General features: G+C 50.5%; 1 protein-coding gene across 1 annotated transcript; it reads right to left on the reverse strand.

Annotated features, from left to right (window-relative positions):
- Positions 1 to 14594: 14594 nt before the first annotated feature.
- On the reverse strand, positions 14595 to 57409 carry NOVA2 (NOVA alternative splicing regulator 2). Its single transcript, XM_030913735.1, has 4 exons — positions 56723 to 57409; positions 44282 to 44425; positions 36280 to 36446; positions 14595 to 21824 (listed from the first exon to the last, which is right to left on the reverse strand). The coding sequence occupies exons 1-4, from the start codon at positions 56997 to 56999 to the stop codon at positions 20742 to 20744; spliced, it is 1671 nt and encodes a 556-aa protein (XP_030769595.1). The 5' UTR covers positions 57000 to 57409; the 3' UTR covers positions 14595 to 20741.
- Positions 57410 to 70800: the final 13391 nt, after the last annotated feature.

Here is a 70800-nt window from a genome sequence, read left to right on the forward strand (position 1 = left end):
CTGGCTAATTTTTGTATTTTTAGTAGAGACAGGGTTTCACCATGTTAGTCAGGCTGGTCTCGAACTCCTGACCTCAGGTGATCCTCCTGCCTCGGCCTCCCAAAGTGCTGGGATGACAGGCGTGAGCCACCACTCCCAGCTACATTTTAACATTTTAAAAAAGTGCATACCAGCCAGGCGCAGTGGCTCATGCCTGTACTCCCAGCACTTTGGGAGACCGAAGCGGGCAGATCACCTGAGGTTGGGCGTTTGAGATCAGCCTCGTTAACAAGGTGAAACCCTGTCTCTACTAAGTATACAAAATTAGCCAGGAGTGGTGGCACATGCCTGTAATCCCAGCTACTTGGGAGGCTGGGGCAGGAGAATCGCTTGAACCCAGGAGGCGGAGGTTGCAGTGAGCCGGGATCATGCCACTGCACACCAGCCTGGGTGACAGAGCGAGACTCCGTCTCCAAAAATAAAAAAGTGCATACCACTGAGGGCAGAAGACAGAAATACTTCTTGCTGTCATGGAGTAAACATTTCAATTTGGGGGGCGAGGAGGGGAAGGAGGACAACAGATGAGCAAATAAATGAATAGCTACCAGGTTCAGAGTGGGCCTCCAGAAGACATGCACTTTGTCTTGTTAATGATTGTGTCTCTGCCTAGAACAGCACCTGGTACATATGTGCAAGAGATACATGTTGAAATGAATGAACGAATAGTGTGTTAAGTGCTGTGAGACACTAAGACAGAGTGTTTGTTGAAAAAACTCTGAGGTGGGATGTGGTTATTTTAGCTGGGATGTTCAGGAGACACCTCTGTGATTAGGGATGTATTAAATGCAACAGGTTCGTGAGGCTACCTGGCTAGTCCCAGCTAGCTACTCAGGAAGCTGAGGAGGGAGGATCGCCTGAACTCAGGAGTTCGAATCTAGCTTGGGCAATATAAGGAGACCCCATTTCTAAAAAAAAAAAAAGGAACAGAAAAAAGAGACCGGGGTGTGGTGACTCACTCTTGTAATCCCAGCACTTTGGGAGGCTGGGGAGGGCGGATTACCTGAGGTAAGGAGTTCCAGACCAGCCTGGTTAACGTAGTGAAGCCCCATCTCTACTAAGAATACAAAAATTAGCCGGGCATGGTGGCGGGTGCCTATAGTCCCAGCTACTCGGGGGGCTGAAGCAGGAGAATTGCTTGAACCCAGGTGGTGGAGGTTGCAGTGAGCCGAGACCACACCACTACACTTCAGCGTGGGTGACAGAGTGAGACTCCATCTCAAAAAAAAAAAAAAAAAAAAAAAAAGAGGCCGGGTGCGGTGGCTCAAGCCTGTAATCCCAGCACTTTGGGAGGCCGAGACGGGCGGATCACGAGGTCAGGAGATTGAGACCATCCTGGCTAACACGGTGAAACCCCGTCTCTACTAAAAAAATACAAAAAACTAGCCAGGCGAGGTGGCGGGTGCCTGTAGTCCCAGCTACTTGGGAGGCTGAGGCAGGAGAATGGCATGAACCTGGGAGGCAGAGCTTGCAGTGAGCTGAGATCCGGCCACTGCACTCCAGCCTGGGCAATAGAGCCAGACTTCGTCTCAAAAAAAAAAAAAAAAAAAGAAAAAGAAAAAGTACTTGCAGAACAACAGTTTGGTATGTTTGATAGCCAGAGAAAAGGCCGGGGGTGGGGATAGGGGTAAGGTGGGGGTTGGCGTTAGGAGGCAAAGAGAGCTAGTGGCGCTGAGCCCGGGTTCCCTCTGAGGTCAGCTTGGTGAGCTGGTCCAGGGAATGGGACTTACAGACCACGTGGGTAGCATGGACTTGACACAGGAAGTCACCGTTGGGGTATCTTGGAGGGAGGTTGTAGGCAGGGAGTGATGTGATCCGAAGAAGTCTCTTTGCTCTTGCTGTATAGAGAGAAACATCTCCTATCTCTGTCTTTCTCTCTCTGTCTTTCTCTGGGTTTCCCTAGCCCTTTAGGGGGTCCACTGGGGGATGTGATAAAAGTTGCATGTAAACCCATGCACATTTGTTTGAGATTCACTGAATGCTCAAGTTCAGACTACCTGGTTTGGTCTACATCCCCCAGAGAGGTAAACTGAGACTCACAGCTTGTAATAATAACTTGTACCTACAGAGGAGTTGGTTTGTGCCAGGCTCTGTTCCAAATGCTTTATAAGTAGATAACTCAGTCTTCACGACAACCTAGAGACAATCCCCATTCTACAGACGGGAAAACTGAGCCATGGAGAGAACAGTTGCCTTTCACATGATCACACAGGGAGCCAGGGACAAAAGCAGGGTGACAAACTTGGGGTCTTTGTTCTTAGTCATTAGGCCAGGAGTTTCTCCAAGTCAACTCAATCTCAGGGGTAAAGGACCCACTAAAAACCATCCTAGAAGACGTCTGCCTAGGAGTCTTGAGGCCCAGTGGCCAAAAACTCTGGTGAGTTGGCCAGGCGCGGTGGCTCACGCCTGTAATCCTAGCACTTTGGGAGGCCGAGGCGGGCGGATCACGAGGTCAGGAGATCGAGACCATCCTGGCTAACACGGTGAAACACCATCTCTACTGAAAATACAAAAAATAGGCCAGGCGCGGTGGCTCAAGCCTGTAATCCCAGCACTTTGGGAGGCCGAGACGGGTGGATCACGAGGTCAGGAGATCCAGACCATCCTGGCTAACCTGGTGAAACCCCGTCTCTACTAAAAAATACAAAAAACTAGCCGGGCGAGGTGGCGGGCGCCTGTAGTCCCAGCTACTCGGGAGGCTGAGGCAGGAGAATGGCGTGAACCCGGGAGGCGGAGCTTGCAGTGACCTGAGATCCGGCCACTGCACTCCAGCCCGGGCCACAGGCAAGACTCCGTCTCAAAAAAAAAAAAAAACAACAACAACAAAAACAAAAAAAAAAAACGAACGAACGAATGAAAGAAAGAAAGAGAAAGAAAGAAAAAAAGAGAAAGAAAGAGGGTCTCGCTCTGTCGCTCATGGTGGACTGTGCAGTGGCGCGATCATAGCCCACTGCAGCCTCGAACCCCTGGGCTCAAGCGATCCTTCCGCTTTGGTTGCCCAAGTGCTGGGATTACAGGTGTGTGACACCGCGCCAGGCCCATCGGGTGTTACGTTTGGTACTCTGAGCGCTTAGAGGAGCCACCTGGACACTTTAAGGATCTTCCACTTCCAGGACTAGTTACAAGGTTACCCCTCTGCATCCTCTCTTCTGACTCCTGTTGGAACCCAGGTTCCTAACCTGCCCCCTCCCCAGCCCTCCAATCGCAGGCATAAGAATGTTAAGCCACGCCTCCCTGTCGTTTCCAGGTCTGGGTCGACCCAAATCCGTCCGCACTAACCACTCCCTGTATTCCGCCCAGGGCTAGCCACGCCCCGTCCCATATGGAGGTCTAACCCCTTCCCCGCCCACCCGGATTTCACTCCCCGCTCTGTCACCTCAATGGCCTACGTGTTGACCAGTCACCAGACTGTGGAGGGATGTCGGTCTCGGAGACTTATTCGCTCCTAGAAAGGTCTTGGCATGGGGGGATTGGCGAGGTACCTCCCACACCTGGGACACGTGAATCCCAGGGGCAGTGATGGGTGGGAGTGGTGGGGGGAGGCTGAAGCCTCGAGGGTCACGTGACCCAGAGACCTCTGCCCAGCCCTATCCCCTCTATCCATAGTGATCTCTCTTTCAAAAGCATCTCCAGAGATCGACCCTCTGGTGGGGAGAAAAGAGCCAAGGACCTCTGGGGGCACTGTGGGGACACTCCTCACCAAAGGCCACTTGTCTGCTACCTTCGTCCTCAAAGTTCTACCCACGCCCTGAGATCTATGGTAAGGGAGGAAAGGGTTTGGTGTTTTTGTTTGTTTTGTTTTGTTTGTTTTGTTTTTTTTTTGAGGCAGTTTCGCTCTGTCGCCCAGGCTGGAGTGCAGAAACGCAATCTGGCTCATTGCAGCCTCCGCCTCCTGGGTTCAAGTGATTCTTACGCCTCAGCCTCCCGGAGTAACTGGGATTACAGGTGCCCGCCATCCCACCGGCTTAATTTTCGTATTTTTAGTAGACACAGGATTTTGCCATGGTGGCCAGGCTGGTCTCGAACTTCTGACTTCAGGTGATCCACCCCACTCCACCTCCCAAAGTGCTCGGATTACGGGCGTGAGCCACCGCGCCCGGCCTGCCCGTGTTTTTAAATGAGGGGTAGGTCAGAGTTGGATAGGCTTCCTCCCCTTGTCTTTAGGATAGAAACATAAAAAGAAAAAAAAATAAGGAGGAGAAGAAACAGAAAATGAGACAATGAGACAATGACACTTCATCTATTAAAAACAGCAAATGAACAGGTATTACTAATAATAGAGTGGTCAGGCCTCATTAAATGAAGAGAGAGGGGAAGGATGGCTCAGGGTGAGGACGAGGAGGGGGCTTCAGTCACCCCTCCCAGATTTCACAATTTTTGGTTCATTTTCTTCTCTCTCGGGGACTCTGCCCCGAAACCCTTGGGGTATCTATTCCACCCCTTCTTGGTGTCTATCTCTGCCTCTGGGTCTGTTTCTCTCTCCCTCTCTTTCTACTTTTTTTTTTGAGATGGAGTTTCGCTCTTGTTGCCCAGGCTGGAGTGCAATGGCACGATCTCAGCTCATCGCAAACTCTGCCTCCTGGGTTGAAGCGATTCTCCTGCCTCAGCCTCCCGAGTAGCTGGGATTACAGGCATGTGCCACCATGCCCAGCTAATTTTGTATTTTTAGTAGAGACAGGGTTTCTCCATGTTGGTCAGGATGGTCTTAAACTCCCGACCTCAGGTGATCCGCCCACCTCAGCCTCCCAAAGTGCTGGGATTACAGGCATGAGCCACCACTCTGTTGCCCAGGCTGGGGTGCACTGGCGTGTTCTCAGCTCACTGCAACCTCCACGTCCTGGGTTCAAGCGATTCTCCTGCCTCAGCCTCCTGAGTGGCTGGGACTATAGGTGAGTGCCACCACTCCCAGCTAATTTTGTATTTTTAGTAGAGCTGGGGTTTCGCCATGTTGGCCAGGCTGGTCTTGAACTACTGACCTCAAGTGAGCTGCCCCCATCGGCCTCCCAAAGTGTTGAGATTACAAGCGTGAGCCACCGTGCCCGGCCTTCAAGAATCACATTTCTGAACCTTCAACTCACATCCATCTCCAGCCCACATTAGTCCTAACTAAGTCACAACCTTACTTCAGCCCACACCCTGCCAAAAGCTGGGTCAATGCTTAAAGTCATCCTACCTCAGTCCCAGTCTTAATTCTACCTTTGGCCTAACCTGACTCTGACCTCAGCTATATCTCTAACCCTATCTCTGTTATAAATTCTGACTGTCCTTAACCCCAACGCTGTCCCCAACCTTAAACCTATGGCTTGTTCTTACCCATGATTCCAATAGTGGCCTAATTCTGTCTCTAATGACTGTCACCCTGATACTAAGTCTGATGATCATGGCCCTGTTATACCCCAAGCCTACACCTTAACCCTGGACTTGACTGGAGGCTCACCCTGACCTTGATCTCAGCTATAATCCGAGTCCAGTCCTAGATGCAAACCTAGCCCTAATTTTAGCTATAATCCTAGCCTTGACTTTGATTCTAGCTATAGCCAGAGTCTTAACTCTACACTCAGTTTTTACCCTGATCTCATACTTGACCCTAACCTTGACCATGGGCATAATCCAAACACCAAGGCTAGTTGTCATCTCTACCTGAATCTAATGAATCTTTTTTTTTTTTTTTTTTTGAGACAGAGTCTTACTCTGTCACTAGGCTGGAGTGCAGTGGCACAATCTTGGTTCTCTGCAACCTCCGCCTCCCAGGCTCAAGCAGTTCTTGTGCCTCAGCGTCCTGAGTACCTGGGACTACAGGCACCTGCCACCACACCTGGCTAATTTTTAAACATTTTTATTTATTTGTTTTTTGAGACGAAGTCTCACTCTTGTCGCCCAGGCTGGAGTGCAATGGCGTTATCTCGGCTCACTGCAGCCTCCGCCTCCTGGGTTCAAGAGATTCTTCTGCCTCAGTCTCTTGGGTAGCTGGGATTACAGGTGCCTGCCACCACGCCCAGCTGATTTTTTTTTGGGTTTTTTTTGTATTTTCTTTTTTTTTTTTTTTGAGACGGAGTCTCGCTCTGTCGCCCAGGCTGGAGTGCAGTGGTGCGATCTCGGCTCACTGCAAGCACCGCCTCCCGGATTCACGCCATTCTCCTGCCTCAGCCTCCCGAGTAGCTGGGACTACAGGCGCCTGCCACCTCGCCCGGCTAGTTTTTTGTATTTTTTAGTAGAGACAGGGTTTCACCGTGTTAGCCAGGATGGTCTTGAACTCCTGACCTCGTGTTCCACACACCTCGGCCTCCCAAAGTGCTGGGATTACAGGCGTGAGCCACCGCGCCCAGCCCTGCTCTTCCTCTAGGTCTTTACTCACATGTCACATTTTCAGTGCAGCCTTTCCTGTGTACTTTATTGGAAGCTGCAGTGTCCCCTCTTCCAGTACTTTCAATTTTCCTTCTCTACCTTAGTTTTCTTCATAACATATATTAATCATCTAGTGTACTGTATAATTTATTCATTTATTTTGGCTATTGTTTCTTTTCCCCAGTACCGTATAAACTCCCTGGGATAGGGAAATTTGTTTTCTTTTGTTTTCTGGTGAACCCTCAGTGTTTAGAATAGTCCTTGGCCCATGGTAGGTGCTTAGTAACTTTTTTTTTTTTTTTGAGACGGAGTCTCATTCTGTCACCCAGGTTGGAGTGCAGTGGAGCAATCTCAGCTCACTGCAACCTCCACCTCCTGGGTTCAAGTGATTCTCCTGCCTCAGCTTCCCAAGTAGCTGGGATTACAGGTGCCTGCCACCGCGTCCAGCTAATTTCTGTATTTTCAGTAGAGACAGAGTTTCACCATCTTGGCCAGGCTGGTCTTGAACTCCTGCCCTCGTGATCCACCCGCCTTGACCTCCCAAAGTGTTGGGATTACAGGAATGGGCCACAGAGCTCGGCCAATAAATATATGCATTTTAAATGACTAGGTACTTCCTGAGAAGGATGCAGCTCCCATTTCCATACAGTTGGAAGCTCATTGGTTAAGAGAAAGAACACTGAAGAGGGAATGGGGTCGAGATGGCCACAGGTTTCTGGAGAGTAAAGCTGAGTGGTCAATTACTACTAGCCAACTGAGGGTCCTACTCTGCTCCTAACCGAAACCGTAATTCACCCCGTGACCACTCCAACTCTAGCCAGTAACTCACCCGTCTCTTTTGGTTCACGTTGCCTACCTGGAGGTGCTAGATCTTTCCACCTGCAGGGAGAGCAGCTGAGAAATGCAAAGCATGGGTCCTGTTCCTGGCTTGTCTGTGGAACTAGGGGACACCCATATTTTCCCTCTCCCTCCTCTTCTTCCTTGGGGCTCTGAGTCTCTGGTTCAGCTGAAAATGAGGTGAAGGTCAAGAGGGAGATCCTCGATAGTAAGGTTGTAACTGAGGATGAGGATAATGGTGAGGCAGGGGGCTATGAGAATTGGCACTGGTCATACACGTGGTGACCAAGAAAAAGGACAGAGAAGGCCATAGAGATGGAATAATTGACATAAAACTGGAGCTTGGGGGCCAGGCACGGTGGCTTGCCTGTAATTCCAGCACTTTGGGAGACTGAGGCAGATGGATCACCTCAGGTCAGGAGTTCGAGACCAGCCTGGCAAACGTGGCAAAAACCCCATCTCTACTAAAAATACAAAAATTAGCCGGGCGTGGTGGTGGGTGCCTGTAGTCCCAGCTACTCGGGAGGCTGAGGCAGGAGAATTGCTTGAACTCGGGAGGCGGAGGTTGCACTGAGCCGAGATTGCGCCATTGCACCCCAGCCTGGGTGACAGAGCGAGACTCTGTCTCAAATTAAACAAAAACAAAAACAAAACTGGAGAGTGAAAAAAAACAAACCAAGGAGACAGAACACACATAAAGTCAGCAAGTGAGATAGATATACATGCACATAAAAAGAGAGATGGACAGAGAGAGAGGGCGTGCAACCACGGGGAGAAAGTGTGGCCTCTCTCAACATCTATTCCATTCTCCTAGTGCACCTTCCTGCGACTGCAGTGGCTGGAGGGCTCAAAACTACATTTCCCAGAATGCCTTGTGGCTGCGACGGTGGACGAAGGTTAGGTTCCACCAATCAGGTGCTTCCGCGGGAAGCTTGAATTTCTTACCGAAGTAAGCTGAGCGAGAGGCAGCCCGGAGGCCAGTGCAGATTCCTGCGAGACGCTGCGGTGGCAGAGCCGGCTGCCGGCTTCCTGATCGCGCAGGAGGAGCAGCAGTTCCTGGGCGGCCCTTTCTGGGCGCTGGATTTGAAAGTACCCTGGAGGCTCAGCCTGGATTCTGTTTCTTCTGAGAGGCTCTGTGTCCCTTAATACGTCCTTTTTGCTTACACTGTCCCAAGTGAATTCTGTTCGCTGCCTCTGGGCAAAGATGGGTGACGGAGAAATAGATACAGACACGGCCAGACACAGGGAAAGTGATTCAGGGAGACACACAGAGACCCCATCCCTCCGAAGAGACAAGGAGAAAGACAATTCTGCAGAGGTGGGATGGAGATGCAGGAAAAAAAAAAAATCAATGGGAGGAGGAAGACCTGGTTAGACACTCAGAGAAATACAGAAGGTAACAGGCAGAGAGGAGTGAGGCAAGGGCAGGTGGGCCAGAAACAGGGACACAGAGACCTCACTAGAATGTTGGCGTGAAGGTGCTGGTTGAGAGGCCTCATTTTACATTTTTATTTATTTACTTATTTATTTATTAATTTTGAGATGGACACTCGCTCTGTCTCCCAGGCTGGAGTGCAGTGGTGCAATCTTCCCTCACTGCAACTTCCACCTGTGATTCTCCTGCCTCAGCCTCCCAAGTAGCTGGGATTACAAGCGTCCGCCACCATGCCTGGCTAATTTTTGTATTATTATTATTATTATTATTATTATTATTATTATTATTATTTTTGAGACGGAGTCTCGCTCTGTCGCCCAGGCTGGAGTAGTGCAGTGGCCGGATCTCAGCTCACTGCAAGCTCCGCCTCCCGGGTTCACGCCATTCTCCTGCCTCAGCCTCCCAAGTAGCTGGGACTATAGGCGCCCACCACCTCGCCCGGCTAGTTTTTTGTATTTTTTAGTAGAGACGGGGGTTTCCCCATGTTAGCCAGGATGGTCTCGATCTCCTGACCTCGTGATCCGCCCGTCTCGGCCTCCCAAAGTGCTGGGATTACAGGCTTGAGCCACCGCGCCCGGCTGTAATTTTTGTATTATTAGTAGAGACGGGATTTCGCCATGTTGGCCAGGCTGGTCTCGAACTCCTGACCTCGAGTGATCCACCCGCCTTGGCCTCCCAAAGTGCCGGGATTACAGGTGTGAGCCACTGCTCCCGGCCCAAGAGGCCTCTTTAGAGAACAGACTTCCCTGAAGGCATGGCAGTTGAAAGCAGGAGAATAGAGGGGACTTTGGAGAGATCTCTGACTTGCCAGACTCTCTGAGTTCAGTGGCAGATGGGAGCGAGCATTTGTCTGGCAGAATGTCTCTTTGTCCCAGCGCCTATTCCCAGCCCAAAGGTTCGTCAGCTCTGACTGCGGAGGGGATAGTGCCCCTGAAAGTGTTTCCCATTCTCCATCACTTGCCCCTCAGGCCTTGTCCCCCCAAAACCAGCCCCCACTTGACAGCTTGGTAGGAGTGAGAACAGTGACTCAACCGGTTTTAATGTGTGAGGCAGATTCCAGGAGTAGTAGTGCTTGACTGAGGAACTAAGAGGAGTTGGGGGTGGCAGGAGGGACAGAAGGACTGCAAAACAGGGACACCAAGGGAAAAAGAGAGGGAAATGTAGGGACAGAAAGCAGAGAAAGTGTGAGGCAGAGAAAGGGGAGCTTGAGGGACATAGTAGAGAAACTAGGGGCATAGAGAGGGAGGGATCCAGGGACTGAGAGAGGGGACAGAGGGGAGACAGAGGTGGGGGACAGAGGGACAGAGGAGGGGGACAGGAGGACAGAGAGAGGGAGGATGAATAGAGAGAGAGATGGGGAGACAGAGGGACAGAGTGGGGGGCAGAGGGACAGAAGGAGGGAGCATGGAGGAATAGAGAGAGGGGACAGAGGGATGGGGGGCACAGAGGGACAGAGGGGTGACAGAAGGGCAGAGAGGAAAGGGATACAGGAGTTACGGGCAGTAAGTTGGGCATGCCCCAGTTGGGATTCCAGATGGTGGACACCCTGGGTCCTTTAACCAGTTCTTTTGGCTTTTTTTTGTTGCCTCCGAGATTTCTTTTTGTTTTCTTCCACCTAAGGTTGCCAGATAAAATACAGGATGCCCACTTTCATTTGAATTTTAGATAAGGAACAATTCATATTGTAGCATACTTATCGCCCAAATATTGCATGGGACATTTTTACACTTTTTTTTTTTTTTTTTTGTGAGATAGAGTTTCACTCTGTCACCCAGGCTGGGGTGATGTGGTGCGATCTCGGCTCACTGCAACCTCTGCTTCCTGGGTTCAAACGATTCTCCTGCCTCAGCCTCCCGAGTAGCTGGAACTACAGGCATGAGACACTACACCTGGCTAATTTTTGTATTTTTAGTAGAGACGGGGTTTCACCATGTTGGCCAGGTTGGTCTCAAACTCCTGACCTCAGGTGATCTGCCCACCTCGGCCTCCCAAATTGCTGGTTATAGGTGTGAGCCACTGCGCCTGGCCTAAAAACGTCTTCTTTTAATCTGAAATTCAAACACCACTGGACACACAGTATTTTTATTTGCTAAACCTTGGCAACTTTATCTCCATCACTTTCCAGTTTCTGCTTCTTATTTTCTGTGTGTGTGTGTGTCTGCCTCTGCCTCTCTCCTAGTCCATCTCCACCTCTGTTCTCCTTCGTCTGTTTTTTATTTTTGTGTGAGACAGGGTCTTCCTGTTACCCAGGCTGGAGTGCAGTGGTGTGATCTCACTGCAATCTCTGCCTCCAGGGATCAAGCGATCCTGCCACCTCAGCCTCCCAAGGAGCTGGGACTATAGGCATGTGCCACCACACCTGGCTAACTTTTGTGTTTTTTGTAGAAACGGGGTTTCGTCATGTTGCCCAGGCTGGCCTCAAATTCCTGGGCTCACGAGATTCTCCCACCTCTGCCTCCCAAAGTGCTGGGATTACAGGCATGAGCCACCGCGCCTGGCCTCCCCTTCCTCTCTTAATGACCTGGCCCTTCTGATGCGTAGAGGCCTCTCTTGAGACACCCCCACCAGGTCCCTGCCTAGGCTCCTTCCTCCCTCCTTCCCCCTTCCCAGCCCTCTTTCTAGGGCTGTCTCTCTGCTCCAGGCAACTTCTCTGTCTTCTTTCTTCATCTCTCTTCTCACTCAGATCCCCCACCTTTGCAAATCTCTCTACACCCCATTCACCCCCGCTCGGAGAAGAAGGTTTGGGGGCTTTGAGGGAGCTAGGAATCTCCCATTACTCACCTTCATCCTGACTTCATCTCCTTTCCTTTCCATTTCCTGGGCCAGAGAGGTCATGAGGGTTTTCCAAAGCCACACAGCAGAACAGAAACACCCGCCCTCTCCCTCCAAATCCTTTCCAACTTCCTAGCTTCTTGGTGGAAAATTCCTTTACTCTTCCTGAAAACAGTCTGGCTTGGCAATGTTTGAGGGTCACAGGCCAGTACCAGAGGCGCCTGTGGCTCGTGGGATGGTAGTCTTTTGGGCACCTACTACGTGCTGAGAGTGAGGGATATGGCCTGTGGGCTGTAAATACAAGAACAGTGATGTGTCCTGGGCATCACCATATCCCTAGGCCCAGAACACAGTAGGTGTTCAATAAATACATGTTGAATGAATGAATGAATGAATGAGTGGATGGACACACCTCCAGCAGTTGGAGCCTCATCTGCACGTCTGCCCTCGTTCTCTTCATCCCTATGGCTCTTGCTTCCTTTATCCTAGCCTGAGTCCCCCTTCTCCTTCCATCCCCCTCTGTTGGGCTTGTCCTTCTCTGGAGTCCTGTTATTGTTATTTTTATCAGCTGGAGGGGGTCTCTGGTGACTACAATGTGCTGAGCATTTTCTCTATGTGAGATACTGAAGGGGTGAGTCACATGTAGAATCCTTCTGGAATATTCCAGAAGGCAAGTACAGCTTTCTAGAGCGTTTTCCAGATGTGGAGATTGGGAGCCAGGGAGAGGAAGCGAAGTGCCTTGGGTCACATCAGAATCCAAGCATCTGGCCTCACCCCACCCAGCCTCCTTGGTCTTGGTCTCTTTTGTTTCTCTGTCATCTGCCAAACTGCATCTCTGGTACCTCCAAAATGTAAGGCAATTACTTATCTTTTTTTTTTTTTTTTTTTTTTTTGAGGCAGGGTCTTGCTCTGTTGCCTAGCCTGGAGTGCAGTGGTGCAATCACAGCTCACTGCAGCCTTGACCTCTCAGGCTTAAGTAATCCTCCTGCCTCAGCCTCCTGAGTAGCTGGGACTATAGGCATGTACCACCACACCTGGTTAATTTTTAAGTTTTTTGAGACAGAGTCTCAAACTCCTGGGCTCAAGTGATTCTCCTGGCTCAAGCGATTCTCCTGCCATGGCTTCCCAAAGTGCTGGGATTACAGGTGTGAGCCACCATGTCTGGCCAGGCTTTTTTTTTTTTTTTGAGATGGAGTCTTGCTCTGTTGCCCAAGCTGGTGTGCAGTGGTGCATTCTTGGCTCACTGCAGTCTCTGCTTCCTGGGTTCCAGTGATTCTCTTGCCTCAGGGTTCTGAGTAGCTGGGATTACAGCTGCCTGCCACCATGTCCAGCTAGTTTTTGTATTTTTTTTTTTTTTTTTGAGACGGAGTCTCGCTCTGTCGCCCAGGCTGGAGTGCAGTGGCCGGATCTCAGCTCACTGCAAGCTCCGCCTCCCGGGTTTACGCCATTCTCCTGCCTCAGCCTCCCAAGTAGCTGGGACTACAGGCGCCCACCACCTTGCCCGGCTAGTTTTTTGTATTTTTTAGTTGAGACGGGGTTTCACTGGGTTAGCCAGGATGGTCTGGATCTCCTGACCTCGTGATCCGCCCATCTCGGCCTCCCAAAGTGCTGGGATTACAGGCTTGAGCCACCGCGCCCGGCCTAGTTTTTGTATTTTTAGTAGAGACATGGTTTCACCACATTGGCTAGGCTAGTCTCGAACTCCTGACCTCATGATCTGCCCGCCTCAGCCTTCCATAGTGCTGGGATTACAGGTGTGAGCCACCGCACCCGGCCAGGCTAGTAATTTTTAAATAGTTGCTCAGGGGCTGCAAACATCCAGAACCTAGGCATGTGACATAAATGAGCAGTGCAGGTCAGGAAGGGGCTAAGCCTCTCTGCCCTGGGTGAGTGGCAGTGGCTGCCCCAGGCCAGCCCATTGTGGGCAGGTGGCAATTGCAATCAAAGCTATCACATGGCATTTCTCAAGAGGGTCTTGAAACCCACGTTTTCAGAAGTCTCCCAATGTTTAAATGCTGGCAACAATCCCACCAAACACTGCTCGGGTCAAATGAAATTATGGGTACCGCACCTGCCTGTTGGCCGATGGTTTGCAACCTCTGAATTCATTTTAGTCCCATGTGTCAGGTTTTGTGTTAAGAAGAATTTCCCAATTCCAGTAGACTGTATGCTCCAAAAAGCCAGAGATACCTGCATCTCTTTTGTTCATTACTTTATCTTCAGCACCTAGAACAGTGCCTTATGCATCATAGGTATTCAGTAATCATTTTAAAAAAGTGAATAGTGTATTGATCCAAGCATAAGCCATATGATGTAGAAATAACAATTTTTAAAAATCCCCATTTTACAGATGGGGACATGAAGGCTCAGAGGAACAAAGGACTGAGGGTGACACAGCAGCACTGGGATCTAAACCCATAGCTCACCTGACTCGAAAACCTCGACCTTGGCCTATCCTGATTCTACCTGGTGTTGCGTATTTGCAGGGCTGTGTGTGTAGATGTGTGTCCAAGAGCCTGTCTGTGGGACTGTGGCTCTGTGTATGTGTGTGGTGTCGGTTCTCCTGACTGGACACTGAGGCCCTGGAAGCTAATTTTTTTTTTTTTTTTTTTTTTGAGACAGTCTTGCTTTGTTGCCCAGGCTGGAGTGCAATGGTGCGATCTTGGCTCACTGCAACTTCTGCCTCCCAGGTTCAAGCAATTCTCCTGCCTCGGCCTCCCAAGTAGCTGGGACTACAGGCATGTGCTACCATGCCTAGCTAATTTTTTTGTATTTTAGTAGATACTGGGTTTCACCATGTTGGCCAGGCTGGTCTCGAACTCCTGAGCTCCGGTGATCTGCCCACCTCGGCCTCCCAAAGTGCTGGGATTACAGGCGTGACCCACCGCGCCTGGCCCCTGGAAGCTAAACTTGAGCACCTGCTTCTCTCAAGCACAGTTGCTCCGGATGCTCACACTGTCCAGAGACAATAGTCCTCCCTCCCCAGCTCCCCCATCTGGGACCATCCTCAGGGGTCCCCCCACCCTCTTCCCCTAAATGCCCAGAGCCCTGGGGGAAAGGGGGAAAGAATTTAGGATGAGGGTGGAGGTGCAGGGAGGAGGGAGAGGGAAGGGGATGGGTTAAGAAGGAGTGTGTGATGTCAAGCAAAAAAGACAACATTAGACACAGATGCTGAGATGGCGTTTATCGCGGCAAAAAAAGGTGAAGTCGCCGAGGGGGAAGGGGTGGGGAAAGGGGGTGTGGTGGGGTCTGGGGTGGGGGCCATGGAAGCTAATACATGGTGCACTAGGTCACACAACGGACACTGGGGGTGGGTGAGTGGGTGGGGAGGGCGTGGCCCAGGCATGGCAATGTGGGGAGTGGGAGGAGACGGCAGTGCACCCCAGCCAGGAGCTTCTGGAGGTGGTGGGGAGGAGGCGGGCGGCGTCTCTGGTCGCAGAGGATGGAAGGAATCAGTTAGAGGGGGTTGAATGGAGGCACTGGAGGCATGGCCACATTCCAAGAAATGGAATGAAGGAGTGGGACAGCAGGCAGGGGGCCAGCCTGGGGCCTGGGCCTTTTAATCTAAGGACTGGGGAGAACCAAGGGGACCTCAGAGGTCCTCCAGTCCTCTCCATCTTCCAAGAGGGAGAACAAGCCTGGAGAGGAGGCTACCTTAAGGTCCTAAGAAGGATTTAGCAATCGGTTCTCCAAAGATGGCCCTACAGCCTCCCTTGCCCCCCATTCTTCTCCTACCCTGTCTCCAACAGAGAAGGGGGAAGAGAGGTTCTGGCTTCTCTGACTCCACCGTTATCTCACGGAGGCTCCTCAGGGAAATTGGAGGATGAATCCATTTCACAGAAGGGGAAAACGGAGGCATCCTGCCAGACTACACCTTTCCACACCTCTCCCACCTCCCTGTCGGGGAATTTATGCACCCCATCCCTCTAGAGTAATACTGATAGCTTGAAATCCTTAGCGATGGGGGCAGGTGAGAGGACACACCTTAAGATTCTCCCAATCGACCCGGGATGTGGGCCATGCCTCCAGTGGCCTGAGATGCCAACATAAAGAAAAAAAAAATGACTCCCCACGTCCCCTGGCTCAAACCCAGTACAAAAGTGACTATTTACAATGAAGGCGTGGGGAGTGTGTGGGGGGCACAGGAAGGAGGGGGTCAGAGTGAGCACTCCATTTGAGGGAGGCCACGCCCCTGGACCCGCCTTTTAAAGGGACAAAGCCAAACAGCATAGATATTTATAGAGGATCTCAATCCCCAGGGTGGGGCAGACCTAGGGGTGAGGGATGGGGGTGGGGCATGGGATGGGGTGCGCGTGGGGAGGCATGGGTGGTGGGAGGAAATGGAGGAAAGGTAGCAACTGCCCCTAGCCTCCCCCCTCCCCGCTGCCGGACACACAGTTTTCCGTGGGATGAACACAGAAAGGGTTAATCAAAAAGAGTTCGATGAGCGAGTCTGACGGTCGAGTGGGGCGGGCTGGAGCAATGAGGCCGCAGGTCCCGGTGGCCGGTGGTGATGGAGTCACTTAGAAGATGAGAGGTTGGTGGTTTTGGGGGGAAAGGTGGGGTAGGGAAAGGGGTGGGGGAGGGGGGTTTAGGCAGTCCCCCCCAGTTATCTCTGGGAGACAAGTGTCCTGGACTGGTTGAGAAGGGATTAAAAACCAGCAGCCTTCACCACCATGAGCCCGCAGATTCTTTTCCCATTTCCCTCCCTGCCACCCAGCAATCTCCAATGCAACTTGAAGGGGACACTAAGACGGACCATACACACCAGCAGCAGCACCCAGAGAGAAGCCCTCTCTAACCACAGCGTGGAGACAGCTGACCACAGTGCAAAGGGATCACGATAGCAGGGCTGGGTGTTGTCACCCCAGCAAACCAGCGTCCCTGGCCCACCTGTGCCCCAACTTGGGTATCGCGATCCTGTTCTCCCCATCATGACATCCAGTCCAGGCTTTCAAGACAGCCAGTCCGAGTTCCAGACGGCGGGGGCAGGTGCCGTCGAAGGCCTGGCTGGCTGTCCCGACAGGCGTGCACTCAGTCAGCAGCCTGGACGCCCCAACTGCCATCCTCATCGCCACTCTTGTTAATACTTTTGCCACTGCACAGTCTATCACAGCCTCTAATCCCGGTCCTGAAACAGCAATCATCCATTTGGGGGGACTCCTCTCATTTTCCAAACAATTGGCCACCAATCAAAACCAAGTAAGAAGAAGGATGTGGGATGGAGGAACAGGAAGGAGAAACAGAACGAGGGAATATTGAAGGATTTGGTGGTCCAGAGGAGAGAGGAAATACACCTTGGAGATAAGCGGCACCCTGCTTTTCCAAGTAGAGGTCCCCAACCATCTATAGGTCGGCTTTTATCAAGATCCACTTGGGATACCCATAATTCCCACCTACAAGTCCAGGGTAGGTGTTGGGGCTGATAGAAATGGCAAAGCCATTGCCTTCTGATCACCACCCCTAATAATTATTGCAGTGAAGCCTCCTTGCCCATGTAGAGATGGCTGGGACAGGGCAGAAGAAGTTGGCTGGGCAGGTTGGCTCAGAGCCCCCTGAGATGGGGGATGACGGAGGTTAATTTGGCACACTGAACCCCCTCTTCTCATAGGTGCTTTGAGGTCTTTCTCTTGAATCCAGTTGGTACTGCCCCTTGGGCTAGTAGAGGAGGAGTTGAGCTTGTCTCCTTCTCCCCGGTTTCCATAGATTTGCCAGGAAGTTGGCAAGTGGGATTCTCCTTGGCTGGTGGAATTTGGGGGGATCCAAAAGGATAGGGGTAAGCTGAAAAGGAGAGCTTTTTTCTGTCTTTTTTTTTTTTCTTACAAAGATTCTAAGAAAAACTCAGGGCGGGAGGGCTTTGGAAGGGGGACCCAATTTAGCTCCAGGTCCACACTTTTTCAATGCCTCTTAGGGACCTCCTCAAAGAGAAATGGTCCAATTTCCTCCCCTCTATCCAAGGTCCTCTCCCCACAGAGCGGCTCAGTTCCAAGGAAGTTTGGCACTTTTTTTTTTGTTTTTTTTTAAATGGGGAAATTGGGGAGAGAGAGTTGAGACATTTGAGGAGAGGAGGAAGACAGACAGAGACTAAGATAGAGACAGGACAGAAAACAATGGGAACCACACAGAAGAAAAAAAAAAGAAAGTCATAGGGAGCCAGACAAAGAAAGGGGGGAAGACACTTGGAGAAAGTATGGGAAGCTAGAGGGCAAATGAGAAGGACTCAGGAGACAATTCAATGCAGCAAACACTTATTAAGCACCTACTTGGTGCTGAAGAGAAAGGTGCAAGGAGGCCACTCAGAGACTCTGAGATCGGATTGGCTAATAGGGAGACAGGGAAAAAAAAAAGAGGTGATGGGTTTTTCAATAATCCCCATCCCTGGCCCCACAGCTGTGTCCCCTCTGGACAAACTGCAGCACAAAAGATTGAGGTCAGATTGCAGAAGAGACTTTCAAGAGATGGCAAAGATGGTAGAGTGAGTTTCCCAGGGTAAGATGGGGAAAGGTGTGTGGCTCTCCACTCACCAACATGGTGAGCGAACTAGCTCACTGAGCTAGCAAACTATACCTTTCAGATCGCCCTGGCTGGCTGGGTAAGGGGTCCCCAAGAAATACGAATAGGGAGGGGTTGTTACACAGACACTCCAAGCAAGCACTTTTCAGGAGGCCCAGCCTCCAGAGATGTGTCTGTGTGAGAGGAGTCCTGGACCCGGCTGATTGGGACCCAGACTCCAGCGAATGGGTTTGTAGAAAGTGGCTGCCAAGCAGAGGATGCAAATGATATGCAAATGAGCCCATTCAGATCCCACCTCCCCACTCCCAGACCTTACTTCACCTCTCCGTGGCTCCTTCCCCTCCTCATAGGGGCCTGGGGGGCTGTAGAGGGATATTCCAGCTAGATACTGTAATACTCGCGTGCGGGTAGAGATACTGTGAAATACTGTAAGGTCTTTTGAGAGGTGGAGGGGAGCAATGCCACCCCCACCTCTAACCCCAAGAGTCCCCAACGGTAGTAGAAGATATGTACAAAGTTACATCAAGAATTGTTTTGGCACTCAGATCTCCATCTGGGTTCAGTCTGGAGATTAGGGGTGGGGCAACAACAATGGGAAGTGGGGGATGGGGAGGGGGAAGTGGGGCCTGCCCCCCACCCTGGAGATGACAAGGGCATGGAAAAAGTCACCCCAGTGCCCAAGTTACAGTCACCCCATCCCATTGGGTGGAAGGGCCGGGGTGGGAAATTCAGTGCAAGGTACCTCGAAGGCTATTGCTTTCTAGGGATTTTCACATTTTGATTTGGGGGTGGCTCTCTAGCAAGGGAGAGGGATCTCCTAGGCTTTAGGGGCAGGAATTGTCTCTGTGGCTTTTCTTCCCTCCTTTTTTAGGAGAGAGACAAGGAGGCTGGATTTCCCCCAAAGCCATAGAGAGGAGAAGGGTCTGGAAGACCTAGGAGGGGGACAAATGGGGGAGAGGGTGGGCATGGGGCGCCCCTCCCCCAGAGATGCTGATGATGGAACCAGGGCACTGGGCGTCCTGCTTTGGGTTGGAGAAAGTGGAGGTGGTCTCCAAGGAGGAGGGGGAGATGGGTGGGGGTAGACGGAGGTCTTAGCTATCCTAGTCTATAGGGTTGTCAGGCCCTGAAATCTCAGTCTGCCAACAGGTCCTCAGAGCTGACCACAGCCATAGCACTCAGGGAGCCACTCCCAAACCAACTCTCAAGGCCGCCTGGCTTGTCAGACTCCATCAGAACATTCTAGTTCTCCAGAGCCCCTGGTGAGCACACCAAAACATTCTGATCCATCAGACATCACCAAAGTATGCCAGCTTGCTGGAAGCCACCAAACCAATCTAACCTATCAGACCACACAAAGCATTCTGGTCCAAGGGACCCTTCCATGGCTCACTGAACTCTACACCGGGCCACACTGGCCTGACAGAGCCACCACACATTTGGCTCACCCGATTCAACGAAACAAAGCCACGCAGACACAGGCATGCACACAAAAGGCAGGGGTGGGAAGGGAGGTCTTTAACAGTAGTTTGCACTAGGTCCATCTCCCACCCCTCCCTCCAGGGCGAGTTCGCAGACTTGACGTGTTTGAATGGAGATGACCCTGACAATATTGGGTTTTTTTCCCTTAGAGTTCTCCAGATTGGATCCAAGTCCCGTGCCTTATTCTCTTCCTAGGAAGACCCCCAGGCCAACACCCACCAAAGAAGGGTGTGGAGGGAGAAGGCAGGTCAGAGACTGGTCACTGTCCAATATAGGAATTACATGCTTCAGTCTAATGACATCACAGGAAGTGACCTCTAGGCACCACCAGAAGTACATCTTCCCATGATATCACCGAAGTGACCTTCAAGGAAGAACTCATTGAGACATCACAGGAAGTACCTGCTCTCTTACGTTCACAGGAAGTAACCTCTGGGGAACTGCTTCCTGTGACATCATAAGAAGCGCCCAGAAGCACCCCAGAAAGTACTCAGTGACATCACAACAGAGACCCTCATTGCCATTACTCTAAACCATCACAGATACCACACCAAGTTGATCCAGCCTCTTGCGAGTCTTGCCCACAGGACTGGCCCAATCCCAGAGCTGGCATCCTTCCCAGCAGCACCGTCCCTGCCCCCCATACAACCTGACAACAAAAGAGTGAACATTCCCACCTAGAGGGACAGCTCCAGTGGGAGGAGAGTAGCTGAGAAGATCTGGGAACTCTGGGGTCCCTGCTCCAAATGCCCCATTTCAGCTCAGACGCCTCTGCTACCTCTACTCCCATGACTTCCCTCAGATCTAGAACTGAAAGCAGAGAGGTGGGGTATTGTGTTTTGGGGAGGCCCCTCATTCTGGATGACCCAGAGGCTCCCTCCCCTCCTCCCATATGGAAACAAAAACTTATAAAGGGGGAAAAATCCTTACCAAAAAAAGAAAAAAAAAAAAAAAAAAAAAAAAAAAGGAGGGAAAGAAAGAGAAAATAACGCTTTGTTTTCTATTAAAATCAACAAAATGCAATATATACAGATATCACACAGACCTGGGCCCTGGGACAGGAAGGGTCAGGCCCAGCCAAGCACAGGGAGGGAGGAAAGAGGGGTCAGTTCTGGGCTGGGGAGGGGGCTTCTGAGCCCCCTTCCCAACCTTCACTCAATCCTGCCTATGACTACCAGAAGGGGAGGGTGCAGTCGGGCCTACCCCAGCCCCATCCCAAGAGGAGCAGGACTACACCAAGCTGAGGTCAGGAGTTGGGGGGAGGAGGAGAGGGAGGAGGAGGAGATGGGAGGAGAGAGAAGGGTGGGAGCACACACCACAGGCCTCATCCCACTTTCTGGGGGTTTGAGGCCCTCACTCCCTGCTCGTAGGTGACCCGCTGACTGATGAGGTATTGAGCGGCTTGCGTGGCCGCGGGGCTGCCCGTGATGGTGACCCGCCGGTTCCGCGTGCCTGGCAGGAACTCGCCCTTCTTGGAGATCTGGATGCGAGCGCCCGTGAGCTCCTGGTACTCCACCAACGTCTTGCCCCCCTTCCCCAGGATGGCTCCCACCAGGTTCTCAGGCACCGCAATCTCCACCAGCTCCTTGGCACTCTCAGCCGCCAGCTTCTCCGCTGTCAGGAAGCCCCCGGCCGCCCCGGCCGCGGCTGCAGCGGCCACCAGCGGACCGCCCCCTCCGCCCGCCCCGCCACCGGCCCCGGCCCCGAGGTAGCCGTTGGCGGCTGCGGCCAACGCAAAGGACCCCAGGGCTCCGGGAGGCGGGGGCGGCGGCGGGGCGGCCCCTCCAGCTGGCCCGGCCCCGGCCTCGCCCGCGTAGGATGCCAGGAGGTTGGCGGCGGCGGCGGCTGCGGGGTTGGCCCCGGCGGCCACGGCAGCCAGGACGCCGGAGGCTGCGGCCGAGTTGAGGCCCAGGCCCAGGGAGTTGGTGTTGTAGCCGTAACTGGCCAGCGTGTTAAGCGCCGTGCTGATGGCCAGCAGGTCGGTGCCTGAGAAGGCGGGCAGCGCGGCGGGAAAGGCCCCCACGCCAGCCAGCCCGGCGGGGCCCAACAGGCCGGAGGCAGCGGCGGCCGACGCTGCGGCCGCGGCTGGCAGCACATCCGCGGGGCTGGCGTACGGAGAGCCGGTGGGGTTGGAGTTGGCCACGGGGCCTGCCACATTGGCGTAGCTGATGTTGAGGCAGCTGCTGCTCTGGGGGTCTTCTTGTACCTTCTGCACGATGGCGCTCACAGCCTTGTGCACCTGCTCGGGCTCGCCGCTGACCGTCACCACGCGCTCCTGCAGGTTGATGCCCTCTGGCTTCTGGGACAGCTGCACCCACGCTCCTGACTGTTCCATCACGGCTTTCACCGTGGCGCCCCCCTTGCCGATGATCAGGCCCGCCGTGCTGTTGGGGACGATCAGCTTGGCCTGCGTGGGGAGCAAAAGAGAGGGTCTTTAATTTTATTTTTTAAAATTAAATTAAATTAGGCCGGGCGCGGTGGCTCACGCCTGTAATCCCAGCACTTTGGGAGGCCGAGGCGGGCAGATCACGAGGTCACGAGATTGAGACCACGGTGAAACCCTGTCTCTACTAAAAATACAAAAAATTAACTGGGCGTGATGGCGGGCGCCTGTAGTCCCAGCTACTCGGGAGGCTAAGGCCGGAGAATGGCGTGAACCCGGGAAGCAGAGGTTGCAGTGAGCTGAGATCAGGTCACTGCACTCCAGCCTGGGTGACAGAGCGAGACTTCGTAAAAAAAAAAAAAAAAAAAAAAAAAAAAAAAAAATTAAATTAAATTAAGTTAGGCCGGGCACGGTGGCTCTCGCCTGTAATCCCAGCACTTTGCGGGGCTGAGGCAGGCAGATCACTTGAGGTCAGGAGTTGCAAACTAGCCTGGCTAACACGGTGAAACTCCGTCTCTATAAAAATCCAAAAGTTAGTCAGCTGTATGTTAGAACATGCCTGTAATCCCAGCTACTCAGGAGGCTGACGTAGGAGAATTGCTTGAACCCAGGCGGTGGAGGATGCAGTGAGCTGAGCTCGGGCCATTGCACTCCAGCCTGGGTGACAGAGGGAGACCCTGTCTCAAAACAAAATAAAATAAAATAAAATTATATATATATATATATATATGTAGAGACGGGACCTTGCTATGTTGCCCAGGCTGGTCTTGAACTCCTGACCGCAAGTGATCCTCCTGCCTTAGCCTCCTAAAGTGTTGGGATTACAGATCTGAGCCACCAAGCTGGCGAAGGGAGGGTCTTTACAGTGGCTGGAGACTGCGAAGTCTCAGGTCATTCCCTACCTCTCCTCTCCAGCGTCCAAAATCAGGCCCAGCATGGCCTTTTGATATGCACCAGTATGGTCCAACTGGTTGTTAAAAATATTGAAATATTTCAGGTCAGGTGCAACAGCTCAGGCCTGTAATCCCAGCACTTTGACAGGCTCAGGTGGGAGGATCACTTGAGCCCAGGAGTTTGAGACCAGCCTCGGCAACATAGCAAGACCTTGCCTCTAACATTATATTTTTTAAAAAAACTGAAATATATCCACAACAGTTGGTTAATGAATAGCCAGTATTCAAGGTCCCCTCAGTAGCCCCTCAACCACCCTGTCCCATGTACCTGGGACTCTTGGTGCCTCCTCTGTGTCCGGCATCTAAAAGCTTAATGGCTGATCCAATGGGGCTTTCCAGGAGCTCACTGCAAGCTTGCACTGTGGCCCACCCATGCCTTCTAGTGTTAAGTACTCTGACTTCCAGCCCTCAAAAAGCCTTCATTAAGCCCTCACTTTACAGATGAGCCTCTCGAGGCCCAAGAGGTGAAAGGACTTGTCCTAAGGCCCCCCAGTTAGTGACGGAGCTGAAATCTAGGCTCTTGGGTTCCTGATCCATTGTGCTCCCCTAGACATGGTCTTCTCATTTAACTCTCTGTTGTTATGGGCTGAAATTGTGTCCCCTTCAAATTCATATGTTGAAGGTGTAACTCCCAGTACTTTAGAATTTGACTATATTTGGAGAAACGGTCTTTAAAGAGGTAAAGTAAAATGGGGTTATTAGGGCAGGCCCTAATTTACTGACCGGTGTCCTTATAAGCAGAGATTAGGACACAGATGCACACAGAGGGAACACTGTGTGAAGACACAGGGAGAAGAAGGTCAAGGAGAGAGGCCTCAGAAGAAACCAGTCCTACTGACAGCTTGATCTTGGGCTTCTGGCCTCCAGAATCATGAGATATAAATACCTGTTGTTTAGACCACCCAGTCTCTGGCACTTTGTTATGGCAGCCCTAGCAGACTAATCTAGTTGTCGTATCTGTAAAATGAAGATAACATGAAGGCTTTTGTCTGAGAAGGCAGACGTAAGTGGATGTCTTGGATGTCACACAATGGACCAGCAACCCAAGAACCTAGATTTCAATCTCTTTCTGACTCCTGGGAGGGGAACACTCCAGAATGAAGAAGTTGGTCATTTGAATATGGTGACCTTCCCTTTCTCAGTTGCACAGCAGCCCATCCTTCAACCACTCATCTGTCCAAGCATCTGCAAGTCTGATCAATCTTAATTCCTGCAGAGACATTTCAAAACCAGTCATCTCCTTTTGCACCTCCGAGAGCATTTCTACACATAAATTCCTCCCTCTCAAAAATCCTTCCCATGTCCCCTTAAGCCCTAGGGGTGTCTGAGAAATTTGTGGAGGTGGCAGTTTTGGTTGTTGCAAGGACTGGGGGGAGATGTGGACTGTCAGTGGGGAGGACCATAGGTGTCTGTACCCCACAATGGAGAGTCAGTCCCTCACAAGGAAGAGCTGTCCCAGGCCCTATATGTCTACTTATTTTTTTTTTTTTGAGCCGGAGTCTCACTGTGTCATCCAGGCTGGTATATGCCATGGCATGATCTCGGCACACTGCAATCTCCACCTCCTGGGTTCAAGCGATTCTGCTGCCTCAGCCTACCTAGTAGCTGGGATTACAGGCACCCACCACCATGCCCGGCTAATTTTTTTGTATTTTTTTTTTTTTTTTGAGACAGAGTCTTGCTCTGTCGCCCAGGCTGGAGTGCAGTGGCCGGATCTCAGCTCACTGCAAACTCCGCCTCCCAGGTTCACGCCATTCTCCTGCCTCAGCCTCCAGAGTAGCTGGGACTACAGGCGCCCGCCACCTTGCCTGGCTACTTTTTTGTATTTTTAGTAGAGATGGGGTTTCACCGTGTTAGCCAGGATGGTCTCGATCTCCTGACCTCGTGATCCGCCCATCTCGGCCTCCCAAAGTGCTGGGATTACAGGCTTGAGCCACCGCGCCCGGACTTTTTTCGTATTTTTAGTAGAGTCAGGGTTTTACCATGCTGGCCAGGCCAGTCTCGAACTCCTGGCCTCAAGTGATCCAGCCGCCTCAGTCTCCCAAAGTGCTGGGATTACAGGCATGAGGCACCACACCCAACCACTATATGACTACTTTTGAAGGTTCTGTTGGACATTCATGCGGATGAAGAGCCTGTTTTTAAATCTCTGAGCCCACGTCTGTGCATGGTGGCTCATGCCTGTAATCCCAGTACCTCGGGAGGCCAAGGTGGGAGGATCACTTGAGCCCAGGAGTTGTAGACCTGCGTGGGCAGCATAGCATGACCCCATCTCTACAAAAAAAAATTAAAAACATTAGCTGGCCTGGTGGCACATGCCTATAGTCCCAGCTACCCAGGAGGCTGAGGTGGTAAGATCACTTGAGCCTGGGGGTATAGGCTGCAGTGAGCCGTAATTGTGCCACTGTACTTCAACATGGGCAATAGAGTGAGACCCTGACGCAAAAAAAAAAAAAAAAAAAAAAGTCTCTGAGCCCAGAACCCAACTGACACAGTGAGACCCTATCTCAAAAATAAATAAATAATTAAAATAAATAACAAAACAAAACAGAAAAAATCTCTGAGCTCAGAGCCCAACCCCACGATACATGTAAGTATAAGTACTGTTTGCCTGGTTTTAAGAGCTACTGAAATTTCCAGGAATGCAACTACCAGTAAATCAAGAGTGGTCTGTGCTTTGTTTTGCTCTGCACAAGAGTTTTCATCATTTTAGAAAACCTGGCATCAGTAGCAACGGCATTTGTATTATTTAAGTCTCCAGTATTACACTCTGGATCACTTTACATTTGTAGTTGTCTCACTTAGCTATGCTTAGGTGTGAGCAGCTGCCTAATTCATTATTCCTTCCGTTGTGGTCCTGACTATTTATTTACATATTAAAATTCACCTTGGCTGGGTGCAGTGACTCACACCTGTAATCCTAGCACTTTGGGAGGCTGAGGCAGGGTGAATCACTTGAGCCCAGGAGTTCAAGACCAGCCTGGGCATCATGATGAAACCCTGTCTCTGGTAAAAATATAAAAATTAGCCACGTGTGGTGGCATCTGCCTGTGGTCCCAGCTACTTGGGAGGCTGAGGTGGGAGAATCACTTGAGCCCAGGAGGTTGAGGCTGCAGTGAGCTGTGATTGTGCCACTGTACTCCAGCCTGGGCAACAGAGCAGACCGTGTCTCAAAAACAAAACAAAACAAAGCAAACAACAACAACAACAAAGAAAAAATAAAATAAAATTCACCTTGTTTTATAACAAATCACTTTCCTATTGTATCTTCTTTATTTTAAAAAGTCTCATGGGATAAAATCAAACATGGTATATTCATACAATGGAATATTATTTGGCAATAAATTGAATGAACAAAGTACTGATACATGCTATAGTGTGGATGAATCTAGAAAAAAATATGCTAAGTGAAAGAAGCCAGTTACAAAAGACCACAGCTGAGTTCATTTACATAAATGTCCAGAATATGCAGATCCACAGAGCCAAAAAGGTAGATTAGTGGTTGCCAGGGAATGGGAGGAAGGGGATTGGGGGTAATTGCCTACAGGTATAGGGTTTCTTTTGCAGTAATAGATACATTCTGGAATTAGATAGTGTTGATGGTTGACCACATACTGTATGATTCCTTTTACAGAAATGTCCAGAATAGGCAAATCTGTAGACACAGAAAATAGATTTATGGTGGCTTGGGGATAGGGAGAGGGTGAGCTGAGGTGGGGGATCCAGGGGACATAGCTAAGAGGATCAAGATTTCTTTTGGAGGCCAGGCTCGGTGGCTCATGCCTGTAATCCCAGCACTTTGGGAGGCAGAGGCCAGAGGATGGCTTGAGCCCAGGAGTTAGAGATCAGCCTGGGCAAGATGGTGAAACCCCATCTCTACAAAAAATAAAAATAAATTAGCTGGATGCAGTGGTGTGCACCTGTAGTCTCAGCTACTCAGGAGGCTAAGGGATCACTTGAGCCCAGGAGTTTGAGGCTGCAGTGAGCTTTGACAGGTGCCACTACACTCCAGCCTGGGTGACAGTGCAAGACCCTGCCTCTAAAAAAAGAAGGAAAAAAATTACGATTTATTTTGAAGGCAATACAAATGTTCCAAAATGGATTGTGGTAATAGGTGTACAACTATGTGACTATAATAAAAGCCAATGAACTGTACACTTTATTTATCATGTATTTTATGTTTCTTTTTTTTAAATAGACAGAGTCTTGCTCTGATACCCAGGCTGGAGTGCAGTGGTATGATCGGAGCTCACTGCAGCCTTGTACTCCTGGGCTCAAGTGATCCTCCTGCCTCGGCCTCCTAAAGTGCTGGGATTACAGGCATGAGCTCCCATACTGGGCCTAGAGCTGTATACCTTAAATGCGTGAGTTGTATGTATGTGAATTATATCTCAATAAAGCTGTCAAAAAGTCTTACAAGTGTAGGTATGTCTATATATGCACATATGAATATGAATAGTATTTCAGAGAGTCAAGTGGACATCACAAAATATTTGTAGGAGAAAGGCAGTGTTGCTGTGACAGAGCTCCCCATGCTCTGTTTCCTGTTGGTCTCCCTGATTTTATTTTTATTATTTATTTTTTTTTTGAGACACAGTCTCACTCTGTCGCCCAGGCTGGAGTACAGTGGCACCATCTCAGCTCACTGCAACCTCCGCCTCCCGGGTTCAAGCAATTGTCAAGTGAGCCGAGATCATGACACTGCACTGTAGCCTGGGTGACAAAGTGAGACTCCATCTCAAAAAAAAAAAAAAAAAAAAAAAAAAAAAAAAAAAAAAAAAAGAAGCCGGGCGCAGTGGCTCATGCCTGTAATCCCAGCACTTTGGGATGCTGAGGTGGGCAGATCGCTTGAGCTCACAAGTTCTACAGCCTGGACAACATGGCAAAACCTCGTCTCTACAAAAAGTACAAAAAGTAACTGAGTGTGGTGGTATATGCCTGTAGTCCCAGCTATTTGGGAGGCTAAGGTGGGAGGATGGCTTGAGCCCAAGAGGTGGAGGTTGCAGTGAGCCAAAATGGCATCACTGTACTCCAGCCTGGGTGACAGAGCCAGACCTTGTGAACAAGAAAAAAGAATCTTCCTTTATTTTAGAGTAAAGGAGACTAATGAGGTGTAACAATCAAATGCAAAGCACGAAAGTTGACTGAATCTCAGATTGAAAAATCCTCTATGTTATAAAAGATATTTTAGGGCGATTTGAATATGGACTTTCCAATGAGACAATAGTATAGAATTCGCATTTTTGTTTGTTTGTTTTTGTTTTTAGGTGTGATGATAGTAATACAATAATGTAGGAGACGGTCCTTGGAAGATACATGTTAAAGTACTTAGGAGTAAAGAGTCATGAGGTCAGCGGGGCACGGTGGCTCACGTCTGTAATCCCAGCACTTTGGGAGGCCAAAGCAGGCGGATCACGAGGTCAGGAGATCGAGACCATCCTGGCTAACACGGTGAAACCCCGTCTCTACTAAAAAATACAAAAAACTAGCCAGGCGAGGTGGCGGGCGCCTGTAGTCCCAGCTACTCGGGAGGCTGAGACAGGAGAATGGCGGGAACCCGGGAGGCGGAGCTTGCAGTGAGCTGAGATCCGGCCACTGCACTCCAGCCTGGGCAACACAGCAAGACTCCGCCTCAAAACAAACAAACAAACAAACAAACAAAAAAAAAAATAAAAAAAATAAAAAGGAAAAAAATCTATGCTCTAACATTCCCTTTTCCTCTTCTCTGCCTTATTTTTCTTCATAGTATTTTTCACTCTCTAACATACTCTATATTTTACTTATCTCCTTGTTTATTTTGTGTTTTTCTGTAAAAGAATTTCAAATCCACGAGGTTAGAGATTTTTGCCTGTATTATTACTACTGGGTTCTCAGTGCCTAGAAAAGGGCCTGGGACACAGTACATACTCAGCAAAGGGTGAGCGAATAAATAGACAGATGAAGACTGAAGGACAACATGCCCACAGGCCTAAGCAGGAAGGGGAATGGGTGGAGACAGCAGGTGTATGTCACCTGGTCAGGGTGGGGAGTGGTAGAGTACTGTGCAATTGGGCAGTCAAACTCAGCCTGATGGGCATTTCTAGATGAGTTGGAAATGCTGATTTGTAAAACGTGAAGCATCCTAGCTTTTTTGTTTTTTTTTTTTTTGAGATGAAGTTTCGCTCTTTTGCCCAGGGTAGAGTGCAGTGGTGCGATCTCAGCTCACTGCAACCTCCGCTTTCCAGTTTCAAGCGATTCTTCTGCCTCAACCTCCTGAGTAGCTGGGATTACAGGCACCCATCACCATGCCTGGCTAATTTTTGTATTTTTAGTAGAGATGGGGTTTTACCATGCTGGCCAGGCTGGTCTCGAACTCCTGACCTCGTGATCTGACTGTCTCAGCCTCCCAAAGTACTAGGATTACAGGCCTGAGCCACCGCACCCCGGCCAGCATCCTAGTTTTTAAATGTTGGCAACCTCTTCAAAATGTCTAAGAACTACTGTGTAGAAGAAACAATGCAATGTACTAGTCAGGGTACCCATTTGTAGTCTGTGCATATAAATCCCTGAAAAGCTGCCTTGGACTCTGGAGTCACCTGCTCGGGTTTAAACCTTGGCTCCCTGTCTGATGCTGGGCAAGGGGCCTAACCTCTTTGAGACTCAGTTTTCTCATCTGTAAAACAGGGACATTCAGACCTCCTCCATAGGACTATTATGAGGCTTAATTGAGCTTATGCATGCAATGGTGAGCTCGAAATCCAAACATGACCACAAGTATCTGGAACTGAGTGTGAGTGCCCTTCAGGTGACTCACAACTGCTACTATTGGCAGATTACACCTCAGTCCTCATGTTTCTGCTTGGCCCTGTCGGCGAAGTCATCATCTATTCATTCAAATAAGTAACATGTGCTGAGCACCTACTATGTGCCAAGCATAGGGCATCATGTAAGTAATGTGCAATTAATATAAGTCCATAGAAGCACTCAAGAAATGATTATTGTTGGCTGGGTGCAGTGGCTCACGCCTGTAATCCCAGCACTTTGGGAGGCTGAGGTGGGTGGATCACGAGGTTAGGAGATCAAGACCATCCTGGCTAACACGGTGAAACACCGTCTCTACTAAAAATACAAAAACAGCCGGGCGCGGTGGCTCAAGCCTGTAATCCCAGCACTTTGGGAGGCCGAGACGGGCGGATCACGAGGTCAGGAGATCGAGACCATCCTGGCTAACACCGTGAAACCCCGTCTCTACTAAAAATACAAAAACTAGCCGGGCGAGGTGGCGGGCGCCTGTAGTCCCAGCTACTCGGGAGGCTGAGGCAGGAGAATGGCGTGAACCCGGGAGGCAGAGCTTGCAGTGAGCTGAGATCCGGCCACTGCACTCCAGTCCGGGCGACAGAGCGAGACTCCGCCTCAAAAAAAAAAAAAAAAAAAAACAAAACAAAACAAAAAAAATAAATAAAAAAAAAAATAAAAAAAAAAAAAAAAATAAAAATACAAAAACATTAGCTGGGCGTGGTGGCGGGTGCCTGTAGTCCCAGCTACTTGGGATGCTGAGGCAGCAGAATGGAGTGAACCCGGGAGGTAGAGCTTGCAATAAGCCGAGATTGCGAGCCAAGATCACGCCACTGCACTCCAGTCTGGGCGACAGAGCGAGACTTCATCTCAATAAAAATTAAAAAAAAAAAAAAAAAAAAAAAAAGAAAGAAGGAAAGAAAGAAAGAAAAAAAGAAAGAAAGAAAGAAATGATTATTGTCATTGTTATCCCTATGGATGGAGCTGGATTTAAATCCCACATCTGTGGTACAGCTATTAAGGAAAATAGTCTGGCAATTCTTCAAAAAGTTGAACATAGATTTATCATATGTCCCAATAATTCCACCCTAGGCATCTACCCAAGAGAGCTGGAAATACATATCTACAAAAAGACTTGTACATGAATGTTCAGAAGCATTATTCATCATAGCTAAAAAGGAGAAACAACCCAAATGTCTATCAACCGATGAACAGACAAGCAAAATGTGGTCTATCCATACAATGAAACATTATTTGGCTATAAAAAGGAGTAAAGTTTTGACACATGCTACAATATAGATAAACCTCGAAAGTATTATGTTAAGTGAAAAAAGTCAGACACAAAAGACCATATGTTATACGATTCTGTTTATATAAAAGATCCAGAATAGGCAAGTCCACAGACCAAAAGTAGATTAGTGGCTGGAAGAGGTTGAGACTGGGGTCTGGGGGAATGGTGAGTGACTGCTCATGGGCACAGGGTTTCTTTTTGGCATGATGAAAATGTTCTGCAATTAGATGGCAGTTGATGTACAACCCTGTGAACATACAACAAAACTACTGAACTGTACACTTCTAAACAGTAAAGTTTATAGTATGTGAATTATAGCTCAACAGAGCTGTTATTTCAAAAAACAAAAAGTCACCAGGAAAAACAAACAGCCTGACAAATCAAGAAGACGGAACAGCATGTTCACAACCAGAACCAGGAGTGGTATTTAGTCTGTGATGCAATATTTTAGAGCAGTGAAGGAAGGATAGATTGGCCGAGAAAAGGTTTGAGGACCAGGGGTTAATCATGTGAGAAAAATAAAGTTAGGTTTTAAGAAAATTCCTACTTCTTCCACCTCCTAGCTGGTGGCCTATGAAAGTCCCTTTACTTCTCAGAGCCTCCTTTTCCACATCTGTAAAATGGGCATACTATACCTAATCCATACGATCTGTGCAAATATTCAGTGAGACACTGGCAGCCTGCTCTCTGGTAGTCACTCAGTCAACAAGGTTGCTGTTTTTACAACATGGCAAGATCCAAATCCTAGGTTCTTTTTGTTTTTTTGAGACAAAGTCTTGCTCTGTCAGCCAGGCTGGAGTGCAGTGGTGTGATCTTGGCTCACTGCAATCTCTGCCTCTCAGGTTCAAGCGATTCTCCTGCCTCAGCCTCTGGAGTAGCTAGGATTACAGGCGCCTGCCACTGCGCCTGGCTAATTTTTGTATTTTTAGTAGAGATGGGGTTTCACTATTTTGGCCAGGCTGGTCTTGAACTCCTGGCCTCAAGTAATCCGCCCACGTCGGCCTCCCAAGGTGCTGGGATTACAGGCAAAAGCTACTACGTCCAGCCTCCTAGTTTATTATTTAGTAACTGTCTGAGCTTAGGCACATGCCTTCACCTCTCTGTGCCTTACCTTCCTCATCTTCAGTATTAGCATAACCACACCTACCCTATATTATTATTGGAAACATTCTTCTTCTTCTTTTTTTTTTTTTTTTTTTTGAGACAGAGTCTCGCTCTGTCGCCCAGGCTGGAGTGCAGTGGCCGGATCTCAGCTCACTGCAAGCTCCGTCTTGTGAGTTTATGCCATTCTCCTGCCTCAACCTCCCGAGTAGCTGGGACTACAGGTGCCCACCACCACGCCAGGCTACTTTTTTTTTGTATGTTTTTTAGCAGAGACAGGGTTTCACTGTGTTAGCCAGGATGGTCTTGATCTCCTGACCACGTGATCCGCCCGTCTCGGCCTCCCAAAGTGCTGGGATTATAGGCTTGAGCCACCGTGCCTGGCCCTTTTTTTTTTTTGACAGAATCTTGCTCTGTCACCCAGGCTGGAGAGCAGTGGCATGCTCTTGGCTCATTGCAACCTCCACCTCCTGGGTTCAAGCGATTCTCCTGCCTCAGCCTCCAGAATAGCTGAGACTACAGGCGTGCACCACCACGCCTGGCTAATTTTTTGTATTTTTAGTAGAGATGGGGTTTTGCCACGTTGGCCATGCTGGTCTCGAGCTCCTGACCTCAGGTGATCCACCATCTCGGCCTTTCAAAGTGTTGGAATTACAGGCGTGAGCCACTGCTCCTGGCCTGTTATTGGAAACATTCAATGACTAAAGTGATGCCCAGTGCCTGGCACATGGGAAGCGCTAAGATCATGACAGCTGCCTTCATCATAGACCCTGAATTGTAGAACCACAGCATCTTAGAAAGATCTGCAGATGCAGACTCATAGAATCTTGGAATCCCAGGACATTAGAACAGTAGAATCTTAGACAATACATGCTTAGAATCTTGGAATTATAGAGCCATAGAACTGTTGAAGTTTTAGAGCCAGAAGGACCACAGACCATCTGCCCCAGTGATTTGCAAGCCCATGGAAATTTGCAAATACTACTACTGCTACTGCTACTACTACTACTACTACCACCACCACCAAGAACAACAAAAGCAGCATCAACAGCTAACAGTTTAATATCGTAACTTATCTAGGTTCCACCACAACCCTAAGATAGGTGTTATTATTACCCCATTTTCTAGATTGGGAAATGGAGGCACAAAGAAAGAACTTGCACAAGTTCTTTCACGGGTAATGAGCAGTAGAGTCAGGATCTGATCCAAGGCCAGAGTTTATGCTCAGATTCTTAAGCCTTACGAGAAATATTGATTCAGTGGTTCTGGGACAGGAACCATGAATCTGCATTTTAAGCTACCCAGATGACTCAGATATCAGCTAAGGGTGAGAGCCACTGGTATAATCCAGAGGCGGCAATCTGGTGATCTTCAGGCCCCAGTCAGTCTACAGCCATATATATTTTTTTGACCTTCATAGTGTTTTAAAAACAGAGTTGTCCTGGCGCAATGGCTCAGACCTATAATCTCAGCACTTTGGGAAGCCGAGGCAGGTGGATTGCTTGAGTTCAGGAGTTTGAGACCAGCCTAGGCAACATGGTGAAACCCTGTCTCTACAAAAAATACAAAAATTAGCCAGGGGCCGGACGCGGTGGCTCATGCCTGTAATCCCAGCACTTTGGGAGGCTGAGGAAGGCAGATCACCTGAGGTCAGGAATTTGAGACCGGCCTGGCCAATATGTTGAAACCCCACCTCTACTAAAAATACAAAAAATTAGCCAGGCGTGGTAACAGGCGCCTGTAATCCCAGCTACTTGGGAGGCCAAGGCAGGAGAATCACTAGATCCCAGGAGGTGGAGGTTGCAGTGAGCTGAGACCATGCCATTGCACTCTATTCTGGGCAACAAGAGCAAAACTCTGTTTCAAAAAAAAAAAAAAAAATAGCCAGGCGTGCTCGTGTTCACCGGTAGCCCCAGCTATGCAGTGGGCTGAGGTGGGAGGATCGCTTAAGCCTGGGAGGTCGAGGCTCCAGTAAGCCTAGATCATATCACTGCACTCCAGCCTGGGTGACAGAGTGCAACTCTGTCTCAGACAAGTATATATTAAATAATAATAATAAAAAAACCAGAGTCAACATTTTAAAGAGGGTTGATCTAAAAAATTTATGGCTTCTTTTGAAAAATTTGGAAGATGTGGTAGCACTACGTCCATGTTCCCAAAGTGCAAGAATTCGGTGCAGTTGAGTGGCAGCTTCTCCCTTTAAAGATGGCATACCCTCTCCAGAGAGCAACAACCCTCAAGCCTTTTGTTCCCCTTTTCAATACTTTAGTTATTTAATTTATAATCCCTGGTTTGGCCCAGCTGCTGCACTGTAATAAAAGAGAAACTGAGGCCTACACAAGGAAAGGGGCTCTGAGTAACACAGCAAGTCCAAGGCAGAAAAGAAGTAGACCTGTTTCCTGACTCAAAAATCCCATAATAACAACAGAGAACATTTTTGGGGCTAATTTTCTATGCGTTATACACACAAGCTATGTGCTTTTCAAACATCAACGAACACTAACCATCACCCTTAAGGAGGCATCATAATGAATCTCATTTTACAGGTGAGAAAAATGAGACTTGGATAAATCAGTCACTTGCTCAAGGTCACATAGGATGTAAGTACTGTACGAAGAAGGATTCAACTCAACAACAGAGCCCAGAGCCTGAGTCTTCAGCTATGATCTCTCTCAGTCTTTGGAACACTCGAGTAATACGGCAGAGAATAAACCCTGGTTCTATAACCTTTCGACTCCACTGTCTCAGAGCTCCTGTGGATTAGGGGGAGGCGGTAGAAGGCTCAGGCACAGATGGTGCTGACCCCATTTTCCTTGCAACATTCACAAACTCTTGATGAACCCTGAGTCCCTTGTGGCCACGACCAAGGCGGAGGGAAGAGGCAATGCCCTCGCCTCCCTGTAAACTGTGAATAACCTGTGCCCTGCTGGTGGGAAGGGATTCGGGAGAAACTTGGCGGGAGCGAGGAGCGGAGTCGCTTCAGCACCAAGGACAGCGGCCGCGCTCCACACCCCAAGCCCCGCGGTCTTTTTTGGGAGGGCTCCACCCTGCAGCGCTCCTCTAGGCTTCTCCGCCCACCGTTTCCACATGAGCTTAGGGGAACTCAGGCCTGTGCTCTGCCCCACCTCAGGGCAACGACAGGACCCAAGAATTCCAGATTTCTTTTTTTTTGTTTTGTTTTGTTTTGTTTTTTTTGTTTTGAGACGGAGTCTCGCTCTGTCGCCCAGGCTGGAGTGCAGTGGCCGGATCTCAGCTCACTGCAAGCTCCGCCTCCCGGGTTTACGCCATTCTCCTTCCTCAACCTCCCGAGTAGCTGGGACTACAGGCGTCCGCCACCTCGCCCGGCTAGTTTTTTGTATTTTTTTTTAGTAGAGACGGGATTTCACCGTGTTAGCCAGGATGGTCTCGATCTCCTGACCTCGTGATCCGCCCGTCTCGGCCTCCCAAAGTGCTGGGATTACAGGCTTGAGCCACCGCGCCCGGCCGAATTCCAGATTTCTTTTACCGACGTCCTCTCTCGTCTTTGCCTCTAGGTAGACACTGACTAGCCCTCGCAAGGGTCCCTCCCGCCCGCCCAGGGGTTCTCGCCCCATTGCACGGAGTACGCATGCATAAGGGAGTGGGGACGGGAGAGAAAACGGGAGCCAGCTCCGCGTTCCGGTTCTCTTACCCACTTCCGGGTCCGGACAGCGCAGCTTTGAGGGGAGCTCACCTGCCCAGTGCGCATCGTCGTCATGGCAACCGGAGAGGCCCGGGAAGCGATTGGCCACTCCCTGCCACGCCCCTACGCCACCGCTTCCCCTAACTGAGGCAACAGAGGAGCGCTGCCCGCCCCTTTCCATTCCTTCCTGGAGAGGGCTGTGTAGGAGAGGGACCCACATCTGCTCTCGCTAATGAAACACCACCCCTACCTCCATACGTTAATTATGGAGGGAAGGAGGATGAGAGACTATTTGTAAACTCTTCTGGATGTGACTGAATTGTCACTGAGGTCACTTCCGGCGATAACAGGAAGTGGGAGGCAGGTCGTTCAGAGAGACAATGGGATGAGGTGGAAGGGAGAAGAGGAACTAGAGAATCCTAGGAAGGAAGGATTGAACAGTAGGGAATCGTGCCACATTCTCCCAGACGTTCACTCCCTCTCTGGAATCAAGCCCGCTCCAAATGGTCTGGAGTCCTTTCTATACTATTAGAGCTGACTCCCTAAGAATAATACTAACCACTACCATGTGGTCTTTGACTGATGAGATTTTTATCAGCTTTGTCCCATTGAACCTCACAGTAATGCAGTGATGTGGGAGGAATGTTTCTTCGTGAATGTCACCAGCTTTACAGCAACCCAGCCTCTGCCCCAGCTGACCTGCTTGGCTCTGTCGGGGTTCATCGTGGTTTGGGGTTGAAGGATGTTGACCACCTCAGGCTTGGTCATCGCTTGTGGGATTTCTCGGACCTTCTCGGCAATAAAGCTGTGCACAGCATTCAAGGCCTCTGCTGTGCCCTGTACTAGGCATACCCGCTCTGTGGTTCCTGTTGAGCAAGGGAGAGAGAGGGCACACTCATGAGACAGGAATAGGGACATTCCTGAGAGACAGGCCCCATTTAATGGAAGAGGAAAGCTGAGGTCCAGAGAGTGGATTTGACTGATCACACGGTGAGCCTGGGGGAGCAGGCATGGGCCCCCAGGCCATGACGGGTAGCTGGGAGAATGAGTGGAATCCTGCTTTATAATCTGCACTTCATCTCCCTCCCCTAAAACAACCTCTAGGGATGGAAGAATGATCCTTAAGTGTTTTGCGATGCCCACAGCAACCCTGGGCAGGGGAGACAGGGCTCAGCTGCCTCTTCTCAGTTCTTGCGGTTCCCTGGTTGCTTTGGCAACCATTCACTCACTCCACCCTCCTCCCCTTCTGGAAGCAGAGAGCTCAGGCCTGCAACGGTTGCCACAGTAACTGGAACCCCCTTATCGGTCTGGCTGGCCGGGTCCTCAGCCCACCCCCAGGGGGACGAGGGACGAGGCCCTGTTGTCATGGCAACCCCTGAAAGCCTGCAGCGTCGGCCTCTGGGCTTTTGGAGAGGATGGGGGAAGAGCTGGGGGATGGGGGAGGCAGAAGAGAGGCCTGAGGGCCTGTCTGAACCCACCAGATGGAGGGCTGAGGGGTGGGGGAGGGCAGGGGTGTGGACAGGGGAGAGCAGGGTGGGTCAAAGACTACTCGTGGAGGAGTGGGGACCAAGGAATTGGGGAGGGAGGTAGATGGGTGTCTTTCCTGGAGACTCTCCAGATACTAGCTGTGGCTCTGTCCTGGGCATCCTTCTCATTTCTGCATGAGAGTGTTGGGGAGTGGGGGCATGGGGAAGAGAGAAACTTGGCGGGATATGTGTGTGAAAGAGACTCTGGGTGACACTGTGGCTGTGTGTGTCTGTGAGGCTGTTCGGTGAGTGGTGTGTGTGTGTGTGTGTGTACTTCAGCAGGACTGACTAGATGATCCTAATCTGTGTTTGTAGAAGACAAAGTGCAGTAACAGACTATGTGACAGTGATTCTGGTGAAGGTGTTTGTGTGTGCCCTTGTGTGTGGGACAGACTTTGGTGTCGCTTTGATGATCAAGGTTATGGAGACTCTTTGTGAGACAGAGCTGAGTGTGTGTGAGAGTTCGAGAGAAAGAAACAAAAGAATCTCACAAAGTGGGATCGAGGCTGTACAATGAATATCTACCACTCTGAGACTGGGTGGCAGTGTGTGTGTCTGCATCTGTGTGTGTATGTGTGTTTGTGAAAGTGAAAGAGACACACACTTCTGGATGTTTCTAAGACTACTTGGATGACCAGTGTGTGTATATATATATGTATTGGAGACAGGAAAGACCCTATGACTGGTGTGTGTGAACCTGAGAAGGAGACAGCAAGACAGACAGACTCAGGTGTCAGTTTGTAGGACTTTCTGGATGACTGGTGTGTTTGTGTGTGTGTGTGTGTGTGTGTGTGTGTGTGTGTGTGTGTGTCTGAGCATGTGAATTACAGTGAGACAAAGAAAAGTTGACTGGTCAGTGTGAGAACGTGCGTGCCTGGGTGAGCCAGGATGTGTGTGATGTGTGGAGTGTGAGTGTGTCTCTCTCTCCTTGAAGGGGGTTCTGCCTCTGAGAATGTAAAAGGTCTTGAGTGTGGCTGGGCACGGTGGCTCACGCTTGTAATCCCAGCACTTTGGGAGGCTGTGGTGGGCGGATCATGAGGTCAAGAGATCGAGACCATCCTGCGCAACATGGTGAAACCCCATCTCTACTAAAAATACAAAAATTAGATTGGCGTGGTGGCACGCGCCTGTAGTCCCAGCTACATGGGAGGCTGAGGCAGAAAAATCACTTGAAGCCGGGAGGCGGAGGTTGCAGTGAGCAGAGATCACACTGCTGCACTCCAGCCTGGCGAAAGGGCGAGACTCTGTCTCAAAAGGAAAAAAAAAAAAAGAGGTCTTGAGTGTGTGCCAGGCGCCGTGTGGCTGTGTACCTGTGTGTCTGGGATACCTGGGGTGTGCGTCAGTGTCCAGCAAGCACTTCAGTGCAGCACACTGGTGCCATGACCCTGACTCCTCGATTGCTACTTCCTAGTCTGGCAGGCTAGCCTCGCCATGTGTCTGGGCGCCACTGTCTGTGGGTCACTTGTGTAGCTGATATCCCCCACCCGTTTTGGGCCATGTTCCTCACTCTTACTACCCCCCCCAACCCCAGAACAATGGCTTGGTCTGAGCCAAGGGTGAGTCAGCCTGCAGTCTGCCTCCGTCTGGTGTAAATAGGAAAGGGTGTGGGTTGGGGTGGGAACTAGGGGGTGGGGTAGGGGGAGGTGGATGCCCCAGGAAGAGCAGGCTGAGGGTTTGCATCTCTATGTAGCTTCTTTCAAACTCAGGAAGGCTTTGACCTCCCATCCCCTTGTAGTTCTTACAGGGTGGCCCACAGGAGCTTTGTGGGGGGTTGGTTAAGCCCCCAAAGACTGTCTAATAATAACAGCTGACCCTTATGCAACCCAAGTGTCAGACACCATTCTAAGCACTCTTTTTTTTTTTTTCTGAGACAAGAGTCTTGCTCTGTCACCCAGGCTGGAGTGCAGTGGTGCGATCTCGGATCACCGCAACCTCTGCCTCCCAGTTCAAGTGATTCTCATGCCTAAGCCTCCTGAGTAGCTGGGATTACAGGCGTGTGCCACCACGCCTAAGTTTTGCATTTTTTGTAGAGATGGGATTTCGTCATGTTGGTCAGCTCGGCCTCAAGTGATCCACCCGCCTCAGTCTCCCAAAGTGTTGGGATTACAGATGTGAGCCATCATGCTTGACCAAAGCACTTTATACATACATGTTCACTTAGTATATGAAGTAGGCAATATCGTTATTGTCCCTGATTCCCTGCTAAGGACACTGAGACACAGAGAAGGCTCAAGATTTGTTGAAGTTCTCTTAGACGGCGGTAGTGGATGTTTGGAGTTTTGAACCCAGGTGTCTGGCTTCAGAGTCTCTGCATTCTGCTAAATTTGGGGTGTATGGAGTGATCAGCTCTATGTGTGTGTTTTGGAGGGAGGCATAAAATGATGACAGTTTTGTTTTTGTATTTTTGATATTAAAAGAAGATGAACGTATTAAGTAGTCGTTCAAGACTTTGCGCTTTGATGGAAATATGTTATAAAACTATAAACAGTGGCTCATGCCTGCAATCCCATCACTTTAGGAGGCCAAGGCGGATGGAGGGCTTGAGCTCAGGAGTTCAGCCTGGGCAATATAGCGAGACCCCATCTCTACAAAAAAAATATACAGGCCGGGTGTGGTGGCTCATGCCTGTAATCTCAGCATTTTGGGAGGCCGAGGCGAGTGGATCACCTGAGGTCTGGAGTCTGAGACCAGCCTGCTAACATGGTGAAACCCCATATCTACTAAAAATACAAAAAAGTAGCTGGGCATGGTAACGGACGCCTGTGATCCTAGCTACTCGGGAGGCTGAGGCAGGAGAATCACTTGAACCAGGGAGGTGGAGGTTGCAGTGAGCCGAGATCGCACCATTGCACTCCAGCCTGGGCAACAAGAGCGAATCTCTGTCTAAAAAAAAGAAAAAAAAAGTAGCTGGGCCAGGTGGTGCACACCTGTAGCTCCAGTTACTCAGGAGGCTGAGGTGGGAGAATCACTTGAACCAGGGAGGTGGAGGTTGCAGCGAGCCGAGATCGCACCATTGCACTCCAGCCTGGGCAACAAGAGCGAATCTCTGTCTCAAAAAAAGAAAAAACAAGTAGCTGGGCCTGGTGGTGCACACCTGTAGTTCCAGTTATTCAGGAGGCTGAGGTGGGAGAATCACCTGAGCCCGGGAGGCTGAGGTTGCAGCGAGCCACGATCATGCCACTGCACTCCAGCCTGGGCAACAGAGTAAGACCCTGTCTCAATATAAATAAATAAATAAAAAATAAAAAGTGTGTGTATCTGTGCTTTTCTTCAGCAGTTAGGGTCTAAAGTTTCAAGCAGATGTTCCACATCAGACAGCATTTTAGAATCCTTAGGGTGGCCAGTGGTGGTGGCTCAAGCCTGTAATCCCAGCACTTTGGGAGGCCGAGGTGGGTGGATCACAAGGTCAGGAGATCAAGATCATCCTGGCCAACATGGTGAAACCCTGTCTCTATTAAAATACAAAAAAAAAAAAAAAAAAAAAAATGAGTCGGGCGTAGTGGCATGTGCCTGTAGTCCCAGCTACTCGGGAGGCTGAGGCAGGGGACTCACTTGGACCCAGGAGGCGGGGGTTGCAGTAAGTCGAGATTGTGCCACTGCACTCCAGCCTGGTGACAGAGCAAGACTCTGTCTCAAAAAAAAAAAAAAAAAAAGAATCCCCAGGGTGGATCTGCGCTAACGCAAGGGAGTGTGTGTGTGGCCCTTGGGCAGGTACCCGCCTTTTTCTGCATTTCAGTTGCTCCATGTATGTATGACCTGGATGGATTGAATCTAGGGCTTTGAGATCCATCACAAAGGAGGGGAGGTTCTTTGTGTGTTCTGCCCTTCCCTTGGGGTTAAGTGCTGGGTAGGTTTTTATTTCACGTAGTAGAAACGCAAGTGCAGGCCGGGCACGGTGGCTCAAGCCTGTAATCCCAGCACTTTGGGAGGCCGAGACGGGTGGATCACGAGGTCAGGAGATCGAGACCATCCTGGCTAACACGGTGAAACCCCGTCTCTACTAAAAACTACAAAAAACTAGCCGGGCGAGGTGGCGGCGCCTGTAGTCCCAGCTACCCGGGAGGCTGAGACAGGAGAACGGCGTGAACCCGGGAGGCGGAGCTTGCAGTGAGCTGAGATCCGGCCACAGCACTCCAGCCTGGGTGACAGAGCGAGACTCCGTCTCAAAAAAAAAAAAAAGAAATGCAAGTGCAGTGTCTGTGAATGTGTGTGTGTGAGTGTGTGAATGTGAATGAGTGTGTGAGCATGTGTGACAGTGTGTGTGTAAGCGTGTGTGTGAGTGGGGGGTGTGTGTGAGCGAAGTGTGTGTGAATGTGTGTGTAAGCATGTGTGACAGTGGGAGTGTGTGTAAGCGTGTGTGTGTATGAGTGTGAGCATTGTGACTGTGCGTGTAAGCGTGTGTGTGGAGCTGTGAGTGAGTGTGAATGAGTGTGTGAGCATGACAGTGTGAGTGTAAGGATGTGTGTGAGATGTGTGAGTGTGAATGAGTGTGTGAGCATGTGTGACAGTGTGTGTAAGCGTGTGAGTGTGTGAGAATGAGTGTGTGTGTAAGCATGTGTGACAGTGGGGAGAGAGTGTAAGCGTGTGTGTGTGAAAGTGTATGAGCATTGTGACTGTGACTGTGTGTAAGCGTGTGTGTGTGAATGAGTGTGAGTGTGAGCATTGTGACTGTGTGTGGGGGTGTGTGAGTGAGTGTGTGTGAATGAGTGTGAGGGTGTGAGCATGCCAGTGTGAGTGTAAGCATGTGTGTGAGGGTGTGAGCGTGTGAGATTGTGTGTGAGTGTGCCTGTGAGAGTGTGAGTGTGTGTGAGCATGTGTGTGCTTGTGCATGCGAACGTACTAGGCCCAGAGTGCCCTTTCAGTTTCTTCACTGTCATTTCTCACATATTCTCTCTGCTTTGGCTACATTGACCAAACTGCTCAGTAGCCTCTGAGTATGCCATTTTGTCTTCCTGGGCACACTTGCCTGCATTTTACCTCGCTCATTCTTCTCTACTGCTCTGGTCGTCTCTTCCAGGACGCTCTTCCTGACCTCCCTGGGCTGGGTCCTTTGTGCCACCTGGGCTCCAACCACCAACCTCTGGACTTCCCTGTCCCAGCCCTGACCACTCTGGGTCATCACTGATGTGATGTCTGCCTCCCTGGCTGGGATGTGAGAACCAAAGCAGCAAGGTTGGGACATTTCAACCACTGCTATTGTCCCCATTTCTGTCCAGCACAGGGCTGGCATAGAGGAAGTGCTCAGAGAATGTGTGTTGAATGAATGAGTGAATGAATGACAGGGTGTCAAGCCAGGAGTGGAGGGAAATGTTTTTTGTCTCCTGCAGTAGCTTTTCCATTTCCTGCATTCCTGTGGGGTTCTGGGAAGTCCTGGGGAACAGGACTAGGACATAGGGGGCTGTGTCCTGCTTCTCTGAGTCAGCAGCCGGCTCATGCTGTATGATCTGGAAGTCGCACGCCAGGAGTGGGGATGGGGGCTGACCACATGTCCAGGGGCTGAGGAGAGACGCTGGCTCCTGTTGCTTGTCTGAATACTGTTTGAGCTGGTAGGACCAAGGTCTGTTCTGCCTTCTGGGTTTCCCAGCTGCCTGGCCTGTGGGGTGTGTCATTGGGTTGGGAGGGGACGACATATCTCGTGGCACAGAATGTGACCCAGGAGCAAGGAACCAAGTGTCCTCGGAGGAACATTCCGAACAGAGGTCTTATCCATACCTTGTGGGCTACAGGGGAGTGGGGAAAACTGGGCCAGGGTGGAAGAGAAAAGGAGGTGGTGTGCCTGGTTCACTCGATTTTTCTCTAAACCTCTTGCCAAAGCTGCTTAGTGAGATGGGAGGCTGGGGGCAGGGTGGATGGTGGAGAGAGAGAGAAGAGGAGAGAAGAGAGAGAGAGAGCAGAGAGAGAAAGAGAGAGGAGAGAGAGGGAGGAGAGAGGGAAAGATAGGAGAGAGGAGAGGATGGAGGGGGGGAGAGAGAGAGAGAGAAAGAGAGACAGAGAGAGAGAGAGAAAATGAGCGTGTACTGACCCTGGGCTCCAGCTCTGGTGTTTGACCTAAAAAATCCAAGGGGATTAAGGATGAACTAGAACCAGCACTGGACCAAAGATGCAATTCAGGAGGCCTTCCCTGGAGTCCTAGATGTCGATGCTTGTCGGGCATTAGTCTTGGGAGGGAGATAGGGAGGGGTAAGAGATTTTGGAGGGAATAGAGAGTGGAGGGTCTTGGAAAATTTATGGTTCGGGGAGAAAGATGGAGCAGGGGGAGAGGCAGAAAAGGGACTGGGTTTGGAGGAAGGGAAGAAAAAACCAGGAGGGAGCTGAGACTTAGGGGGAAAAAAAAAAAGAGACACAGGAAGGGAGAGACAGACAAGCAGAGGCAGAAAGAAATGGGTGACGCCAGCAGAGGAGGACCCCAGTGAGAGGGGGCTAGTAGATATTGGTTGAATGGATGATTGAACAGAGTTCAGAGAGACAGGAGGAAAGGAAAAACGTGAGGCCATGAGAGGTGGAGGGAAGGAAAGGATAGCGAGAGAGATAGGAAGACAAAAGGAGAAGAGGAGGGGAGGGACAGGGAAAGCAGAGGACAGATGAAGAGGACAAGAGACGGGGGATATCCAAACAGAACCAGAGAGATGGACAGACAGAGGCAGACAGAGGGGCAAGAGACAGAGGGAGGCGGAGGGGAGCGAGACGGGAAGTAGGAAACAGAATGAGAAGGAGACATAAAGAATGACACCGAGACAGAGAAAACCAGTGAGACCGGGCAAGAGCGGTGACAGAAATCCAAAGCGGGGGGGCACATGTGTGGAACATGGCTGGCTGGCCCCCAAGCCCCGAGGGACGCCCTGACACCTGCCTCTCTCCCCACCCTCGCTCCTCCAACTGACCAGAGGGGGCAGGTGTGTGGGAAAAGACACATCTGCCAGCGCATCATGCAAATGAGCTCATGAATATGCAGTAGGCCTATTGTCTTGCCCTGCCCCCACCCCCATCTGCTCGGCCAGGCCCCTCGGGCTGGGGGCAGCTCTGTCCCCTTAGGGGGAAGGGAGGCCCCCTCCCCACCACTGTCACTGTCCCTAGGGCAGACCTTCCCCCTCATCTAGGGCCCAGGTGGGAGGGAGAAAAGGAGAAAGGGAGGAAGGGCAGGGAGGCCTAGGGCAGAGACCTGGGCTGGGGCTCACCAGGGTAGAAGTCTTTGGACTTGGAGAGCTTGATGGTGGCTCCCGTCTCCTTCTGCAGCTGCACGATGGTCTGCCCGCCCTTGCCAATGATGGAGCCCGCCGCGTAGCTGGGGATCAGCACCTTCAGGAAGTATTCGCCTTCCTCTGCGGGGGCACACAGGGTGGAGGGAGGTGAGCGGGGGAGGGGTCTTCACCTTTGGAGGGGGTGAGCAGAGGAAACCCCAGGGGTCACAGTAGCAGTATGGAGAATAATACAAATAATGATCTTCATTCATTCATTCATTCATTCAACAAATAGTTACTGGGCACCTGCTATGTGCCTGGCACTGGTCTAGGGAAACGGCCAAGAAGAAAACAGACAAAGCTCCCCGATTTGTGGGCAAATGAGGCAAATAAGGCCGAAAGAGTTTTAGTGATTCAGCCAAGAGCTCGCACAGCTAGCTACATTCTTCTAGGTGGGGAAGACAGTATATTTCATGTTAGATGGTGGGACTCCTAATGACACAAGAAAAGGCAGGAGAAGGGGTCAGGGAGGGTGGGAGGCTGCAGTGTCAGAGACGGAGGCCAGGGAAGCTCTTCCTAAGAACGTGGCATGCTTTATTCATCACCACACACTTCTGCAGCACCTGATAGGTGCTACACTGTTGCAGGCACTTTCCAAATCCCAGTCCTTTGAATTTTCACACTGATCCTATGAAGGAACCTGTCATACAGATGAGGAAACAAAGGTGAAGAAATCACCCAAGGACCCTTGTAGATGGCAGAGCTGAGACTTGAAGAGCCCATGCTCTGAACTATTATGATCAGCAGGCTATGGAGGAAGGAACAGAACCACGTGGCTATGTGAAGGACGAGTGAGTGCAAAGGCCCTGGGGTGCGACTGTGCCTGTGCTCTTCCAGAGGGACTAAGGAGGCCCCTGTACCCCGGGCTGAATGAGAGAGGGGAAGAGTGGAAGGAGATGAGGACAGAGAGGGGTGCTGGTGGTGAGGGGTGATGGGGCTCGCAGGCCACAGCGAGGTCCTTAACTTTTACTCCAAGTGAGATGGAGTCACGGGAGGGACGTGGCCTGACTTAGGTTTTAAGAGGATTCCTCTGATGCCCATGAGGGGAGCAGACCGTGAGAAGCAACGGTGGGAGAGCTGGGGGCCCAGTGAGGTGGCGACTGCAATGGTCCAGGCGGGAGGTGACGGCGGTCTGACAGGTGGAAGCGGTGAGCAGGGAGGCGGAGGAAGGCTGGATGCTGGGGATACTCCAAACACTCACTTTTGACCAGGCGCTGTGTTGAGTGCTTTGTGAGCTTGATCTCGTCCGTTCCTCACAACCTCACGGTGAGGTGGGTGGAATGAGCTCCATTTTTACACAAGAGGAAACTGAGGCACAGAGGGGCACAGAGAAGTGAAGGCACCAGCCCACGGTCACTACCAGCCCAAGGACACGAACACAGCTACTGGGCTCAGATTCAAATCCAGTTCTGATTCAGTCTCCTCCCATCATCGCTTAACACCCTCCATTCCTGGGGACCAACACAATGAAGGACAGCCTCGAAGACCTAGATGCAGTGCCAGTGGCAGCTTGTGGAGTTTTGGCCATTCTTTGTTATAGGCCAATTTTCCTTTTCTTTCTTTCTTTCTTTTTTTTTTTTTCCTGAGACACGGTCTTGCTCTATTGCCCAGGCTGGAGTGCAGTGGTGCAGTCTCGGATCACTGCAACCTCAGCCTCCCGGGTGTAAGGGGTTCCCCTGCCTCAGACTTCCGAGTAGCTGGGACTACAGGCGCCTGCCACCACACGCAGCTAATTTTTGTATTTTTAGTAGAGATGGGGTTTTGCCATGTTGGTCAGGCTGGTCTCGAACTCCGATTTCAAGTGATCCGCCCACCTCGGTCTCCCAAAGTGCTGGGATTACAGGTGTGAGCCACCGTGCCTGACTGCCATGTCCAGTTAATTTTAAAAAATGTTTTTAGTAGAGACGAGGTCTCCCTATGTTGCCCAGGCTGGCGTTGAACTCCTGGGTTCAAGTGACTCTCCTGCCTCAGCCTCCCAGAGTGCTGGGACTGCAGGTGTGAGCCACTGAAACTTGCTTATTATAAACCAGTTTTCTTGACCATGTGAAACGCATTTTGTTAATGCAGTCTCAAGGCAAGTATCTAGCCTCTCCTGCCCCTGTTGCCCCTAAGTGCTTTCAGGGTGGAAATTCTGGACCCTTCTCAGTGTAAGAAGATCCTTTGTGGCTGGCGCGGTAGCTCACGCCTGTAATCCCAGCATTTTGGGAGGCGGAGGTGGGCAGATCACGAGGTCAAGGGACCGACACCATCCTGACCAACACAGTGAAATCCTGTCTCTACTAAAAACACAAAAATTAGCCGGGTGTGGTGGCGTGTGCCTGTAATCCCAGCTACTCGGGAGGCTGAGGCAGGAGAATCGCTCGAACCCAGGAAGCGGAAGTTGCAGTGAGCCAAGATCGCGCCACTGCACTCCACTCCGGCCTGGCGACCCTTTGTGATTTGTCCCCACCCACCTTTCCAGCTTCACTTCCTCATCTTCCTCCATGGGCCTCAGGCTCATTGCACTTTTTGTTCCTTAAATGTGCTCTGCTCCTTCCTACCTTTGGGCCTTTGCGCATGCTCTGTGCCTGGCAGCTTCTCTTCCCCTCAATTTTTTTTTTTTCCTTTTGAGACGGAGTCTCCCTCTGTCGCCCAGGTTGGAGTGCAGGGGCGCCTCCAATCTCGCCTCACTGCAAGCTCCGCCTCTCCGGTTCACGCCATTCTCCTGCCTCAGTCTCAAGGGTAGCTGGGACTACAGGTGCCCGCCACCACGCCCAGCTAATTTTTGTATTTTTAGTAGAGACAGGGTTTCACCATGTTGGCCAGGATGGTCTTGGTCTCCTGGCCTCGTGATCTGCCCGCCTCGGCCTTCCAAAGTGCTGGGATTACAGGCGTGAGCCACCATGCCCAGCCCTCCTGAGTCAGTATCTTTTGTCCTTTAGGTCCTCACTCAAATGTTGCTTCTTCTTGGAAACTTTCCTTGAACCCCAAAGATGGGATGAATCCCCCTGTTTCATGCCTTCAGAGTAACTGATCACAGAGGTCTACTGTGGACCACATCCATAGAGGTCACCCGTGTCCCAGGGACTTGAACAGTGTCCCCAAAACTTGAACAGCATGTAGTAGGTTTACAGTAAGCACTGGGAAAAGAAAGGGAGGAGTCAGGCCATCCTGCTTCCACATTTTAAGGTCTTAAACCATTCCCCAATGGTTTTTCAACTTTTTCTTTTAAGCGAAGGAAGCCTATTTTCCTTCCTTCCTTCCTTCCTTCCTTCCTTCCTTCCTTCCTTCCTTCCTTCCTTCCTTCCTTCCTTCCTTCCTTCCTTCCTTCTTTCATTCTTTCTCTTTTTTTTGAGACAGTCTCGCTCTTGTCACTCAGGCTGCAGTGCAATGGCGCTATCTTGGCTCACTGCAACCTCTGCCTCCTGGGTTCAAGAGATTCTCCTGCCTCAGCCTCCCGAGTAGCTGGGATTACAGGTGCTCAAAACCACGCCCAGCTATTTTTTTTTTTTTTTTTTTAGTAGAGACAGGGTTTCACCATGTTAGCCAGGCTAGTCTCAAACCTTGGCCTCTCAAAGTGCTGAGATTACAGGGGTGAGCCACAGAGCCCAGCCAGGAAGCCTATTTTCAATGTCTCACGTAAAACCTCAACATATAGAACAGATAAAAGAGAAACTACTCTAACTCTCCCTGATTTCTCTCTGTCGCCCAGGCTGGAGTGCAGTGGTGCCATCACAGCTCACTGCTGCCTCGACCTCCTGGGCTCACACAATCCTCCTGCCTCAGCCTCCCAAGTAGCTGGGACTACAGGCGCATGCCACCACTCCTAGGTAATTTTAAATTTTTCTGTAGAGACAGGGTTTTGCCACATTGCTCAGGCTGGTCTTGAACTCCTGAGCTCAAGGGATCTGCCTGCCTCAGCCTCCCAAAGTGTTGGGATTACAGGCGTGAACCACCACACCCAGCCTCTGCCTGGTCTCTTAAGATGAAAGTTCTGTTTCCTTATGTGTTTAAGATGGAGGTGTAGGAAGAGGGGCTAGATGTGGCTTTGCAGGCATGGGGAAGGGTCCAGAATTAAGGAGTTTCCCTGAAACCAAGGCAATCCTCTTAAACTTGCTTAATCAGACCATTAAGCCTATTAGGTAATTAACCCCTCTCTGGTGCCTTCCTACCAATCATCCTGAACCCTACTGAATTCATTCTCTTCCATGGACTCACGGAGATGTCCTCTTCCCCACCCTCACCCTAAACTTGTCACAGATATGGGGTACTTTATCCCTGGAAGGCTCAGAAAGATGGGGAGGGAATTCTCACTAATCCCTACGACTCCATCCTCTCTCTGCGTCTTCAATTTCACTTCCCATCTTCTCTCCAGCCAGAGCATCTTCTCCGCTTCCCTCTGAGGGTGGAAGGTATTCATCTTCTACTGAAGAAAACTGGGGTCACCCTCTTCCCCATTTTCTGCCCCCTCTCTCGTACTTCTTCAAACTGCCTGAGAATTTTTGTATGAAACAGCAGAAACAACTCTAGACTAAGAGTGACATTTGTGGTCGGGCACGGTGGCTCATGCATGTAATCCCAGCGCTTTGGGAGGCCAAGGCAGGCGGATCACTTGAGGTCAGGAGTTTGAGGCCAGCCTGGCCAACATGGTGAAACTCCCGTCTCTACTAAAACTACAAAAATTAGTCGGGCCTGGTGGCACACGCCTGTATTCCCAGCTACTCGGGAGGCTGGGGCAGGAGAGTCATTTGAATCCGAGAGGCAGAGGTTGCAGTGAGCCAAGATCGGGCCACTGCGCTCCAGCCTGGGTGACACAGTGAGACTCTGTCTCAAAAAAAAAAAAAAAAAAAAAAAAAAAAAGTGAATTTTGCCACTAATGGGCTCTATGCCCTTGGGCAAGTTGCCTCACCTCTTTGGGCCTCAGTTTTCCTCATCTATAAAATGGGAATCATGATAGTACTACCTCATGGGGTTACTATAATTAATGAAAGAGAAAATGTAAGGAAAGGTACTTGGGATGGTCCCAGGCACATAGAGGATTTGAGAAATGTTAGATATCCTCATTATCAGTATTGCCTACACCATGAACACAACTTCAGTGCTTATCACAGCATCAGACACAGAGCAAGCACCCTACACGTGGGATTTGTGGGTTGGGTTGAGAGGTAGGAGAAGGAGGGGCAATCCCACTTTGTCAATCACCCATTTCCCTAGGGGGCTGTCCCAAACTTTTCCCTCCTTCTTGGAGGAGGGAATGTCCTCTCACTGATACAAGCGAGACCTTGTCTCCATTCTCTGCACTCAGCCTCTCCCTAATTCCTGTCTTTCTCATGCCAACTTATAGAATTTTGCCCCTTTTATGTCCCTCTGTACTGGAATGATTCTTTCTTCTCTTCTTCTCTCCTTCCTTTCCTTTCTCCAACAAATCCTTCCTGAGCACCCATGACCTTCCAGTCCTTGGTTCAGGTGCTGGGGATGCAGCAGGGAACAGACAAGGTCCCTTTCCTTTAAATTCATTTTAAATGCATTTATTTACTTATTTATTTATTGTATTTTTAGTAGAGACGGGGTTTCACCATGTTGCCCAGGCTGGTCTTGAACTCCTGGGCTCAAGGGATCTGCCCACCTTGGCCTTCCAAAGTTTTGGGATTACAGGCGTGAGCCACCGTGCCTGGCCTAAATGCATCTATTTAAAGAAGAAATTAGGCCAGGTGCGGTAGCTCACACCTGTAATTCTAGCACTTCGGGAGGCTGAAGCAGATGGATTGCCTGAGGTCAGAAGTTCGAGACCAGCCTGACCAACATGGTGAAACCCCATCTGTACTAAGTACAAAAAATTAGCTGGACATGGTGGCACATGACTGTAATCCCAGCTACTTGGGAGGCTGAAGCAAGAGAATTGCTTGAACCCGGGAGGCAGAGGTTGCAGTGAGCTGAGATGGTGCCACTGCACTCCAGCCTGGGCAACAAGTGCGAAACTCCGTCTCAAATAAAAAAAAAAAAGAAAGAAAGAAGAAATTTAAAAATCATTGCTAATAACTGGAGCTTGAAGGGCTGGTTATGTTTTGTTCTCCCTAACGTACATTAATATAAACATACGATGTTCAAAAAGGAAAAAAAAAAGTTTGTCCATGGACCACCTTAAATAATCTTGTTGTATTAAACTAGTGCAGATCTGACTCCTGGAGACCCCTCTTCAAGTGAGTCTCCTATGGACAGTGATTGGCTAAGACCTCCCCTGCAGAGACTCAGAACTTGAATTCCCAGGAGTCCCCCATTGTGAGCATCAGTTTGTGCCGGTCCTTCCCAGAATTTTCTGCACATCTTTTCTGTTTGGGGGAGTTTCCCACCATGTGAGTTCTACCTCCCCAGAAAGAAACCAGGTCTCTATTGATCAGCCTTCCTTGCAGCAAGGGCAGACACGTGACCTCAGCTGAACTCAGAGCCCTCAGCCATCACACACGCCCACCCTGTTTGAACAACCAAGGCACTGCTTGTGAGAAAGTTCTCCCTTCTAATGAGGCAGAATCTACATGCCAGAACTCCGCACCCACCCATTCCCATCCCACTCTTCACTCTTCACTTGGGTCCAGGCAGCTCCCTCTACCCAATGGCAGAGTCTGAAGAACCGAAGATAGCAAGTTCAGGTCTCCTGATTAATTTCCTGCTGCAATTTCAAACATTTCCACCTTGGAAAGGTGCCATCTTTCCCCTTCTAGTCACTGAGTCTCTGCTCTTGCCCCTTCTGTACCCACCCCTTAGGGATGCTTCTGATGGCTTTCAAAAATCCCAGTGCTTTGGCAGGCTGAGGTGGGCAGATCACCTGAGGTCAGGATTTTGAGACCAGCCTGGCCGACAAGGTGAAACCCTGTCTACTAAAAATACAAAAGTTAGCCAGGCATGGTGGTGGCATATCTGTAATCCCAGCTACTTGCGAGGCCGAGGCAGGAGAATCGCTTGAACCTGGGAGGCGGAGGTTGCAACGAGCCGAGATTGTGCCACGGCACTCCAGCCTGGGTCACACAGCAAGACTCCATCTCAAAAAAGAAAAAAAAAAAGAAAATCAGCCAATACTCCCTTCCCCCTTCCATAAATAACCATTGCCTACCCAAGAGATTTAGGGTGTTGTAGTAAGAGTGGCCTATTTTAGTGTCAGAGAGTTCACCCTCTAAAGTGGCTTTGATCTTGGGGGTCATGAATGACAGAAGTAAAGCTGAAGGGCTGTGGGTTGTCGAGGTGTTGTTTTTGGTGTTAGTCTGGAAGCAACATCAATGTTAGGTGTTGTCCTCATGGCACTTCATGGTTTTGTTTAGGGGCTGGGGACGGGAGAGCTGGTATGTTCTGTGAGGGTACGAGGAGGCTGGGGTTTGACATCGGTACTGCCATCGGGAGCCTGTGGGGATGCTGCTGGCAGAGGATGGTGAGGGTGTGGGGTGGGAGCAGTACGCCAAGGAGGGGCGGGGCTTCAGGCGTGTGATGTGCTTTTGTGAATGGCGGTGTTGCCTATTTGGTGTGAAATGCAATACAACTAGAGTGTGCTTATGTAGGGATGAGATGCTGAAAGGTGTGATGCTGCCTTGAGTTGTGACTGTCTCTGACTGAGAGAAAGGCAGATGGGCCACGGTTTTCTTGGAGTGAATCACCATTGGATGGTGAAAAGGGAAAATGACATTCTCAGTGGCACTTATATAATAATAATAATGATGATGATGATAGCGACTGTTTACTGAGCACTTACCAACTACCAGCCTTACGCTACGTACTTCACATACGCAATCTCATCTAACGCACACAACCCGGAGAGGTAGATCTTCCTGCCTCCATGTTTCAGACAAGCAGGCTGAGGCCCAGAGCAGTGAAATAACTTGCCCGAGGATTCCACACCAAGCACATGACAGTGGCAAGACATGAATCCTGAAAGATCTCATTCTAGGAGGGGCTCTTAACCCTGGTGATGTTGACTTCGTGATAAAGAATGTGGCCGGGCATGCTGGCTCACGCTTGTAATCCCAGCACTTTGGGAGGCCGAGGTGGGTGGATCACCTGAGGTCAGGGGTTGGAGATCAGCCTGGTCAACATGATGAAACCCCATCTTTACTAAAAATATAAAAATTAGCCGGGCATGGTGGCGCATGCCTGTAATCCCAACTACTCAGAAGGCTGAGGTACGAGAATTGCTTGAACTCGGGAGATGGAGGTTGCAGTAAGCCGAGATGGCGCCACTGCACTCCAGCCTGGGCAATACAGTGAGACTCTGTCTCAAAAAACAGAACAAAACAAAACAAAATAAACAACAACAACAAAAACAAAGAATGAGGGCTATGGCTGGGAACAGTGGCTCACACCCGTAATCCCAGCACCTTGAGAGAATGAAGTGGGTGGATCGCCTGAGATCAAGAATTTGAGACTAGCCGGGGCAACATAGCAAGACCCTGTCTCTACAAAAAAATTCAAAGAATTAGTCAGGTGTGGTGGTGCACACCTGTAGTTCCAGCTACTGGGGAAGATGAGATGGGATCATCACCTGATCCTGAGAGGTCAAGGTTGCATTGAGCCATGATTGCACCACTACACTCCAAGCCTGGGTGACAGAGTGAGACCGTCTCAGAAATAAAAAAAAAAAAAGAAAAGAAAAAAAGAGGGACGTTAGGTGCAAGATCTGGCTGGTGTAAGCTATGTTGAGGGTGTGAGATATGTATATGTGTCTGTATATGGGTTTTTATTTTTGGGGGGTTGACAGAGGTGGGAATATAGTCAGGAGTACGGGGGTCCATTATTATTGCAGCTTAAGAATTACGATCTATATCAAGGGGGGCTACCGTTTGTTATTGTCCTGCCAGACTGGGGTCATTTATTTCTGCAAAGAGTCCCTGACTAGAGTTTCCATCCAACCTCTTCACCCAAGTCTTCCTGCCCTTAATGCCTCGTTTTCCTCCCAGCAGCATCTGCCAGCCACTCACAGTGCCCAGAAGCGAGCGTGAACTGCCACCATCTCCTCCATTTCTCCCATCTACTCCCAGAGGCGGGCAGGAGGGGCAAGAATCTCATCTGTCCAGTAGGCCACTGCTTTCTGGGACATCCAGGAAAAGCCCTCACTCCTCTAAGCCTCAGTTTCCCCATCCAAAAATAAGGCCCATTCTAGTGTCTCCCCACACAATGGAGCCAGCCGCCTGAGTTCACATCATGGTTCTGCTGCTTATCAGCTGAGTGATGTTGGGCAAGTGACTTAACTTCTCTGTGCCTCAGCTGTTCATCCGTAACATGGGTTAACATGATAGAATTGTTGTAAGGATTAAGGAATTGATCCATGTCAAGCACTTCCCATGATAATTCCTGGCATACTGTAGTATCATAAGTCTAGCCATTATTATAACTGATTATTATTGTTCCATCATAGCATGTTGGGAGAATGACAAGAAATTGCACGTGAGGCATTAAACAATAATATAGGTAGCTATTGTTAGTATTATCCTCACGGTGACTTTTTTTTTTTTTTTTGAGATGGAGTTTTGCTCTGTTGCCCATGCTGGAGTGTGGTGGCGTGATCTCGGCTCACTGAAACCTCTACCTCCCGGGTTCAAGCGATTCTCCTGCCTCAGCCTCCTTAGTAGCTGGGACTACAGGTGCCCACCACCATGCCCCGATAATTTTTGTATTTTTAGTAGAGACGGGGTCTCAGCATGTTGGCCAAGCTGTTCTGGAACTCCTGACCTCAAATGATCCACCCGCCTCAGCCTATCAAAGTGCTGGGATTACAGGCGTGACCTACTGTGCCCGGCTCCTTATGATCATTTTTATGTGCCTATATGGCAGATGAAGACACTGAGGCTCAGAAAAGGGGATGGGTTGAGCCAGCATCCCCCAGCTATGAATGTATATTATTGAAAGAAGCCCTCAATTTTGGGGTCAAAGTCCTGGACCCTTGCCCAGCCCTGCCCCTGAGTGTGTTTCTGTCAATGGAGACCTGTCCCTCTGCATCTCCTGGCCTCAGTTTCCCCATGGGTAAACAGAAGTAGGGTGGGAGACGGTCTGGAGGAGATGGTCCCTAAAGATTCATCCTAATTTCCCCGCTGTGGAGGGAGGCAGGATAGCACAGTGATTTTGTCCAGGAGCTCCGGAACCAGGCAGCCCAGAGTTGGGTAAATTCTAGCTCCATCACTTAGATACCATGTGACCTTGGGCAAGCGGTTTCATTTTGCCGAGCCTCAGTTTTCCTCATCTGTAAAAAGATGCTCAAATAATCTCTCCCAGGGGTTGTATTGAGATATTAACCCATATCTCAGAGTAGTAGGTGCCAAGTAGGCAGATTTGACTGTTATTAGCAGCACTGGCATCAGTGTTAAATTGTGCTGCAAAGTGATCAGATTCTAAGCATCTCAGTCCCTTTAAGAGAAAGGTGGGAACCCCCTACCCTCTAGAGGTTAGTGGGTGGAGGGCTAGACAGTCTGACTGGGCTCAGGGACCTCCTGGGTCCCTGATCTCTCCGGGACTGGGAACAGCAGTGGGGCAGGAAGGAGGGAAGGAAGTCAGGGACATATTCATGTGTGTGCTGGGGGTGGGGGAGCAGGAAGAAGGACAGGAAACTCCCTCCCATCCCCTCCCCCAACTTCCCTTTCCTCCAATTTCTGCTGGACACCCTCACGGGCATCCAGGGGGTCCCTGATTCCTGTCCCACCTGGGTGGAGGTGGGGGAGGGCTAGGATGGGAGGAAGAAAGTCGGCTTGTATTCATCCGCAGGGAGGAGGTGGGAGGCCCCCACCCCACCCACTGCCAGGCCTGGTGGAGAGGAAAGGGTGCACTCTGCCTGAAACCATCCCTCTCCCATCCGGAGGAAAAGACCAGAGGAAGTGGAGATTTTGGCAAGGTGACCGCGGGGAGGGGCTTGTCCTCTCTGGGGTCTCCCTCTTACCAGGGAGCTAGGGGACTGGGCTCTAAGGACCCCAAGAAATCCCACCTCTTCCCTGAGCCCTCCACAGCAGGGCATGCACCTAGAGCTGCCAGCTGGGCTTTTCTTCTCGGGTACGCACACCTCCTTGGGTCACACACCCAGGGAGAGCCCCTCTCTTCCCTCACACCGCCTTCCATGGTGTCAAACATTCGGCAATCTCCAATACACAAGGACACACACATACACTGTCCCTTGTCAAACACACGCAGAATCATCCCCATATCTCTGGTGTCACACAGTCAGCCATTTCACACACACACCTCTCCTTGTTACACCCATACACACAGCTGGGTGTCATACGCACACGTGCCCTGTCACATGGGGACCCATCCTTCCTTCTCCTTTTTACACACCCTCGTGCGTTTCACCCATAAGCCCCAGTCTTTCCCTCGTCATACACCCACCTTCCCTGTTGCACACACCCCCTCTGATGTCACTGTTGCACACCTCCATGTGTCACACCCAGCCACAGCCTCTCTGGAGTCACACCCACACCCTTTCCTTGTCACATCCCCTCACCAGCTTCTCTGAGTACCACCCCACCCCAGCCACGCCTGTGTCACACACACTGGACCCCTTTCCTCTGATCTACACGGCCTCTTCTGGCTCACGCCCAGGACCAGTCCATTCAGCATCCCCCACACACCCCCTTGCTTGTCACACACACCCTCTCATGTGTCACACTCTGCCACAGCCCCCTCGGGGGTGACAAGCACACACCTTTCCTTGTCACACGTACCCACTGGAGGGTCTCAAACATGGAGCCCGGCCCCTGTCCCCTTTCTCATACACCCCCTCTATGCTGTCATATTCCTGATCCCTAATGTCACACATCCAGGCCGTAGAGGGCACACATACACACACATGCACACACATACATACCTGTCCTAGTCTCACATTCTCCCACCTAGCTTTACACACCCACCCTTTCCTCCATTTCACCCCACACACCCACCCAGCCTGTCCCCACGCACGATCCCGCCAGGGCCACACAAGCCTTCCTCTGGGACAACCCTTGTTCAGGACATCCCCAGGGAGGGAGGCTGGGAAGCTCCCGGTCCACAGGCCTCTACTCCTTCCCCTCCCCCAGCCAGGACACGCGAGCCCGGGGAACACCCCTGCCCCGAAAGGGTCACATCACACACCCCTCAAGGACACACAGACATCTGCCCTGAGGCTCTCACGCCCCCATCCTCTGCGCCCCCCAAGGACACTTATCACGCCCTCCCCCCCAATCCCTCTCCTCGCAGACAAAGCTCCCAGCCCCGGGCCTCGGCGAGAGGAGGAGGGGGTCCAGCCCCCTCCTCAACTCTCCGCTCTGTCCCCCACCTCGGGGAGGGGTGTCTCTCCCCTCCCCAGAGCCCTTGCACCTGCCACTGGAGGGGGGAAAGGATGGAGAAAGGCGAGGCCCCCTGCCCGCTCCCCCGTCCGGAGCCGCAGCCCTTTCTCACCTCCCGTGTTGCTGCGCTTGGTGCAGACCACCTCGGGGGGCGTTTCGAGGGGCCTCTTGCGGGAATCCGGGGCCTCGGGCTCCATGGGGGGGGCCTGGGGCGGCGGCTGCTGCTGCTGCGGCGGCTGCGGCGGCGGCGGCGGCGGCTGCTGTGGCGGCGGCGACGGCTGCTGGGGAGGCTGGGGTTGCGGCGGCGGCGGCGGCGGGGGCGGCGGCGGCTGCGGGGCCGCGGAGGCCGTGAAGAGGCCGTGCACCGCGCCGGCGGCCATCATCCTCATGGTGGGGGGGGGCGGGGGGCGGGGGGCGGGGGAGGGGGAGGGGAGGGGACGTGGGAGGGGGAGGGGGCGGTGGAGGGGTGGGGGAGGGGGAGCCCCGGAGAGGGAAGGCGGGGGTAGGGGGGAGCCGGTTCTCGGGGGGCTGACAGAGCCTGGAGAGCGGCTGTGAGCAGAATGGCAGGGCCAAGGGGGGGTCTCCGATAGGGCCGGGAAAGAACTGAGGGGTGGGGTCTCTCCTGGGACCACAGAGGCTGGGGACTGGACGCGCCACTGGGGGGACAAGACCCCCCTCTCCTCTTGGCTCCCTGGGGCAAGAGGGCCGAGCCCCCCAGACCCTGCTCGGGGCGGGGGGCCGGAGGAGCGTGGCCGGAGGTGGGAGGCGGAGGCGGCCGCTAGTGGGGACCCGGGGGGCGGCGGGCGCGGGCGGCGACGGCGACGGGGCTGGCGGTGGCTGCTGGCCCGAGCATCTTCTTCCCGGAGGCTCCCACAGCGCCTGGCCCCTCCCACCCCACGAGGTCACGCCCATGCCGGGTAGGGCCACGCCCTTCGGCGCCCCCATTGGTCCAGCCTTGAAGCCTGGACCACGTCCCTCTGGGTTGGCCACGCCCCTCCCGGCGGCAGAGAGCTGGACCCGAGTCCCCCAGGCTGCTGGGAGGACCCCGGGCTCCTCCAAGCCGTCCCCACTCCTCACCTTGAATGAACGTTTATTGAGCACTTACTGTGTGCCAGGTCCGCTTCCAAGCAAGCAGGTCACAGATGTTATCGCATTTAATCCCCAGAGCGACCAGCTCTGTGAGTTACACTTATTATCCCTATTTTACAGATGAGGAAACAGCCTTAGGAGCATACTTTGACTTTACTTGGTCAAGACAAGAAATTTCGGCTGGGTGCGGTGGTTCATGCCTGTCATCCCAATACTTTGGGAGGCCAAGGCGGAAGAATCACTTGAGCCCACGAGTTTGAGACCAGCTGGGCAACAGTATAGTGAGGCCCCATTTTCACAAAAAAAATTTTTTTTAAAAAAATTATTAGCCAGGCGTGGTAGCCCATGCTTGTAGTCCCAGGTACCCTGGAGTCTGAGGTGGGAGGATCGCTTGAGCACAGTAGTTTGAGGCTGCAGTCAGCCATGATCAAGCCTGGGAGACAGAGCAAGACGTCTCAAAATAATAATAATGATAATAATAATAATAATAAAAGAAAAAAGAAAGAGAAAGAAATTTCACTTCACTCTTTTTCAATCCTTTCAGCTGGGAAATTCTCCTTCAAATCTTTCATCCATCCTTTGAAGAATCAGCACCGTGATGCTGAAAGGCCCCAAGGGATTGAATTCACTGAGCTGGAGTTGCAGCCTGAGCACCCGCCCTGGGACACAACTGCCTCTCCATTCAAACAACAGTACTTAGAGCCTACCTACTAAGTGCCAGGCACTGTCTTCGATGCTGCAGATACAACAGGGAACAAAACAGACTTGGCCCTTGTACAGTACTACTACTCATGTCATTAAGAAAAATTGGTTTTCAGATGACAAAGTGGAGGCCTGGGAACATCGAGGGTGGCTTGTCCAAGGGCACACAGCTTGAGAGAGAGAAACTGGGATGTGAACGCAGGACAAGTCCAATTTCAGGGCCCAAAATCATTGGAACTAGGGGGCCTTTCTTTGGAAAGGATCATTGCTGTTATTCTGTGTTCCTTGATACCAGAATTTCCTTCTCCCTGGATTCTTAATCTCCAAGGAATCTTTCCTTCCTGCCTTGGTCAGAGGCAAGATTAGGCTCAGAGGGGGTCTGGATGTGGGTAATTGTGGCCACTGTGGAATCTGCGGCAGGGGGATCGGCTCCAACATGCCCCGTGCTCCTCCCTTGCTATGCTCTCAGGTCCCCAGGATGGGGGGGTAGCAGATGGCCTGGGGTGGATGGGGTGGCTACCCATCTGTCCCCTCCCCCCCATTGTCCCCAGAGCCAAGGGGGATGGGAGGGGGCTGTGGTCCAGTGCAGTGTGGATCCTCCCCCTCCATCTTCCTGGAGGGAGCTGAGGAGTTGGTTGCCATGGAGACAGGAAAGAGGCAAGAAGGATGCAGGGAGATACGGGGGTCAGGCTGAGTTCCACACCTTAGACCCTTTGAGTCAAATAGCCTCACGCCACACAGGTACGTATCCCAACATCCATGAAGTTAGCCGTGAAGTTTCCCCCTCTGTGTGACAATACAGAGTCACACTGGCCCTGCTGCAGCTGCACAGGTGCACAGTCTCAACACAGTCTCACACAGAAACACTCACAGGGGATAGGCACACGCACACACACATACACACTCATCTGTAATGCACATTCAATCATGCAGATGCAAAGCCGCAACACAGGCTGTCATACGCAAATAGACACACATATATCTAATATGCAGATATGTCTCAGGTGCACATATTCAGAGCCACAGCGGTTCCACACTTGGCCCTGCACACTCAGAAAAGTTACAGATCCATGATCAAAGCCACAGGACATCCATGGCCTATGTTACATAAGACATATGAGCGACATGTGATGTATAGACTGACGAACAGACTCAGTCATTCCTTGCACACACATCGGGTAAACACACACATTTAGATACACAGCCCACACAGGCTAACACACACAATAACCGGACTTCACGGGTCACTCAGTGACATGCACAACACACATGGAAAGCTGTGTGCCACTCGGCCCCCACCCCCGAGTCATGCCTGCAGCCCCAACTCTGCGCTCCCCCCATCGAGCCCTCCCGTTTGGACACACACAACAGCACGGTCGGTCACGCACTCACACTCACACACAAACACAAACCTCCTGCTAGATATTTTTAAACCCAGGCTAGTTCTGCTGCCATGGCAACCGCCCCAAACCCATCACCATAGCAACCCAACGTCAGCTTTCCAAGCACCAAATCCTGGGGGACTGCAGGGCCCCAATCAGAGGCTGGCGGAGGGAGCTGCTGCACCCTTTGCCATCATCCATGCCTCCCCTGTGCCCCCACCCCAGAGCTTTCAGGAGAGTGGTCACCCTAGTCTGGGCAGGGGCCAGAGTCAGGGATACCAGAGAGCCAGACCAAGCTGGGGCAGGGGCATCCCCAAACCTGACTTTTCCTTCCATCCTGGCAGAGCTATATGGAGAGGCTCGCTGGAGTGAAGGTTGGCCTGCACAAGCCTGGGTGTGCGTTCTGGCTCTGCCACTTACATGCCATGTGACTTGGCCATGCCCTTACCCTCTCTGAGTCTCGCATCCTTTAATTTGGAAAATGTTGCTGCTGCTGTTAATACCCCCTTTATTTTTATTTTTTATTTATTTTTATTTTTTGGTACTTTTAGTAGAGACGAGTTTTCACCACGTTGGCCAGGCGGGTCTTGAACTCTTGATCTTGGGTGATCTGCCCGCCTCGGCCTCCCAAAGTGTCAGGATTACAGGCGTGAGCCACCGTGTCTGGTCAATATCCCCTTTAAATAACTGTTATGATTTGGTGGTTAAAAGTCCAGGCAGATCTACATCCAGATTCTGGCTTTCCCACTTCTTAGCCATGTGAACTCAGGCAGGGCCTTCTCCTCTCTATGACAAGTCTCGGGGGTAAACGGTCCAACTACATAGGTCTGCTGGGAAGATTCCCCAGCCAAGCGGTATGGCAACTGTCCTAAGAACTTTGTATGTATTCTAACTTATTTCAGTCTTAAACATGGTCTTATAGGTAGACTACTATTCTTATGCCCATCTTGCAGAAAAGGAAACTGAGACCCAGAGAGCTTGCCTGGTGTCACATAGCTACAAAGTTTAGAAGGATGGGATTTGGGCCGGGCGCAGTGGCTCACAGCTGTAATCCCAGCACTTTGGGAGGGCGCGATGGGAAGATCACTTGAGTCCAGGAGTTCAGGACCAGCCTGGACAACATGGTGAAACCCCATATCTACTAAAAAATACAAAAATTAGCCAGGAGAGGTTGTGCACACCTGTAATTCCAGCTACTTGGGAGGTTGAGGCACAGGAATCACTTGAACCCAGGAGGCGGAGGTTGCAGTGAGCTGAGATACTGTCACCACACTCCAGCCTAGGTAACAGAGAGACACTCTGCCTCAAAAAACAAACAAACAAAACAAACAAACAAACAAACAAAAAAAAAAAACAGAAAAGAAAAGAAAAAGAAAAAGAAAAAAAAAATGAAGGAGAAGAATGAATGGGATGGGACTGGAGCCTGGGCAGTCAAAGACACATCTTTAGCCATTTCTCTCTCCTGCCTCTCAAAGAGGGCAGTTTGGGGAAGGGTGATAGAATGGTACATCCTTGGAAAGGTTTTCTGGCTTTTGTTTTCTGGGATGAGATGAAAGGCCTCAGTCTTCCAGCCTGCAGAATGGAGATTGAAATGATACTGCTGGCTGGAGTGTCAGGAGGATCAATAAGGCAGTTTGCACCTGTTGGGCTCTGAGGACAGGCTGGCGCCCCTGAGTGCTCTTGTACGTGCAGAGTAGATCAGGAGAGGTTGGGCGAGTGGGCAAATGGGCAAGCATTACCTGTGCAGACTCAGGAGGGAAGCTCACTGGGGCTCAAACCTCAGCTTTCCCAGCCTGGTGATCTCAGGCATGGGCTGTCTCCAGCGTAAACCTCAGTCTCACCATCTGTCAAATGGGAATCATGACCATACTCGGGGTGTGACAAGGAGTCCATGAGCCAAAGCAGGCAAAACCACTTGGCATGGATCTCAGCAAAGAGATAAATCTGAGCTGCTATTAATATCATCCATCCACTCAGTGCACAGGATTTAGGAGAGGCAGGACTGCAAACTTTTTTGCAGGGTTTTTGCAAACTTTGTTGACTCACAGTGAGAAACACACATCATGATGCAATGCATATATTAGGTTGGTGCAAAATTCATTGCGATTTTTGTCATCAAAAACAATGGCAAAAACCGCAGTTACGTTTGCACCAACCTAATACAACTGAAATGAAAGTTTCGTGAAACCACGCTTCATCTCCACCTTAGTCTACATTATGTCGACACTATGTGCACAGACTCCGATTTTTTTTTTTTTTTTTTTTTTTTTTTTTTGAGACAGAGTCTTGCTCGGTTACCCAGGCTGGAGTGCAATGGTGCGATCTCGGCTCACTGCAACCTCCACCTCGTGGGTTCAAGCAATCCTCCCGCATCAGCCTCCCAAGTAGCTGGGATTACAGGCACCCGCCATCATACCCGGCTAATTTTTGTAGAGACGGGGTTTCACCGTGTTGTTCAGGCTGGTCTGGAACTCCTGACCTGAGGTGATCCATCCGCCTTAGCCTCCCAAAGTGCTGGAATTATAGGTGTGAGCCACTATGCCTGGCTGACTCTGATTTATTATATGCTATTGAAAAAACTACTGGTTGATTCCAGAGCCTGCTAAGCAGTTGTGACCGACAGTACAGAAAACCCTGTGTGGAGATTAGACTGTGGAATCCTTGAGTCCCTGGAGGATTTTAAGCAGGGAAGTGACACGGGCATCATAGGGGCAATGAAGGAGAGGGGGCTAGATGGGGGCTGGGATGAAGCCAGAATGGACTCTATGGAGGAGGACTTCTTTGCCTCTACCCCCTGGCAGAAGCAGGGGACATGGAGATCATTTGAGCCTGGGAATTCAAGGCTGCAGTGAGCTGTGAGATGGAGAGGTGTGGTCATATACCAACAGCAGAAAGCAGCTATCTCAGCGCTTTGCACAAAAAGGTATAATGGGGAGGAGCGTGAACCCCAGACACTCATCTGCTCAGCAAATATTTACTGAGCACCTACTATGTGTTGGGCACTGTTCTAGGCGCTGGGGATACAGCAGTGAACAAAGCAGATACAGATGCCTGACCTCATGAGCTCACGTTCTGGGGAGACAGATAATCAAGTAAAAAAGTAATATAGAGTGTGATAGATGAGGGTAAGTGCTGTGGGGAAAATGCAGCAGGGGAGGAGGAGGCATAGGATATGGGGGCAGGGGAGATGGCTGCAATTTTATTTATTTATTTATTTATTTATTTATTTATTTATTTATTTATTTATTTATTTTTGAGATGGTGTCTTTCTCTGTCGTCCAGGCTGGAGTGCAGTGCCGCGATCTCGGCTCACTGCAAGCTCCGCCTCCCGGGTTGACGTCATTCTGCTGCCTCAGCCCCCCGAGTAGCTGGGACTACAGGCGCTTGCCACTACGCTCAGCTAATTTTTTGTTTTTTTAATAGAGACGGGGTTTCACTGTGCTAGCCAGGATAGTCTCGATCTCCTGACCTCGTGATCCGCCCGCCTCGGCCTCCCAGAGTGCTGGGATTACAGGCGTGAGCCACCGCACCTGGCCTATTTATTTATTTATTTATTTTTAGATGGAGTCTCACTCTGTTGCCCAGGCTGGAGTGTGATGGTGCAATCTTGGCTCACTGCAACATCTGCCTCCTGGGTTCAAGCGATTCTCCTGCCTCAGCCTCCCAAGTAGCTGGGATTACAGGCCCGCGTCATCATGCCCAGTTAATTTTTGTATTTTTAGTAGAGATAGGGTTTCACCATGTTGGCCAGGCTGGTCACGAACTCCTGACCTTAAGTAATCTGCCCACCTCAGCCTCCCAAAGTGCTGAAATCATAGGCATGAGCCACCACACCTGGCCTGCAATTTTAAATAGGGTTGACATAGAGAGAGAAGGCCTCGCTGAGGACTGACATTTGAGCAGAGACCTGAAGGAGGTGGAGGGAGTGGGCCGCATGTGTCTGTAGGGGGAGCAGCAGGTGCAAAGGGCCTGAGGCAGGAGGTATGCCTGATGTGTTGGAGGAAGAGCAAAGAGCCTAGGGAAGGTGGAGGAGAGCAGGAGAGGGAAATAGTGGGAGGAATAAGGCTAGAGGGTTAGTCAGGGAGCCAACTGTGCAGGGGGCCTTGAGAACCACCGTAAAGACTTTAATTTGCATGCCTGTAATCCCAAAACTTTGGGAAGCCAAGGCAGGAGGATCCTTTGAGACCAGGAGTTAGAGATCAGCCTGGACAACATAGTGAGACTGTGTCTCTACAAGAAATTAAAATAAATTAGCCAGACGCGGAGGCATATACCTGTAGTTCCAGCTACTCTGGAAGCTGAAGATCGCCTGAGCCCAGGAGGTCAGGGCTGCAGTGAACCAAGATCACGCCATTGCGACAGCCTCGGTGACACAGTAAGACCCTGACTCTAAATAAATTTTTTTTTAAAGACTTAGATTTGACTCTGATTTAAATGGGAGTCATGGGAGGGTTTTGAACAGAGGAAGAACTTGAGCAGACTTAAATTTTATCACAGGATCCTTCTGGGTTGGACACAGTGGTTCATGCCTGTAATCCCAACACTTTGGGAGGTCAGGGTGGGAGAGTTGCCTGAAGCCAGGAGGTTGAGGCTGCAGTGAGCTGAGATCACACCACTGCACTCCAGTCTGGGTGGCAGAGTGAGACCCTGTCTCAAATAAAAAAAAGTGGGGGAGGCCGGGCACCGGTGGGTCATGCTTGCAATCCCAGCATTTTGGGAGGCTGAGGCAGGCAGATCATCTGAGGTCAGGAGTTTGAGACCAGCCTGGCCAACATGGCGAAACTCTGTCTCTACTAAAAATATAAATATTAGCCAAGTGTGGTGGTGGGCGCCTGTAATCCCAGCTACTCGGGAAGCTGAGGCAGGAGAATCAATTGAACCTGGAAAGCGGAGTAAGACTCTGTCTCAAAAAAAAAAAAAGATTGGAGGAATCCTTCTGGCTGTGTACGAAGAACATGGTATCAGGGATAGGGGCAGAAGTAAAGAGCCCAATAGGAGGTGACTTGGACGATCCAGGTGAGAGGTGCTGGTGGTTGGACCAGGCTGTGAGGCAGCAGTGCTGGTGGGGAGACGTCTTGGAATCCCAGTTCTCCCCTGTGACTTTGGGCAAGTCATTTCAGAACCTGTTTCTCTATTTACAGATGAGGATGATAATAAAGCTGCCACCTCACAGGGCTCCTGTGTGGTCCTCACTTCCCTGAGGGTGCATAGCCCCTGGCACAAGTGCCGCCTGCCATTGTCACTAATTTTATCCTCGAAGTTCCCGGATCAGGGCACCTCTGTACCCTGCCTAGTGGTGCACAGGTGGGCTTTGGGGAGGAGGATAAGGAGAAGAGATTTAATCTTGTGCGTTGATTGTGTGCTTATCTGATCCTGAGGATATCTGAGTCAGGGCTTTCTCTTCCTAACAGCCTCACTGTAGTAGGCAGCATTGAAGTCCAGTGAGGGGCGTTAGCTTGCCCAGAAGCCCACAGTGAGTTGGGGGCTGAGCCACGGCTAGAGATCTATCCCTGCCTCCTGTTTCTCAGGCCTGTGCTCCCAGTCCTGGCTGCCACCTTGGTGATTTTGGCAACTGACTGAGTCCCCTCCCCCGCCCCAACCTCAACATCTTCCTATGAGTCCCTGCTGCCTCTGGGAGAAATTCCAAACTCTCCCGGTTGCTCAGGCCAAAACCTTGCAGTTGCCCTTGACATCCCTTTCTTCCTCACACCCACATCCACTCCATCAGCAAACCCTTTCTGCTCTACCTCGAGTTCCAAGTCTCACCCCATTTCCCTACCTCCAGCAGCACCACCGAGTGGGGGGTCCATTAGCTCCCACCTGGACTCTCCCAGGGGCCTCTTTTCTCAGCCACCCACTTCCACACCGGCCCACCCTTTCTCATGAGCAACCAGAGTTATCTTTTTTTTGACACCGAGTCTCGCTGTCTCGCCAAGGCCAGAGCGCAGTGGCTCAATCTCAGCTCACTGCAGCCTCAGCCTCCTGGGTTCAAGCGATTCTTCTGCCTCAGCCTCCCAAGTTGCTGGGATTACAGGCATGTGCCACCACACCTGGCTAATTTTCGTATGTTTAGTAGAGACGGGGTTTCACCATGTTGACCAGGCTGGTCTCAAACTCCTGACCTCAAATGATCTACCCGCCTTGGCCTCCCAAAGTGCTGGGATTACATGCATGAGCCACTGTGCCGGGTCCAGAGTCATCCTTTTCAAAGGTGAGTCAGATCACACACTGTGCTGTATCTAAAAGAAATAAAATTGGGGTTTCTGGCCAGGCACAGTGGCTCATGCCTGTAATCCAAGTACTTTGGGAGACCGAGGCAGGAAGATTTTGTGAGGTCAGGAGTTCAAGACCAGCCTGGGCAACACAGTGAAAGCCCATCTCTACAAAAAAAAAAAAAAAAAAAAATTTCAGCCTCGCACAGTATCTTGCACCTGTAGTTCCAGCTACTTGGGAGGCTGAGGTGGGAGGATCATTTGAACCCAGGAACTCAAGGCTGCAGTGAGCCTTAATGGCACCACTCACACTCCAGCCTGGGTGACAAAACAAGAGCCTGTCTCAAAAAAAAGTGTGTGTGGGGGGGGTGATTTCCATAAGAACCTTGAGGAGCAATTTATATTGCTCTATTTCTTGGCTTAGGTTGTAGAAGAAGAAGGCACTTTCTGTGTGTCTCTTATGACTACATATAGTATGAACGGGTCGGGCGTGGTGGCTCACGCCTGTAATCCCAGCAGTTTGGGAGGCTATGGCGGGTGGATCACAAGGTCAGGAGTTCGAGACCAGCCTGGCCAACATGATGAAACCCCATTTCTACCAAAAAATACAAAAATTAACTGGGCGAGGTGGCACGTGCCTGTATTCCCAGCTACCTGGGAGGCTGAGGCAGGAGAATTGCTTGAAGCCAGGAAGTGGAGGTTGCAGTGAGCCAAGATCATGCCACTGCACTCTGGGCTAGGTGACAGAGCGAGATTCCGTCTTAAAACAAAACAAAACAAAACAAAACAAAACAAAACAAAACAAAACAAAACAAACAAGCAAACAAAAAACCCAAGTTGAACTGTAACAGAGCTGGGCTTTGAACCCTGGCAGCCTGGCTACAGGGGCTGTCTTTTTAACTGCTTCGCCAGCTGCCTCCCTTTCTCACGTGTCCCCCTCCCTCAGCTGCAACGCCTCCCCACCCCATGGTCCTCTCCCTCCCTGGGGTTCTTGATGCTTCCCTGGTTTAGAACCGCAAGTGCGTAGACTTATGCTGATCCTATGCAATCATTTTCAGTTACATTTAATTTTAGTAATTTCTCCCCTTCATCTGTCCCCCCACAGGCGCCCACTCTTGTGTACTTAATTTTTGGCCTTCCCATCCTTCTATTCTTTTATCAAGATCCCTGTGTATCCTTACAGTTAGTTTTGCTGTATGTGTGTTTTAAATTTGTAGAGTCGTTGTTAAGCTACAAACCTCATTCTCTTTCTTTCTTTGTTCTTTTTGAGAGCTCTCTGGGTGGATATGCTTATTTCTAGCTAGAGATGAGTGAGTCTTGCAGACTCTGGAGAGGCTGCCCCGGTTCAAATTCCATCCTCACTGCTTATTGGATGAATGACCTTGGGCAAGTTACTTAACCTCTTTAGGCCTCGGTTTCTCCATTTGTAAGATGAAAGTTGTTAAATAATGGTCACTTTCTCATAGGATTGTTGCAAGATGGTTTTTGGGTTGTTTTTTAGAGATGGAATCTTGCTCTGTCACCCAGGTTGGAATGCAGTGGTGCCATCATAGCTCACTGCAGCTTTAGACTCTGGTACTTACTTGGTCTTGAAACCCACTGGGAAACAGTAGAACAGTGAGTTTTGCAAAGGCAGGAACAAGGAACTGAGTAGAGGGTAACTCCTTATGCTGGAAAGTCCTGGGCTCCAGCGATCCTCCTGGCTTGACTTGCTAAAGTGCAAGCTGATATCTTTTTTTTTTTTTTTTTCTGAGATGGAGTCTTTCTCTGTTGCCCAGGCTGGAGTGCAGTGGCATGATCTTGGCTCACTGCAACCTCTGCTTCCCGGGTTCAAGCAATTCTCCTGCCTCAGCATCCCAAGTAGCTAGGATTACAGGCACGCGCCACCATGCCCAGCTAATTTTTGTAATTTTTAGTAGAAATGGGGTTTCACCATATTGACCAGGCTGGCCTTGAACTCCTGACCTCGTGATCTGCCCACCTAGGCCTCCCAAAGTGCTGGGATTATAGGCGTGAGCCACTGCACCCGGCCCAATGGGTATCTTAAAGCATTCAGCATCTGGCATTTACTGAGCAATACATTGATGTTAGCTTCTCCCTCTTTTACATTGCTGTGTAGTATTCCACTGTGTATTCCATATTCTACTTCTCCAGCCCTAATGATGGACATCTAGTTGCCTCCAACTCCTTGCTGCCTAAATTGCACTTCAATGGACATCCTCATACAAACCTCATTTACGGTCCTGTTGGACAGCGTGATAATTGGGTCATCAGGCATCCTCACATTTAATTTCTTAAAGTATTGCTGGATTGTTCACCAGAAGGGATGCACCTATTTGGCCTCCTACCATCCGTGGTGAATGATCTATTCTTGCATATGTTCCTCCAGAACTTGGTGTTCTTAGATTGTCTAATTTTTGCCAATCTGTTGGATGTCAGAGAATGAATGTATTGCTTTGATACTTTTTTTTTTTTCCTTTATTTTGAGATAGAGTCTCGCTCTGTCACTCTGGCTGGAGTGCAGTGGTGCGATCTCAGCTCACTGCAACCTCTGCCTCCTGGGTTCAAGTGATTCTCCTACCTCAGCCTCCCAAGTAGCTGGGATAACCACACCCAGCTAATGTTTTTGTATTTTTAGTAGACGGGGTTTCAGCAGGTTGGCCAGGCTGATCTCGATCTCCTGATCTCAAGTGATCCACATGCCTCGGCATCCCGAAGAGCTGGCCTGAGCCTGAGCCACCACGCCCAGCCTTGATACTTTCTTATGCAGATCAGCTTAGCTTCTCTGGGTTTCCTCAGTCTTCATCTCTACCCAGAGTTATCACAAACTGGTGTGTGTGTGTGTGTGTGTGTGTGTGTGTGTGTGTGTGTAAGGCTATCGACATGAACCCTTCAATATTATATGTGTGTGTGTGTGTGTGTGTGTATATATATATTAGTATTTTGGAGACAGGGTCTTGCTCTGTTGCCCAGGCTGGCGTGCAGTGGTGCAATATCAGCTCACAGCAGCTTCAACCTCCTTGTCTCAAGCAATCCTTCCATCTCAGCCTCCCGAGTAGGTGGGACCACAGGCACGCACCACCACACCCAGCTAATTTTTGTATTTTTTGTAGACTCGGGGTTTTGTCATGTTGCCCAGGCTGGTCTCAAACTCCTGAGCTCATGCAATGCACCTGCCTTAGCCACCCAAAGTGCTGGGATTACAGGCCTGAGTCACCATACCTGGGCCAAACACTTTAATATTTTAATTGCTGACACAGTAGAAAAGGAATCATAATAGTACATCCCTTCTAAACTATTAAGAAGATTCAATGAATGATAATAGCCACCGTTCATTATGTGTTTACTACACGGCGTGTGCTGTGCTAAGCTGTGTATGTATTTACTCACTTATTTCCTCTAAAAGCTCTGGGAGGTCCCTGCTGCTGCCATCACCCCCATTTTATAGGTGAGAAAACTGACACATGAAGAAGTTGACTGCAAGAAGCAGAGCTGGGATTGAAATCCAGGCAGACAGGCTAATTAACCGTCTCACTGCCTCTCCATGAACCTATGCAGGAAAAACACACAGGGCTTCACGAATGTTCTGTATCATCTCACCTGTGATACTCAGGCAGGGCAATCCAGAAGGGCTTGGGGAATGTTTGCTGATTGCCTCTGCAAATTTCTTTTTTCGAGACGAGGTCTTGCTCTGTTGCCCAGGCTGGAGTGCAGCAGCATGCACAATCATAGCTCACTGCAGCCTCAGTTTCCCCGGTTCAAGACATCCTCTTGCCGCAGCCTCCTGAGTAACTGGGACTACAGGCACATACCACCGCACCCAGCTAATTTTTTTATTTTTTATTTTTAGTAGAGATAGGGTCTCACTATGTTAACCAGGCTGGTCTTGAACTCCTGGGCTCAAACGATCTGCCTGCCTCAGCCTCTCAAAGTGCTGGAATTATAGACATGAACCACTGCATCTCTTCCATAAATTTCATAATGGGTTGAGCTATTGGGACATTTTCCAAGCATAATAATAATTGCATGTTACATTTGGGAGAAAAACATCATTTTAGAGTGTATAAAACCTGAAAGGGATCTCATTGGGGTTGTTTCTGCATCTGTAAAAGGTTAGGGTAAGACCCATGGTCCCTCTCCTTTCCAGAGTCCCTCTGTTTACCACATCAAAGCATTTATAACCATAACCATCACAGCCAGGTTTTTACAATTATTTATTTATTTATTTTTTTGAGACAGTGTTTTACTCTGCCGCCCAGGCTATAGTGCAGTGGTGCAATCTCGGCTCACTGCAACCTCCGCCTCCGGGGTTCAAGCAATGCTCCTGCTTCAGCCTCCCAAGTAGCTGGGACTACAGGTGTGCACCACCATGTCCATCTAATTTTTGTATTTTTAGTAGAGACGGGGTTTTGCAATATTGGCCAGGTTGAACTCTAACTCCTGACCTCAAGTGATCCTCCCGAAGTGTTGGGATTACAGGCATGAGCCACCGCACCCAGCCAACAGCCAGGTTTTCATGCGAATCCCCAAGAGCAGCACTTCTGCAGGGCACACAGCAGTCACCCAGGTCTTTCCTACTCTGCACCTGCACCTGCTGAGTGTGGCTGGAGAAAAACACATAATACAGTGGTGAGACTGAGCTCACCACAATTTCCCGATTACTCGCCTGGGGACTGGGGACTGCCTGCCAACCCCAATCCTGTCTATTCACTCTACCACCCTCCTGGGAATCTATTTCCTACCTGTGGTTCCCTCCTCCAACCTTGCCCACCTCTTCTCCATCCTCACACTCACCCTTGACCCTG

This window comes from Rhinopithecus roxellana, chromosome 12 (genome assembly GCF_007565055.1).
Source record: "Rhinopithecus roxellana isolate Shanxi Qingling chromosome 12, ASM756505v1, whole genome shotgun sequence".
NCBI lineage: Eukaryota > Metazoa > Chordata > Mammalia > Primates > Cercopithecidae > Rhinopithecus > Rhinopithecus roxellana.

What these genes read in the sequence shown, in the direction of transcription:
- NOVA2 (XM_030913735.1), bottom strand. Translation starts at nt 56,999, where the DNA reads ATGAGGATGATGGCCGCCGGCGCGGTGCACGGCCTCTTCACGGCCTCC. An exon ending in CAAGCGCAGCAACACGGGAG is followed by an intron (nt 44,426 to 56,722) that starts GTGAGAAAGGGC and finishes GTGCCCCCGCAG; the next exon opens with AGGAAGGCGAATACTTCCTG. An exon ending in ACCCCGACAGAGCCAAGCAG is followed by an intron (nt 21,825 to 36,279) that starts GTCAGCTGGGGC and finishes CTCCCCACGCAG; the next exon opens with GCCAAGCTGATCGTCCCCAA.